The sequence below is a fragment of the Cnephaeus nilssonii genome (assembly GCF_951640355.1).
Source record: "Cnephaeus nilssonii genome assembly, chromosome: 15".
Taxonomy (NCBI): Eukaryota; Metazoa; Chordata; class Mammalia; order Chiroptera; family Vespertilionidae; genus Cnephaeus; species Cnephaeus nilssonii.
Window position 1 is genome coordinate 38,845,519 of NC_137086.1, and position 72,089 is coordinate 38,917,607.

A 72,089-nucleotide genomic window follows, 5' to 3' on the forward strand; every position below is an offset into this window, starting at 1 on the left:
GGAATCTCTGAGGTAGGAGGTAGGATAAAGAAACGGTGTGCTTAATTAAAGTGATTCTAATACAATATCTGTTTCTTTCTACTTAGACTCTCGAGTTTTAGAACTGAGAGGAACTTTAGAAATCCGTTCCCTGACTTCACATACTATAATCACCATGTGACAAACCCAGGGGTGCAATTGGCATGAACACTGATGCTGTGTGAAAACCAGGCCCCAGACCCTGTGTTGACACAGCGACATACCACTCCTCTCACAGGCGTCCTCTGTCCTGCCTGCCATTTCCTGAGAGCTTTACACAGAACTAATGCTGGGGTCTCATCCTCAGAGACCCTGATCTCATCTATCTGCAGTTTGGGCATTAGGAGTGTAGAAAGCTCCCAGGGAATTCTAAGGCCAGGCAGACGGACCTAACTTTGAGGTTCTTTCCCAAGTGCTTTCTATGGGGAATGCTATGGACTAAATGTTTGTGTGCTCCCATCCCAATTCCTGTGTTGAAACACTAACTCCCAACGTGATGGTATTAGAAGGTGGGGCCTTTGGCAGATGATTACGATTAAATGAGATCATAAGGGTGGAGATCTCTTCAGTGGGATTAGTGGCCTTATAAGAAGAGTCCAGAGTCAAGAGCCTGTGTCCTCTCTCTCATTCTGCCAAGTGGGATGCAATGGGAAGTGAGCAGTCTCCAGCCTGGAATAGCATCCACACCCATGCTGACACCTTGATCTTGAACCTCCAGCCTCCAGAACTGTGAGAAATGAACGTATTTCATTCAAGCCAACCAGTCTAGGGTTTTCTGTTATAGCAGCCCAAATGGGCTAAGACAGAGAATAACTGGGAAGCATTGTCCCTTTGAGCACTCATGGGCTTGAAGGCATTGACAGGAGAGGCAAATGGGTCGGGGGGGGGGGGGGGGGGTACAGCAAAGGGACTCTAAGTGAAATGCCAGGAGACCTGTGCTGTGTGACCCCGAGAAGTGACAAGCCCCCTGGCCATAAGTGCTTCCTCTGTAAAATGAGGTGGTTGAAACAGAAGACACTATTATCCCTTCCACCTGCACATTCTATAACACTAAGTAACCCTCCTGTACTCCAGGCTCCAGTTTCTTAAAACTTGAGATTTTCATGGCTTTATTGTTTTTTCCCTTTAATCAATTTCTCCTCTTTTCTCCCTTTCTGCTCCATGTTCTTCACATCATTGAATGAGGCACTGCATATATGAAAGCCACACACACACACACCCATCCCAGGTTGGCCAGGCTGTGGACACAGTAAAGTCATACGAGCAGTTGAACCTACCTCTCACAACCAAATGCTCACAGTGATGCTCAAACAGGAAGTCAGTCCCTGCAGCCACCCTAACACATTTTATTTCTGGGGTCCCCATCTCGCCAGAGGCATCTCACAAGCTGAGCACCCAACCTGCAAGGAGCATCACTGTGGGCACCTGCTCTGTACATTTCTTACTGTGCAGGCTCCGTTCTTCTTGGGAACTCTACTCGCAAAGCCACCTGAGGGAGCTTTGCAGTTTTCACAGTCATGTATTGCCGCAACCTTCGAGGTAGGGTTCAGGATCTGAAGGAAGGGCCAACGTACAAATGAAAATGCTATACAAGAAATATGAATTTAGAAGGCATGGGGGGCCAGGTAGAGACCTCTTTCTTGAAGAAGCACCCTGACTTCTGGCCTGGTCCGTTATTTATTTACTTGAATACACATTTTCCCTTTAGCAATGCATACAGGCATATCAAAGGTAAAGTTTGGTGAGCAGTAAACGGATTATCAGGTTAGGCAATTGCCTTGAGCCATTGAGCCCACAGCAGGGCAATATTCTGCTGATTTTCCACCCTGCTGAATATCAAAGTCCATTGGCATTCCAATGTTTTCTTTTTGCATTAATATGCTAACTGCTGTTGGCTTGAGCCTCCGGCAATATATAGGTAGGAGTGCTGCCTGCCAAAGCTGCCTAAGCCGGCAGTCCTCAAGGGGCAAGTGCAGTGCCAGGTTCCATGCAGGAGTGGTAAGAATGGCTCTTGCCTCTGCTCTGCTGCTCCAGTCTCACAGACAGTCTTCCTATGCCCAGAGTCACTAAGTTGGCCCTAAAGGCAGCTTCTTCATCTTCTAGCCTCACTTCCTCCCTGCTGCAGATCAAAACCAGTCCAGGGTAAGTGGGGTGGAGGGGTGAGAAGCAGAGTTTTCCTCCCTCTCTCCTTATTCAATATATACATGTATGCCCTGGCCAGTGTGGCTCAATTGGTTGTGCTTTGTCACATGCACTGAGAAGTTGCTGGTTTGATTTCCAGTAGGGGTACATGCCCATATTGCAAGCTCAATCCCCAGTGGGGGTGGGGGGTGCAAAGGGCAGCTGATCGATTTTTCTCTCTCATCAATGCTTCTCTCTCTCCCCCTTTCCCTTCCTCTCTCTCTCTTTCAAATCAATTTAAAAACATTTAAAAATATATACACTGAGTGGCCAGATTATTATGATCTCTGTACGCATAATAATCTGGCCACTCAGTATGTGTGTGTGTGTGTGTGTGTGTGTGTGTGTGTGTGTGTGTGTGTATACTAGAGGCCCGGTGCACGAAATTCATGCATGGAGGGGGGATTCCCTCAACTCAGCCTGCACCCTCTCTAATTGGGGATCCCTTGCGGGATGTCTGACTGCCATTTTAGGCCTGATCCCAGGGATCGGGCCTAAACTGGCAGTCAGACATCCCTCTCACAATCTGGGACCACTGGCTCCTAACTGCTCACCTGCCTGCCTGCCTGATTGCCCCTAACTGCTTCTGCCTGCCAGCCTGATCACCCCTAACTGCCCTCTCCTGCAGGCCTGATGTCGTCCCCAACTGCCCTCCTCTGCTGGCCAATTTGGTTCTGATTGGTCTGTTCCTATGCCAGCGTCAAAAGCTTCACCTCCTAGGCAGCCATTGGCTCCCCATAGCACCCAGATTTGGTACTCAGTGTTCGGTTCCTATGCCAGTCAGCATCAAAAGCTCTGCCTCCTAGACAGCCATTGGCTCCCCACAGCACCCAGATTTGGTTCTTATTGGTTGGTTTCAATGCCAGACACTGTCAAAAGCTCCACCTCCTACGCAGCCATTGGCTCCCCACAGCACCCAGATTTGGTTCTCATTGGTCGGTTCCTATGCCAGTCAGCATCAGAAACTCCGCCTCCTAGACAGCCATTGGCTCCCCATAGCACCCACCTTTGGTTCTGGTTGGTCGGTTCCTATGCCAGTCAGCATCAAAAGCTCCGCCTCCTAGACAGCCATTGGCTCCCCACAGAACCCACCTTTGTTTCTCATTGGTTAGTTCCTATGCCAGTCAGCATCTCCAGGCCTATCTCTGGGCCTGATCAAAGAAGTGGGGCTTAACAGCTGCCCCTGCAGAGTTCGGTAGAGAAAGAAAAGCCTGGCTGCTGGCGAAGATCAGAAAGAAAGAGGGAGAGAAAGAGAGAGGTAAGCACACTGATCAACAGCTTCCACTGAGGCTGCAGATCAGACCCTGACTCACTTTCTGGGTCTCAGCCACCTGAGCAGTCAGTGTTGGGTCGCCAGGCTGCAGCTGGGCAACCCAGCGCTGACTTCCGGATGGTCTGTGTTTGGTCGCAGGCTCAGCCCCTTCCCAAGCCCCAGGCTTTAGGCTTGGGAAGCACCCCCCCACCCCCCTCCCCACCCCACCCCTCCAGTCGTAGGCTCGGCCCCTCCGATGGCAGGCTGGGAGTGACCTGAGTGCCAAGGAGGTTCCCGTGACCCAGGTATGTATGCAAATTAACCTCCATCTTGGTTGGGTTAATTTGCATACTCATTCTGATTGGCTGTGGGCATAGCAGAGGTACAGTCAATTTACATGTTTATTATTAGGTAAGATATATATATATATATATTTTAGAGGCCCAGTGCATGAATTCGTGCATGGGTGGGGTCCGGCCAGGGGGAGGGGACATGGGCGGTTGGCCGGCCTGCCTGCTGGTCGAACTCCTGGTCGAGGGGACAATTTGCATATTAGCCTTTTATTATATAGGATATACACTGAGTGGCCAGATTATTATGTGCTCAGAGATAATAATCTGGCCACTCAGTGTATATACATCATATGCATACACACACACATATACACATACTATATATATACATACACATATATACATATTGTATATATCTACACAGTTATATATATATACATACATGCTTATAGATAATAGTATTTAGACTCATATAGTACATGTTTGTATGTGTGTGTTTTTTTTAATCTATTTAGTTATAGAGGAGCCAGGGGCTATAGCCTACAGTTTTGGAAGAAGCCACTTCTTGCTCATAGCAGCCACCATTTGTTGATCAGTGTGACCCCAAAGGGTTACATTCTCCTACTTATTCTTCTCCACATGACTTTCAGGTAAGTACCAATAGACTGACTCCTCAGCAGATGGAGAACGTCAGAGCCAGAAGTCCATATCCCCACTGCAGGGTACACTGGGCTGTGGTTCACCTCAGTGCTCCCCGCAAGAGAGAAGAGTTTGCAATTCAAATCAAGAGGTGCCTCCAAGGGAAAACCAATTCGCAAAGAGAGAGAGAAGAGTGACCAGAACAAGCCCATCTCACAGGAAAAAAGGAAAGGGCCATTTCCTCTCTGCTTGCTCCTGTGTCCCTGAAGCAGGTGTCCCCAAGGTCCCTGGCCTGAGGTGTTGACCATTTGCTGACCTTCACGGGATGCTCTGCCTCCTGCTCCCACTACTCAAATAAGAAACTAAGGAATTTGGACCCTTGCCTCCATCCCAGTAAGTGATAAGAACTAAAACTGGAAGTTCCTCTCCTCGATTCCTAAACTCAAAACCAAGACCCAAATCCCCCAATGCAGAGTAAGGACAAAGGAAACCCCATTGCCCCTGCCAGCTGGATGGGGCCCTGCAGGCCGAGGAGCCCATGTCTCCAGCACATTCCCCTCCAATCACAATGACCCAGGGTCCTGCAGCTCCAACCGACAGAAGCACAGGGCTCTTCTTTCCAGACGTCTTGGGTTAATGTCTTTATTTTTTCTGGCCCATATTTTGAAGTTTTTCCAGACTGATGGGCTAAAGTGGAAATTACACTCCTCTTGGCTCTGTCCAAAACAGATGCCACATAATCACAATCATATTAATAAAGCTGGCAAGAATGAGGATGAAGAATCTGAGAAGGAGAAAGTAGGGGAGAAAAAAAAAATAGCAACTTGAAGAATGTGTCTCCACTGATTGAATGCTCCTGCCTAGAAAGAGGTTTCCCTGAGAAATCTGAAGCCAGCCTTTCCCTATCTAAACTCCGAGTAATTCCTTTTCTTTTACTTACTATTTTCTATGGTTTGGGTACTGGGAGAGAAAAGGGAGACTACTTGCCCAAATGGTTTTGGACTTCACAACAGGTCTTATTTACGCGTGGGTTTCCAGCTCTGCGTGACATAAGTCCCTGCAAACGGGCACGTCTGTCCATCAGCAAGCACAGCGCAACCACAAGTTTGGCAGGCAGCTCCTGTTGCCAGATGCCTTCACTGTTTCTTAAACTATGTATTCAAGGCACTCCACTTTTTTTCTTGCTGGAAATACTTTCAAAGAAGAACACAATGTTTTGGGTTGCCTGGCCAAAGTTTAGCTGTACTTTTGCGTCTTTGCCAAACTTCCTGTTTTTAGCAAAACAATTTATTATCATGCTGGTTCTTTAGACCCAAAAGGATTTGCAGGCACACAAAAACGACTTGGTTTCCATGTCTTTTCAGAGGAGAAACTCATTCACTTTCCCATAATTGTCCTGGAGATGCAAGAACAGAAAGGTATTTCACCTTTGGGAATGTTACTGAGGTGTAGAAAAGGTTTTAATTATTCAAAACCTTTACAGTCTGAACTTTAAAGAACTGACAATTATTTTTGTGTGTGCGTGTGCGTGTGCGTGCGTGCGTGCGTGCGTGCGTGTGTGTGTGCATGAAAATAATTCCTTTCAGGTGGTTTGGCAAGATCACAGATCTGCCGCACGTGGTATAATGGAAGCAAGTTCGAAGTAAGTCTGGGTTTGGAGGCCAAGGTTAGACTACAGAGATTTGATTAATCAGCAGCAATCAACAAAAGCATTGGAACCAGACACTTTTATGACTAGTTCACCTCTCATTACTAAGCCAAATAGTCACCCTTTTGACTTCATCAGAAAACAAAACAAAAACTACATAGTAAGAGCATTCCCCATCCCCGCCTAGCAGTCACCTAGCCTGACTATCAGCCAATAAGTAGATTGAGAAGAAACAAAGTCTCAATTTGATTAGATTGGGGTGCCCACATATAGTCTCAGTTTTCTTCTACAAAAATGTTTGAACTATAAACAGAACATATGTTATCTCTAGCAACACACACCACACATAGTCACTTAGATGGGGTTTGATAGTAATGCCCTGTGCTGCAACAGAGCATTACTGTCTCTTCAGTAGAGACTGGGCCGGTGGGGTTGGTTCTCCAGAGCACTTCATTTCTAAAGTAGAAAATAATTCCACTTTGATAGATGGGTCTGACCACAGTTTTTCCAGGTCTTTCAAAAACCACTTCACACTACCTCCAAAGAACAAGGTAAGCCCATTTCCTACAGATTCCTGCTTCAGAGATCTTCGAATTATTTGATGGAGACCTAGCAACCACTATAAAAATAAACACTCCTTAAAACAGAGAGAGTCAAAGAGTAAGACACTTTAGAGGAAATGATTAATATTAATGAGAGAGTGCAGAGTAGTCTGACAATAGGCCAGCATCAGCACTTCAGGAGGAATGCTTCTCACTTAAGCAAGAGAGGGCTAACTTCTGTCTTTCCATGTGTCCTATTTCTCTACTGATTAGAGAAAAAGACAGTATCTGCTAGAAAGATGGACGGATAGATAGGACATGTGTGTGTGTGTGTCTGTTTAGTGTGTGTGTGTGTGTGTGTGTGTGTGTGTGTGTGTGTGTGTATCTCTGAACACATAATAATCTGGCCACTAAGTGTACTTCTCTTGAGTATCTCATTTATTTGATATCAAAGATTCTATAAATCGTGCACCTGATCAGTTTTCCCCTTTGCACTGGCTGATAGAAAGCTCAGGACAAATAAGTGGTTGATCTCCAGCAAAAGTCTAGAATACTTTTGGTACCCATTTGAAATACAAATACACTGAGTGGCCAGATTATTATACGTTCAGAGATCATAATAATCTGGCCACTCAGTGTATATGGCTATGACTGGTATCATGTATACATGATTGATGCTTTGATTCTCTTTAGTAGAGACTGGGCCAAGAAAAAGAAAGTCCAAGTAGCAACTGAACAAGTTAAGAGCACCTACGTTGAGGAGAGGGTTAAATGGGAAGGCTTTCATAATGAATTATCACTCATTTTGAGCCCTCTCAGACACTGTTGCGAAGTATATGGCACAGAAGGGGCCCAAGATTTCCTGTATACTCTTCTAAAAGGTGAGAATGTGCCTTTATTATTAACCTTAGGGCATGTGGCTTTAAAGAGTTATTCTTGAACATTTAAACATAAACAATATCAGTATTAAGTATCAGATCAAAGAAACGCTGTTCCATATGGGGTTGCCAAAGCACAGAAACGTGGCTGCGAAGCATGAGCTCCCTTTGAAGGGGATGTTGCTATCAATATTGCTTCCTCAGCAGCCTAGTGCCATCAAAATAAGGTGCACCTCTAGACATATATCCATTATGTCCTGCCTGGTGTGAAAAAGGTTTCACTCCTCCAGCCTTTAAGAACAAAACCTGGCATGCCAAACCAAAGCCTGAGGGCCCCTTCACTCGCTTTCTGTCCCAACATGAACACATTTAAAGTAATGTTTGAAGCCTGTGGTATCAGAATTTATTTCTACAAAGTTAACTCTATTTAATATCCTTGGCTCTAAGCTTAATTTGCTAAATCGTGCTGTTTTCTAAATTTATTGCAAAATTATTGTTCTCTGGGGAAATAATTACCATTTCTCTTACTTCTATGGTATTGCTTTCTTCTGCCTGTGAATTTAAGTAAAGAGATTTAAAAAGCAACTCTGTGTTTTGAGTAAGTATCAGTCAAGACAGGGTGGCTCTAGTACTATAATTGAATTTAAGAGAGCATATTCTATTCACTTGGCTATCCAATTTTTCTGAATGAGAACAATAGGATATTAAAATTAGAAAAGAATCCTAAGAAATGATTGCATGCATCTATTTATTTATATACTCCCTAGTTGCAAAAAAGATTCTAGGCAGCTTAGGAACATATAAGATTTATAGCTACATAACATAAATTAGAAGTAGGCATAAAGCAAAAACAGCAACAACAAAAACACAAATGGAACCAGAAATGGACCTAAAATAAGCTCATAGGCTTCTATCAATACAAATATGAGTCTTGGACTTTTTCGTTTCAAGATAAAAATAAACACCTGCTCAAGATTATGGCTCAGGAATGACAAAGATTTTCAGAACTTCATCACAGAAGTTCACACCATTTTATAAATTATTCACTTGTGAACTAGATGGTGGTGTCTAGTCTTCTCCATTGAATGTTTCAGTGATCATTGGAGAGGTAACGGTTGACCACACTGCATCTATCTTGCAATATTTTAGCAACGCATCCTGATTCCCTTTGGGGAAATTGTCTTTGCGTGGAGGTGTCCTGTCCCTCCCAGATTCTCAGCAACTGTGCAGAGTGTGCGGCAACAGGAGGGACAATGGCTGTGGCTGGTTGGCTATGTAGGTGGCGTGCGCTACCGAGAGCACTTGTTTGCATAATGCCCTGTTTCCACTTCTTCTCAGAGTCGGGTTCTCCCACCTTCCCATCAGTTTTCTGAGTCATCCGAAATTCACCAAGTAATTTCTTTTCTGCCTAAATTAGATTATGTTGCCTGCAACTGCAGAACACTGAATGAAATATGAGTATGCCAGCAACTCATGCAGATGGGTTAAGTGAGTGTATCTGGACCCTGTAGGGAATTTTAGGTATGTTAAGGGTGGAACCCTGAGAATATAATGCCTACTTTATAGATTCTCTGATCCTACTCGGTGCAAACTGGATCCCAAGTGGAAATAGCCATTGGTGAAGAGCATTTCTGTCTATAGCAATAATCTCTGCCAAAGATTATGTATCTTCTCTCTTCATTAATGTTCTTAGTATCTTGTCTTTCCTGTGTAGGGTATGGGTGTACTAAGGAAAAGGGTTTAGAGCAGTCTACTACCATATGCTCACTTTCAGTGTTAGATGGAAATAATTGCTATTAATATTACAACGCCTTCTGTTTGCCCTAATAATAATGCCTGACTTCAACATTGCTAAAACCCAACATCTGAATATGCTTCATATGTTTCAAAGGGTTTTGAGTGAAAAGCTAATGGAAAAAGAACTACCAAGTATCTGAAACAGTCTTGAAGGCCCACGAAGCCATGCGGTGTGCCCAGTGGTATCCTGATAAATGTTTCACGACTGACTCTCCAAAAAAGAAAAAAGCCTGACTTTTAGTCTTTACAAAGTTCTGTGATAGGACTCCGACCATGGCCACCTTCAAGCTACCAACCTGTCACTGCACTTGGAATTGGGAAGAGATGCGCACAAAGGGCTCTCAAAGCGGGTTCAAATAGGCCTCAGCGTGTCATGGGGCGGGCTCCCTGCTAGACCCCTGCTAGAGCTCCTCTAACTGAGCCCAAGGAAGGACCTCAAAGGACCCAGAAATCCATCATTCTTGTGACGTATGTTCTTCTAGAAGGAGCTTTGGAAGCTTCTAAAGTGAAGTTGATCTTTATAAATCAGTCAACAAACAAATGGGTAATAGGAGTCTCTCTCTCCCCTCCTATCTCAAGGTCTTCCTCTGGAACATCAGGGGAAACAGAAATGATTCGTCATGAATAGACTTCCTATGTGAAGAACATCCTTATTAGTGTCCTTTCAAAAGAAAGTTTCCATTGAAAAGCAGAATGATCTGCTTTGTCTGTGTAAAAAAAAATATGGGCTGAAGAAAACCTATGCCATTTTGCAGGGAAAGAAAAATCACAGCTCGGGGGGCGAAATGTACTAATGTGCAGTATAAGAGAGTGGTGTGATGGTGAAGAACGTGGGTCCTAAATCGAGCTCTCTGGATTTGAACACTGGTTCTGTGTTTTTTACTAGCAGCATCTGCCCTTGGGCGAGTAACGAGCTTCAAAACCTCAGGTTGCTCCTCTGCAAAATGAAAATCGGAGGGTTCCCAAGAGAACTTAGACAGATGATGCAAGTAAAGGGGTTAGCATGGAGGCTGACTCGTGGTAAGTTGTGCCTTGTTCCTACTCTTTAACTGTCTCATTTGCCTTTGTCACAGGGCGCCCGGTGTTTGGGCGTCTTTTCTATGCTATGGACTCCAATGGAGTCCGTTCAGCCCCAGAAAGGACATGGTAACGGGACTATTAGGAGAAAGCCAGTCCTAGCAGGGTGCTTGCGATGGGCAGGAGGACACGATGACAGGCGCCAACGAGGCGTTCCTCCCTACCTCGTGGGAAAGAGCACAAGCCTGGAACAGGTGCAGTCACAGGGGCCCCGGGAGGGGGTGGCCAAGAGGATGAAACTTCCATTATCAGGGTTTGGCTGAAAACCTTCGGAGCCAAATTTCCAGTGGAACTTGTAACTGCTTACTCATCTCAAATAACTTAAAGCATGTCATCGCCGTTCCCAGCCACAGGAATGAATCCTGCCACAGAGTGGAGATCTGTTTTCTTCCTTAAAGCCCTCAGAGTGTTCTGCTTCAATTCCCTGTATGGGATGTAGATATATTAAATACAAAAAAATGACCATAAAGTGAACATTAAGGTTGAGAAATGAGGTCCAAGGATGCCAAGAAATTCAAAAGTAAGTGTTCCCCCAGCAGCTCTAATTCAGCCATCTTTGCGGTAATGCATCCTTTCCGATTTCTGAATCCCCAGAGGAAGGCCCTCGCATATGGATTCTGGATCCTTCCACTACGCCGGGGAAGGAGGGATGACTGGGGTCCCTCCCACTCCTTCTCACTTGCCCAGGTCGTGAGAAAATCCTGTCTAGGATCCTTCCACCAAGCCCTTGAATGAGGCCCAGGTTGGGCATGGCAAAGCAGGATCAAGAGCCCAGGGTGCAGGGGGTGGAGCGGGGGAGGGGCAGGTCAGCCCGGGAGCTCCTTGCTCCAGCCCCTCCCTGACAGCCAGGAGGCTACTCCTGGCTCCACAGGGCCAATGTACCCATGCAGATATCCAGGATGCATTAATGGTTCGACACAACTCATGTGCTCAGGCACCTCTGGGGTGCATTAGTTGAAGTGGCTAGAGCAGCTGGTGGCTCCTCTTCAGGCATAATTTATCTATTGCACTTTACTTAATGTGCAAAATTAAATTTATGCTGAATCCATGTGTATTACCCACTGTGCATGAGCAGCATGAAATATACCATAAAGCAAATCAGCATGGAACCATGCTCTTAATTGCTAATGGCTTTCAACGCACTTCATTGTGGTCTAACCAGACATGGAGTCCATTCTGCACTGAGAATCCTGCTCATGTCAAGGTTGAAAGTGCTTCTCCCCGGACCTTGTAGAGAACTGAAGGACAAAACGAGCAGCGCCTTTAAGTCCATCTTTCTAGAGCCCAGGTTCCTTAGATCTCAGATTCGGCACTTTTTACTAATGTTGTGATCGATAGGTTTTCTTCAAAGGGCATGATTTTGCTGGAAAGTAAGCAAATCAATCTGAAATATATTTTTAAGGGGAGTATAGAAAATATACCCAAGTTTCAGTCTAAGTTCTGTTCCTGTCAGGCTTTGGGAGCCACTACAGGTTTCTGATTCCACACATTGAAACATCAGAATTGGAATGGTTGATTTCGGACCCCACAAGAAAAAAAAAGGCTATGCTGTCAAGTATAGTGAATTTTAGAAAACAAATCTCTCAAATGAAAATTCAAAAAATGTGGTATAAAATACACTTGCACGTACCCTCACACATCTAACATGACAAAGAGCAGATATTAATTCAAGTTTGAAACCTGATTTTAAAAAAAAGTGGAAAAATCAGAAAGAGAATAAATACAAAGGTAACACAGAAACTTAACTATATCTACTTCAACTATAAGTATGCAAAGTGTTTTTCATGGTTCTTATCCTCTGACAGTATGCTTTGTATAACTACGGAGACCATTTCCCATGGAAAAATAAAAAGTTATTTGCTCTGCAATTTACATTTGTACCAGGAAGTACCCATCTGTGGAAATGTCATGTTCCTCCCTTGAAAATAATTTGTAGCTTTCCCAATGTAAAGGACAGAGGAAAAATAAAACGAGTGATTATATTACTTTTTAATGTCATCTTTACATCTCTTTGCCATCTTTACATCTTTTTTATATTAGAAGTATAAAAATTTAGAAAATATATCAGCCTTTCAAAGCACAGTATTTTTAGGAAGATACAGAGTGATCATTTTACTTGTTTTTCTACTCTTTCTCATTTTGTTTTCCATATGAAAATTAGGATATTATTCACCAAGGATTTTAATATGACATTCTAAATGTTTTGTTTAATTCTAGTGGTTCTTGATTTTATGTGGTTTGTGACTAAAAAACTAAAATGTAGATATGAATTGCCTGCATCTGTACATAAGTATATACATACATGTGCACACATATGCATGCATTTTTTTTCAGACACTGTCCTATTGGATAAATATGCATGTAGAAATGGATTTTCCCATTAGCTCTGTTTTTTAATGTGTAAGATATGTTCTTTTACTGAATTGTCTACTAAATGTACTTACATAAGTGAAATGCACTAGTAGCATCTGACTCTTGTTCCTTATCTGGAAAAGAGATATTAAATCAAATTAGACTCAGTAGTAAACATTAATTGAGCAACTACTAGGCATAAGGCTTAGAGCTGAAAAAAATAACTTGCCCCTGCCCTATGGGAGCACACAATTAAATGACAAGCTTGGGCGTACACACAGGTAACTCTAGTGCAAAGTAAATAGCAGTAAGTCTTCGGATAAGGTTATGTGGGGTGTAGGTGGCACCCTGGGACTCTGGGTAGGTATCAAGGCCACAGAGGAATGAGAGCTGAGTCTTGGAGAATGAGTAAAGCTGGCTGGACCACATTGGGGGAAAGCAGAGCGAACAGCACAGGGGCTTGAAAAAAATTTTTGGATAAATGAAGGAAGGTCAAAGTGCCAAACTGTGAAGTTCCTTAATGCAGCATACCCTTAGCCTCTAGATGATTTTTAAAAAACACACAAAAGTAAGCAAAGCAGCAACATTTCTTTTCCAGCTGTAAAGTCTTATTCAGATCTTCACAGTCACAAGAGCCCAAGGAGAAAATATTTCCTTCTTAATCCACAAAGGGAATAAGCTTTTACCCAGCAGTTTGTCCTTACCTCCTTATTTTAGCTGCCTGCCAATGGTGGTTAGGAAAAAAATGAGACATTATCAAGCTCATTGTAAAGTTACATCTGCGATATTTTATTTGGTATCTTCTGGACTAGTACTTTTACTAGGTTAATTCTAAGCTTTCTAAAAATAGGAATTTATTTCCTTCCTTCCTCTCCCTCTTTCCTCTTTCCTTTCCTCCCTCCCTCCTTCTCCCCCCTCTTTGCCTCTCTACCATTTTTCTCTCTCTCTTTCCCTCCCCCCTCTCTCCCTCATCCTCTCTCCTTCGTATCAAGGAGCTTGAATTTGAGACACAAAATAAGGTTAGAAGGTACCTTCTTTTAATTGAGTATTTGCATGATATAAGTCTTAAAAATCAAAGAGGCTTTTTCTCGCATAGCTTCCATGAAATTCACCCACTTTCCTCTTCTCTGGGACAGAGTGCATATTTACCGTGTTGCCCCAGGCCTGCTCTCCCCATCTCATTCAACACCAAGGCTTTGTCAAAAGAGAGGTCAGTAGCTTCTTAGAATCTTTTGGAGATAGATAGAGCCTGGTAATCATTTCCCACAATGGCTTATCTGCTATCTGCCAGGGCTGTTTTCCTGAATGATATCTGATCAAACTACCCTGCCATCTCGTCTCTTAAAAGAACCCAAAGGGGTATTCCCAGCCCTGTCATCTTTCTCTGCTTTCTGTCAATCAGCCCAAGCCAAGATAATGCCTGATCCAAATATTTAAGTGTCAACATAGACCATGATGATTGAGTCCACATTTAGATAAAAATCTCATTTATATTCTCTAATCCAGCTCATTATCCCAGATGGTTCTACAGATTTCCACTGTGTTGTCCCTAAAGTCAGGATCCAACAGGAACCCCAGAAAATTTGCATTCTTTTTTCTCCTCTTGTTTGGGCCCAGGCACATTGTTCATGGAAATTCAAGCGATAAGCAAAAGAAACAAACTACCTTGGAATTTAGCTGAATCTTGGGATCTCTGACTTCGCACAGGGAAACTTCAAACTCTTTTCTCTAAAATGCAAAGTCTTTGAAAACTAGAAGCAATGAAATTCTACTATGTCTACAAGAAAATAGAGAGCACCCATACACCATAAAATTGAAAGAGTGTCTACATGAAGAGCATCATTCTCTTTCTTTTTATTTGGACTTTCTGATAACTGTCCTTTTATGAAATTAATGGTTGCACTTTTGTCTCCCTTTAGAATCATGAGTATCCCATGCACAAATACCTACATCTAATATTTGAAATCTTCCAGGTCCCACATGAGCTGATTAAAATCAACCTACTAAATTTCTTTCCTCGCTGCTCCTAGACAATGAGAAAGGTTCCGCAGGGAGCTAGGGCCCAATCTCTCTAAATCTGACCTGAAATGGACTTCTCGGGCATCCATCATTTCACTGGATGATAGGGGATCGCCACCAGCCATGAAGCAAACCTTTGGCTCTCCCACACAAGACCTATCCCAAGATCAGCAAGCACATTCCTGTCTAAACCCTTCTCTGCAAATCGCCACAGTGCCTTTCATCAAGTTAATTATAGAACCAGGGGCTGGAAGGGTAGCCCAAGACATCATCTGTTCCATCCCCTCGGCTTTCTGGCATGGCCACATTTAAATCATCCCAGACAGATGGAAATCTATCCGGTTGCTAAAGACCTCCAGCACAGGAGATTCCACAAGCCCGCCAGTCACCCACTCTGCTGTTTAACAACCCCTGTCAGAACATCGCTCTTTATCTCTAGTTTCAATCTCATACATGGCACTTCAAGCCAATTTCTTCTTGTCTCATGCATCAACCCTTCACATACCTGGAGATCATTTTTAAGGCTTCTCCCCAGCTTCTCTTCTCTGGGCTGATCAATCCCAATTCCTTCCACCTCTTCTTATAAACCTAACTTTCTAACTTGTAATCACCTCTGTGACTTCCCACTGAACTTTGGCATACCCAACGATTAACTGGAGATGCGGGGAGACATTCATTTTACCCTAGGGCCCCTTTTACACTTTTAAAATAGGACACCACAGTGCTTTTGTTTATATCGGTTATATCTATCGGCATTTGCCATATTAGCAATTAAGACTGAGAAATCATTAAGACCCCAGTACACACAGGTATATAGTCCATTATCTGTCAGAGCCATGATGCCATCACATATCATGTGGCCTCTGGAAAACTCCACTGGATGCTCATGAGAGTATGGATGCTACAGACATCGTGAGACTCTCGGGGCTCCCAAGGCCTTGGACCACCCACTGAGAGCCTCTGCTTTCTGGAAAGGGTGGCCCTATTCTTAGAAGAAACCTGGATGTACAGGCATGGAGTCTAGTCTAGTCCAAGGATGGCCACATTAAACCATGCTTGAGTATAACGTGAATTAAAGCCTTTAACTCTCCAAGTGCCCATGCTGTCAACCTCGGGAAACCAGAGACACTGATTTTGAGGAGAATGAGCTGACTTTTGTTGATATTTTTATGGGAAACATGGTAGTATCAGAACAGAAAGAGAGAAAGTTACTGTTGACTGTGCTTTCATAACAAAAGCAGGTTCTCTAATCCTAATCACACACAAACCATTCTGTTTATTTACTATTGATCTGGGCACAAATAAGTTGTTTGCTGTGAAACAGCAAAGCTCTTCAAATCCCTTACTTACCACTATTTTTACAACTGAAAACAGTCATATCTACTACATGCCACAAGGTCTGCCTGTCAATTTTAAAGGCTCTGAGGCGATGGTGGGACATGGGGAAGTAAAAGGGTCTATGAAAGCCCCTTTTGCAGGTTCAATTCCTGAGCTAAGCCAGATGCTGAAATGCCTTTCTTTGCCTTTACTCTCTTTCTCCCAATTTTATATTGTTTTCTTTAGCACTTGAGAAACTGCCCTCCCCTTCAATAACCTCAAGTGTAAAACTGTCAGCCTGTCTTATTTAACATATTCATAAGGCATTATAGGTTTATCAATCAAGCAACAACTATTTATTATTTACTCTGTACTCAAAATTCTGCTAGACATAGTAGGTACATACCACCGAGTCATAAGTCTTATTATTATTTTTTTTTATCTCTTGGGACTTATAGTCTAGTTGAAACAAAATTAAAATAAAACTCACATGAAACAACAGCCCATGGTGTCAGAATAGAATCAAGTTCTGAACTGCACAGTACAGACTAAGTAATATAGGAGTTGTCAGAAAGAGTATCTCTGTTACGATATAAAACATACCACATGAATTAAAAAATTGAAATATTTCAGTTGTGGCATAGGGGAATTTTGAGTTAGAGCTTGAAATATATATATTTTTCTGAAAACTTGCAGGATGATTCTTACAACAGGCCTGGTCCTGGTGTTTGTGGAGCCTGGGGCTAGAGCACAAATGTTCCCACCTCCCACCCCTCACCCCAGCCTGATGCCTGTCCCCGTCTCTTTCCACCCTTGGCTCCATTGTGGACAGGTTACGCCTCACATGCATGAATGGGGAACCCTAGCATGCAATCCAAACTCAGTCCACAACCACACCCCACAAAACAGCCAGCCCTGGCACCTCTGAGTGACCAATGAGCACACCAGAAGTCTGGTTAGCCCTGGGAAAGGAGATGAAATTGGAGCTAAGGAAGAGGCCTGGTGTTTGCAGGTCCTGGAAGCAGGCTTAGGGAACGCCAGGTCCCTGGGACCTGAGATGTACCTGAAGGGGGAGGGTATAGTGCAAGCCCACATGGGTGTTGCACTGACTACTCAGAACCCTCTCCTTGAAGGGAGGGAAGCACTTGGACGGGGCCAAAGCTCAGTCTCTCATGCCTAGGACCCAAGGCCATGGCCCAGATGCCCAAGTCTGAGAAGGTAGCTTCAAGTAGCAGGATTTCAATATAAAAGTATTCCAAAATAGCCTGTTCATATTACGAGTCTTTCTATATTCCACAACTACTTAAGTTACACATTTCCGTCTCTATTAAAGAAAATTTGTGTTTTGATTAGATTTTCAAATTAAGACTATCGTAAATTTTATTTTACTTAGAGTACTTTAATTTACTTTTTAGTATTTACCCATGTAAATTTTTTAATGAACTTTGGTGGGAATTTTCAGATATATCATAATTTAAGAAAAAGAGTCAGATCTGGACAAGTAAAGTTTTCAAGTCAATATTTTGAATGTACAGTAAAGTTGAAGGAAAGATTTCTTTTATAAAGTGACTTATTAATTCTCATTGTATTTTTAATGAAGTTAATCACCCCCTACATCCATTATTATGTTGCATTTAATATTTATGCATCAGGCTTTCTTGATTTCTCAACAGGAGTCAGACTTCTAATCTAGCTACATTTCTTTAAAAGAGTCTTCTCACCTGTAATTTCCCTTGAGGCATCCTGGCTCTACTCTCCCTCTTGCTTCATCATTCTGAATTAGTGAGATTTTCCAATCTCTGGTGAAAAACCAAAAAGGTTTCTAGCATACAGACATGGACTATACAACCAAGCAAAGTTACATTAGAAGCAAATTGCAGCTTTTTTTTTCCTTGAGGGCTGCCTTGTGGCCCATCACAGCATGACCAGCATTCACAATAGTTGGAAAGCAATTTAATTTATTACTTCAACCTCTCATGAAGGTACCATAGGGAGAGTACAGTCACAACATAGAGCAAATGTCTTCAAAATCTCATTTTCTACTGGAAAATGGGAAAAATGACTTGAACAGATACTCCAGCAAAGAGGACATATGGATAGTAAATAATATATAAAGTTGTTCAATGCCATTAGCTGATAGAGAAATACAGATTAGAGTTACAAGAACATATACTTCTATACACCTATTGAAATGGCTAAAGTAAAAATACTGATAATAACAAATGCTGGTGTGGATACAGAACTAGATCCTTCATACATTGCTGGTAGGAATGTAAGATGACAAAGTCACTGGAAAATAGTTTGACAGTTTTTTATACAAGTAAAACATACACTTACCACATGACCGGCAATCGTACTTCTGCATATTTCTCTTAAAGAAATGAAAACTTGTGTTTATACAAAAACCTGTCCATGAATGTTCAAAGCAATCCTATATAATAAAAGCCTAATATGCTACGTGTCCAGTCATCCAGGTGTCCATTCAACCAATCAAAGCATAAGATGCTAATGATATGCTAAGGCACCTCAACTGCTCACTATGATGTGCACTGACCACCAGTGGGCTGATGCTCCAATCAGTAGGTTAGCTTGCTGCTGGGGTCCGGCCAATAGTGACTGAGAGAGAGAGGCCGGACACACCCTGGAGCCCTCCCGCGGTCCCTCCCCAGCTGGCCAACCTCCTGCGTCCCTCACCGGCCCTTATCTGCACCAGTGGAGTCCCTCAGCCTGGACTGTGCCCTCTCGAAATCTGGGACCCCTGAGGGGATGTCAGAGAACTGGTTTCGGCCAGATCCTGCCAGGCCAAGGGACCCCACTGATGCATGAATTTCGTGCACCAGGTTTCTAGTTTTATTTATAACTAGAGGCCCGATGCATGAAATTCATGCAAGAGTAAGCCTTCCTTTCCCCGGCTGCTGGCACCAGCTTCCCTCTGGCACTGGGACCTGGGCTTCCCTCGCAGCCTTGGCTTCGTTCAGAATGTCGTCTGGAAGGACGTCTAGAAGGATGTCTGGTCTAATTAGCATATTATGCTTTTATTACTATAGATAGACAAAAATGATAAACAACCCAGTTGTCCTTCCATGAGTGAGTGACTGGATAAAGAAACATCACTACATCCATACAATGGAAAGCTACCCAACAATCCAATGGAAAGCTACTCAACAATATAAAGGACTATTGAAACTTGCAACAGCTCAGATAAATCTCAAGGAAATTGGGCTGAGAGGAAAACCAGTCTGTGTGATTACATACTGTATGATTCCATCTATATAACATCTCAAAATGACAAAATTATAATGATGAAGAGTAGATCAGGTTGGGGTTGGAGGTAGAGTAGGATGATTAAGAAGTAACTGGATGAAGTTTCTTTGTGGTGCTAGAACAGTTCTATATCTCCATGGCTGATGAAGCTGTAAAATATATTGCCAAAAAGAACAAGCATCCAACAGTGACCTGTGCAGAACCTTTCCCAAAGGCAGTCATTACTTGATTACTTGCATTTTTATCTTGCATCTGCTTTTCACAGTGTATTTATTGAACTTTGATCCTCAGTGCCGCCCTCTGGGCTTGGAAGGGTTACGGCAGTACTCCTTATTTACTCAGAGAGGGAACAGCACATGGGTGGTGATTCTAATGGACAGATGGAGAATCCCCTGGCTCCTAGAATTTTCAGCTGATGCTTTTCTTACTATACCACCACTCAACAAGACCCAGCCGTGGCAGTCGAGGAGAACGTGAGCCCTGATCAGAAGAGCATCTTTGGGTAGTGAAGATGTTGGTCCTGAGACCCCTGGAATTAGCTCTTCCAACAGAATCCTCATATTGTGACCAGAGGTTGTCAAACATTTAGAGGGAACTCTTGGGTTGAATTTTTCATCTTCTCAACCTGAACTCTATTCTTACTGCTTCTGCATTTGCAAAACATATGACTCTTTCCTCAAGGGGAAGGACGTGAACTCTTACCAGACTGTAAGTCACATTATATTTTACCTCTATAGCTCCAATTCGTGTGGTATTATCCCTCCATTTCTGCTGCACCTATCGGAAATTCCAAACGAAAAGCTATCAGATCTGGGTGGCCTCCAATAAAGGGTGCTTTCTCTTTGTCTATTTAAAGTGCCCTTGTTATTTAAAAAAAATTACATTCTATTAATAACAGATGCCTGGAAGCTCACTTCTGTAATATACTGTAATTAACAATGCAAATGTGAAATAAAAATCTCATTTATCAGATAGACATGAGCAGGTGATTATGTACTTAGAGGTATAAAATGCATAATGGAAATGCACAGTGATAATTGTTCCAAAAGGTCTCCCACTTCTGGGCCACAGGTAGAATTTCAAAAGGTAAATACAAAGACTCTCTGCACCTCTTCTTTTCTCTGTCTAGTGCAGGGCATAGCATCATTTTCCTCAATCCATCCAAGCTCAGTTTGAATAAGTTACATTTTATAGCATCTTGTTGAAACTCAAGGCCAACTGAGAAAAATGTGTTAGAAAGCCTATGCAAATGATACATTTCTGTTTTTCCAAAAGACTCATATAACTCAGGAAAATTAGACAGACCAATTTTATTAACCATTTTTTAAAATTCTATTTGAAAGGAAAGCCCTCCTGGATGGAAAGCTTGTATATCAAATTTCAAACCTAAGTAAACTTTTATAGCTGAGCTGTAAAAATAGTCATTTATAATGCAAACACTGCCAAATCTTTAACTGTAATCCTGCTAGTGGGCAACTGTAATGATCCAACAATAATCATCGTCATTATAACAAATCACCCGAAAGAGAGGCTCTGCCTTCTCCAAGTGGGCAAATGTTTTCCTCCAACAGATACACGTTTCCACAGAGAACCTAATGACATGCAGACAGGTACCCTGCCTTCCCAGCACTGGCTAATCTGGGGAATAAATTAGTCAGGCAGACCACCCTGCCCCCATCCAGTATCCTTTTTGCATCCAAGATGACCTAAAAATGCAATTTTTCAAAGGCCATTGTGAATTGTCTTCCTAACTGAATTATCTTCCTCTTTGTCCCATAACACTATAAAGCTTTAACCCTGAAATAAGAAGCCCAGTTCACTTTTTCATGTTTGCAAATGTCCTGTGTAACGGAAGAGACTCTCTGAGATCCAGCTTAACTCAAAGCAGAACTGAATCCTCTCCTGGCACTGCTGGGATTCGCGTCAGCCCGAATGGGCTCCTGTGTGAGTCTGTCTTAAAGGACCAGCATCTCAGGATGGCCCTGACAGGCTCACTGCCTCTCACATCTTAGTACCTCAGGCAAATTAGTAGTTTTATTAAGGAAAGGATGGGATGGAAATAGACATCTCTGGGAGACAGGCAGCCCAATGACAAAAGCCATTAAAGGTCATTGAGTGGCCACATTCCTCTCCCTGTGCCACCAGCCTGGAATTGCTAACACGGTAAAGCATCCCTAATTCACACAAATGGGGAAGCTTTGGGACATCCTTGTTGAATTCATTGCCATTATAAATATGAATTAGAGACTGTTTTAAAGAAATACCTGTCTCTACTGCCAAGAACGTGTAGATACTAGAACAAGTCTACCATAGTATAACCATGTAGACATTCTAATGGACATTTTTATAAATAAGAAGTAATGATTAACCTAGCCATTGTTTTATATGTATTAAAGTAAGCTTAAAAGTTGTTGAAAATAAGCTTGTTCCCTCCTTAAATGACTGATAAAAATTTTAAGCTAGTAAATATTCTTTCTGGGATTTATTTTTTCACATTAATTTTTTTCTCAATTATTGGAATGTGAATTCATAGCATTTCACTTTTGATATCATCATAGGTTAAATTCAAAAGAAATAATTATTTTCTTATATTTCTTGTTGGGGAACACAATCCTTATTCCTCATGTTTTCAGATGAAGAATTTTCCACAATTAGAGTTTCTTTCTTAGCTTCTCTCTCATTCTCAGATTGTGGAGTTGGAGAAAAGGAACGAAGCTGGAATGGCCAGCACTTGGCGATTCTCTCTTGAGGAGTTACCCGCTTTGCCGAGTATGCCTACTCTGGGCTCCTCAGGCCCTGGGAGACACCCCCAGCCTGGGCTCCCTTCGTCCGTGACCCAGAGACTATGGCTCTAGTACAGAGGTAAGATGTACCCCATGGACCTAAGCTTCATTCTCAGAGCTGCTACTTTCATTTCCATCTGTCTGACTTCTGTATTTCTCTTTCAATTGATGCTAAACTGGAGCAGAAACAAACAAACAAACAAAAAAAAAAGCAAAAAAAAAAAAAGCAGGGGGATCATTTTTTTGCCTCTTCCAACCATTATATCGATCAAGTGCTATACGTGTTGTAGGTGAAGGGAAAGCCCACTGTGTGTCCATTCCCCAGGGCGGAAACCTTTAAAGAAAGGTGTTATGATATGTGAGGTGCTGCTTCCTACACAACAAGAAATAAATCAAAACCCTATGGCAAGCTACAAATCCAGGCATTTTGTAGTTTGGGGAAATATTGAGGAGAGCTATCAGGTTCAAGGGCTAAATCGATGTGATAACATCCTTGTAGACTTTGTATAAATGTGGATTCCATAGAAGACCTGGGTTCTGGTCCTGCCTCATCCACCACTCACACCTCCTCTTGTCTCCCTAGAGTGTTAATCCAGACCCTGGGCTCCGCAGCAGCTGTTTTCCTGAGGGTGTAATATCTTTTCCTCAGAATACTAAGATGCAAATCTTCTGTTTAAACATTTCTTATAGATATGCACTATTCCATCCTTGGCCATTTGCAGAAGTAAATAAACACACAGGGATTCTTGAACCTCCATGTAATCCAAAATGTTTCATTGCCAATCCACAGCCTATAAGCTCTGAGCAGGCAAGCACAAAGAGACAAACCATGCTGGTCATTTGAAAATCAAGTGAGTTGAGACCCACATTTTAGAAGAAACCACAAAATAAGAAAAATTTGCTGTCGTTGAGAGCAAGGTGTGTTCAAACTTTAACCAACAAAACATAACCGATGTTGTAGAATGGAGTGTTTCCAAAGACTCTAAAAATTGTTTAACTTGAATAATGCTTTGCACAGAGAAACTATGCAACAGAAGACAACCAAGCCCTGGAAATGTCAGTGTGGTACTAAGATGTGACAATCTATAGGAGATCTGCTTTAGTTTTTCCAGGGTAGATATTTCTTAAAGAGCTTTGCCAAGATCCTCTTGACCTCAGGTTTTTCTCTCAGAGTATTTTAGCTTTCCCGCTGTGCAATTTGGGACTCAGAAGTCTTCTAAGAACCACCACTCACTTCATTTCTCCAGTCTGTAAGGCGAGTCCCAGACTTGAAGGAGGTGGTGACAGTGCAGGAACTCTCTTAGGGAGATGGCCATGCCATCCCATGAATAGTGGCTTGTCTCAGAAGAGCCTCTGGCCAGGACTGACTACAGGGTGTGTGGGGCCCAGTGCGAAATGAATATGCGAGGCCCCTTGTTAAAAAATTAAGAATTTCAAGTTGGTCCCGGGTCCGGGTGAGGCCGTGGGCCCCTGGATCCGGGTGAGCCTGGCCCCGGGTCCGGGTGAGGCCGTGGGCCCCTGGATCCGGGTGAGCCTGGCCCCGGGTCCGGGTGAGGCCGTGGGCCCCTGGATCCGGGTGAGCCTGGCCCCGGGTCCGGGTGACGCCGTGGGCCCCTGGATCCGGGTGAGCCTGGCCCCGGGTCCGGGTGAGGCCGTGGGCCCCTGGATCCGGGTGAGCCTGGCCCCGGGTCCGGGTGAGGCCGTGGGCCCCTGGATCCGGGTGAGCCTGGGTCCCGGGTCCGGGTGAGGCCGTGGGCCCCTGGATCCGGGTGAGCCTGGGTCCCGGGTCCGGGTGAGGCCGTGGGCCCCTGGATCCGGGTGAGCCTGGGTCCCGGGTCCGGGTGAGGCCGCGGGCCCCTGGATCCGGGTGAGCCTGGCCCCGGATCCGGGTGAGGCCGCGGGCCCCTGGATCCGGGTGAGCCTGGCCCCGGGTCCGGGTGAGGCCGCGGGCCCCTGGATCCGGGTGAGCCTGGCCCCGGGTCCGGTTGAGGCCGCGGGCCCCTGGATCCGGGTGAGCCTGGGTCCCGGGTCCGGGTGAGGCCGCGGGCCCCTGGATCCGGGTGAGCCTGGGTCCCGGGTCCGGGTGAGGCCGCGGGCCCCTGGATCCGGGTGAGCCTGGGTCCCGGGTCCGGGTGAGGCCGCGGGCCCCTGGATCCGGGTGAGCCTGGGTCCCGGGTCCGGGTGAGGCCGCGGGCCCCTGGATCCGGGTGAGCCTGGCCCCGGGTCCGGGTGAGGCCGTGGGCCCCTGGATCCGGGTGAGCCTGGCCCTGGGTCCGGGTGAGGCCGTGGGCCCCTGGATCCGGGTGAAGCCGTGCCCCTGGGTCCGGTCGAGACCAAACCAGAGGGAGTCGGACCTGCATTACCACCATTTGTCCACCATCCAGAGCTGAGGGGTCAGTGCCGACATATACTCATAGGGAACTGGTGGACATTGATATTGGGTCTCAAAAGAACTGTTGGTCCAGAAAGAAACTCACTACAGACTGATTCATTTGCCTGTCAGCATAACTATTATTGCTCGTCGCACATTCAATTCTTATAAGCATATCTCTAGTGACACATGATTTCGCTCATCTAGGGGAAATGATGAACAACATAGACTGATGAACAAGAACAGAACCAGAAACAAGGAGGCATCGATCGGACTATCGGGCCTCAGAGGGAGGATAGGGGAGGGTGGGAGGAGGGGGGAGAGATCAACCAAAGGTCTTGTGTGCATGCATATGAGCCTAACCAATGCTTAAGTTCAACAGAGGGTTGGGGCATCCATGGGGAGGGGTGTGGGATGGGAATGGGGGGATGAGGACAAATATGTGACACCTTAATCAATAAAGAAATTTAAAAAAAAAAAAAAAGAATTTCAAGTTGGTGACAACAGTGCCTTAAACAAGTGTGGGGCCTTTTGACTGCTCAGACTCTATACCCTTGAAGCCAGCCCAGCCTTTAGAGCCTTGGATGGGATAGGCCACCATATGGACTGGGGAGGATCTCTCTCTTTTTATTTTGCAAAGATTCCAACATTCACAACCACCCACCAGCAGTTCCTTTGGACACTCTTGCACCCACCCATCTGGAAGGCAAGCACTTTCTTTAGATCTCACAGGCCGGTAAACTGAAACACACAGAGTAAGTAATTTCCCAATGCTCGCTCCTTCAGCTGCAGGTGGGGAAGCCCGGAAGTGATTGTCACAATTCTCAGCTGCCACCATGGCTGCCTGCAACCATGTCCTTCTGTTTAGTAAACCCTCACACTAACTAACAGCACAAAGATCCATGCCCTCAGTGCCAATTCAGTTCTGCTTCATCTTTGGCACCATTTCTTAACTGGAAGCCATATCATCACATGCTGATACCCTCAAAGGAAAACCTGGCTACGGAGCCATGTGACTTCCCTTTACACAATGGGCTACATCAGCGGCCCCGTTCAGTGTTTTTTGATACTTACATCGCTGATAGTAAGAAGAGCATCCTTTCCAGAAGCCAGGTGTGTTCGGCAAGAGCCTGGTCTAGGGATTCTGTGGCTATCATTTCTCTTTTCTTGAAGTATTTCTATTTCTCCGACTTGGTTTTTCTTCGCATTCACACACACACATACACACACACACACACATACACACTCTGGCTCCACTCAAAGCAAACAGAAAACATGACTTGGTGTTTGGCCAGTGGTTTTCCCTCTTTGTCCATCACTGTTAATAAACATGTTTGAACTACCTGCCGGCCTTAAATTAACAATGAGGAAGGCATCAGTTCAGGAATAAGTCATTCTAACCTTGTTCGCTTTGACTCCTCCTTTCCATGACAATGGTACAGTTTCCCTGATCCAAAAGCAATCCGAAGCCTCTGTGCCACAGGGGTGTGAGGGTTAGCTGCCCGAGTGCACAGGTGTAACCAAAGGCTGCGGTGAGCTGCACCGCCCTCCTCCTCCTGCTGCCCCCTCCGCAGATGAGCATTTTTAAGTGCATCACTGGTCACCATAGAAGAGTGGTGATGGGGGCATCTCTTTATTTTTTTATGTGATTGAAATTTTACACAATACAAATTAAATTTAAAAAAGAGAAGTAAGCTGACAAAATAAAATTCATCCATGTTGCTTTGATTTCCAGATAGAAATATCTCATCAAGACACCAGAGGACAGGAGGGCAGATACAGCCTTAGTTCCCCTGGCAGCTCACAAGTGCTGCATCGCTTTTTCATTCTGTGTGTGAGTAAGCGACTCACCATCACGGGTGCAGGTGACCCACCTTTCCTCGCCAGACCACAGCTTCCCTTCACACAGACCAGCGTTTTCAAGGTAAGAACAATTTAGCTTAAGTTTATTCATCATAGAAAATAGTGCCCAGCCCTAATTCAGTGGATAGAGCGTTAGCCTGCGGACCAAAGGGTCCTGGGTTCAATTCTGGTCAAGGGCATATATTTAGTTGCAGGCTCCTCCCCGGCCCAGGTCCTAGTCAGGGCTCGTGCAGGAGCCAACCAATTAATGTGTTTTTCTCACATCAGTGTTTCTCTCTGTCTTTCCCTCTCTCTTCTACTCTCCCTAAAAATCAATGGAAAAAATATCCTTGGGTGAGGATTGACAGAAAATAGTGCCCAAAGATCATCTTCAAGGTTCATGTCTAAGTAAAAATTTAAAGTGTCAGAAGGGAGGAGGAGAAACCTAATTCGAGTTTGAGCTCCACTGCTGCCAGGCCCTAAGTGAGGCACGTGGCCGATACCTACATATGTCGGTAACATGGTCAGGGGCAGGCGCATGTCCCGTTTGGAGCTGGGAGGCTGGGAGTGAGCCATTTGTCCCACAGCTCATGAAAGCCTCACATTTTGACTTTTGATCTTATCTTCAAATGAACTTAAACATATGGTCATTTTATTTCTGTGTGTTTCACAATGATTACGTTGTTAAATGTAAATATTTGAAGTATACCACAGTTGTTAATCCATGTTTTGGCCATGCTTGCTTTTATTTTAATCATTTTATTTTATTTTACTTTTCCATCACCATTTACTGCCCCATACCCTCTTCCCTCTCTACCCACTCCTCCCCCCCACACACACACATACTTGCTTTTTACTATACCAATGGTCCCCAAAGAGAAACAAACAAACAAACAAATAAACAAAATACAACAAAAAGGGAAGTGGCCTGGGCCCCTCTCAGCCTGGGAGAGGCCCTCATGGAAAATGGGGCTGATTTTCTCTGTAAATAGAGGTCACTAATGTTTTCTTCTTTTTGTTTCTACTGCCTCCTCCTGTGATTTCTCATGTTTTCCTAGAGCCACCAAGATTCTTCAGAATAAGTAACAGGAAAATATATGAAGTAACCAGTGAGGGCCATGTTATGGCTTTTTAAAAAAAGAAAAAAAGAAACCTATTTTGGGAAAACTGACTGAGTAATGCCAGGAAAAATAATTTTCAAATTCCGGAGAAGAGCAAATGAGACCTTAATAGCTTTAATATTTCCCAAATGTGACAAAACAGAAAGCCTGGGGAGGACGATGCCTCCCTAACTGTGCCTACCCATGCCCATGACCTGGTGGTTTGTCAGCTGCCCCCCAGCCCTGTCCTCCAGGTGCTGCTCGTGTGGTGACACCTGTCATGTTTAATGGGCCTGCCTCCACCTCCTTCCTTTCCCATAGAATGATCCCACCGCTCCCAGAGCCTCTTGTAGTCTTCCTAGTAGCATCAGAGAGTAAGATTAATCATTAGCAATCCAATTTCCAATTACCACAGGGCTGAGAAAGAATTTAGAAGCTCACATGGTATAAAATAAGTCCTGTTTAATTTGGGGTTTTGGGTTTTGTTTAATTGTTTATTTTTTCCTGCCATTTCAACAGCTGTTTCATCAATGGCCAGTCTTGCTGGGAGAAATGTTCGGGAATCCAAGGGCACCCCATTACTTCCAAAACTCTAGTTGCACTGCTTTGCAAATCCCTGCAAAGGGATTCAAATGGTTTCTTACCAAGCCCAGGAGCCCCATGTCTGGGACTGCATCCTCTAATGTTCTGTTCATCCTCACATGGAGGAATCAGTGAGCTGGGAAGTGGCTAAGAATGAGAAGGCAGCGAGAGGAGTCAACCAAGATGGCACACCTTCTCCTTTATCTACAGTGAGCCGTGAAGTCAGTGGTCACAGGAGAGGCATCCATGCCAAGCCCCCAGCTTTTCAATTCAATCCTGGACTCCCTAGCATAGGCCCTGAGAATCAGACCAAAATGTTGAAATCCAAAAGGACTCCAAGCACCTGATTTGGGCTTCTTTGGTCTTACATATAATGATACAATGGTAAACTTCTGTAAAATAAACTCCAAGACCTAGAACATGTTCCTATATTATTTTAGTTGATGTGAAAAATTAAAACTGAAACTCTATTTAGAATAAGGTGGGATATACACGGTGGGCAAAAGTATATTTACAGCTGTGAGTCCGAGAAACACAGTTTATTCTTGTATTATTGTTTATTTATTAATTATTGTATTATCGTATTATGTAAATGTACTTCTGCCCACCCCTGTATACATAAAGTGGCCTCAAACACCCTGAAATCTTGACCAAAACTAAAGTCAAGGAAGAATTTGAATAATTGACCCTGAATTAAAAAATAATAATAATGAAAAGTCACCCTCCTCCATGGCTGAATTTGGTCCTCATTATAGATTAGTAGTTTAGTGAGTTGATGTGGAAATGTTCCTTATTATCACAGTTTTATTGCCTACCTCAGTACATCTGTTCCAAAATTCATATAGAAATAGCCAGACATTTCAATAAACCAGTGTGTCTTGGAATTTTCATATAGTTCCCAATGCACTAAAATCTGGATGGAAAGCTGGGACTTTGAAATTTACAGTCGCACAGACTGAGCAACATCTGGATAGCTCTGCTCTGTTGCTTTCACTCTTCTTTTAGATTTAGACGCAAGTTATGATTTGCACAAAAGGCCTGAAACCTTGTGTGTGGCAGGTGTGAGTTCAGGCTGACAAAAACTTAATACTATGTTCAATTCACTTTGATACAGCTTTTTACAAAACACATGGGACACCGCTTCCACCCTTTCCCAAGTAGTTTAACCATCCAGGAGGGAGGACGGAGCAAGGGAGAGGAATTCTCTCTTTGGCTGGAGAGAAAGACTGGGAAAAACACATATTTGTTATTCAAACGAGGGTCCTTGAATTAATTATTTCTCATCACATCCCTTGATAGTTGGATACAGACTATGTGTGAGTGTGTGTGTGTGTGTGCGCGCATGCACAGACATAGGACCCATTTCTAACACAAGGAAAAAAACATCTAGAATTTCCAACTGAAGGACCCCCTTAACAATTTGATCTGCCTCCTTACTGAATCTGTAGAATTTCCTTCTCAGCTGTCCCTATTAATGAGAGACAAAGGGAGAAGGGAAGAGAGGAGGACACAGCAGAGAAGGAAAAAGGTGTGCTGGAAAGGATGTGTATGGGCAGATGTAATTGTAACTCAGTACTGGTGACAACTTCGCGGTCCCTCTGATTCTGTGAAGGTGCAGGCGCCTCCTCCCTTGCGAAGCGCCACTGGGTCATCCTGCAGGAGCTCAGCACTCGCGCTCCGCTTTAGGTTGGAGGCAGGTAAAGTGCTGTTTTGCGAGAATAGGTTAGATCAATCTGAGTTTTCGACCTGACCTTCCCCTCACCCCTAATAACTTCCTGGTTCCTTGGTCACAGAGTGATTTATGAGCAAGGACAAAGAATGATGTGTCTATCCCAGCAGCCAGGGAAACTAGAAAACTTATTAAGGGGGGGAAGCGGGGAGAGAAAGGGGAAGGAGCCAAAGAGAAAATACCAGGTTCAGAATGAAATACCTCAGTTTCCAGGCCGCTGTAATTACCTAGTCACTGAAGACATAAAACGTGGAAATCCATTTGATAAAAAATCAATGTTTTAAATAATGTGAAGAGCTCTCATAATTTTAAATCTCGCTACAATGGCCGTGTTCAGAACTCTGATCACCTTTAAAGAGGAGGGCTCCCGTCATTCTAAATTGCGCTTCACTGAGAACGCTCCCACCCTTCGTTCTTTTCCAAATGGAAGCAATCTTGAAACAATTTTACATAGCTCTCCCCCACCCCTGTCACTTCACGTCCCCTCGTTGTCTTTTCTCAACTTTTTAGACAATGATGTTCCCAACTTTAAACTGAAAAATTTCTTAAACTTACAATTGAAAATTAACCTGCAAGAACAACTGATGCTCTTGTTCCTTTTTCTGAACTAAGTACACCTAACTTTTCCTCAGATGAATGGGGACCAAAGTGTAGGGCTTTATTTAGAAAACCCTCCCAAGAATGTTTTTATTTAACGCTTGTGAAAAAAAAAAATAATGTAAAATTAATGAATAAGGATTTTATTATTTCTAATCTACAGTTCCATAAAGAATACAATTTTATATTGAATTCCAGTCTCATTTACAAAGACCTTCTATAATTAAAATGCCTCAATCTTTTTCAAATTAGAAAAGCAAATTGTTACATATCCTAAGTAGGTGCTTTTCTGTTTAATGGCGGTCGCTCACATGATTTATGACACACATTATTTTATATCAAAGTACAATGAAATAGGCATTACCAAAGGTAATCTCCGTAATGTCTGGGAAGGGATCCGAAACCTCAGTGCAACAATGAACACAGTATTTAAAATGCAAAACCCAAAGACATTATTATGGTTTTGATTTCTTATGGCACAGCTTCGCCTGATCAGTTATATTGCCAGCACAGCACAAAGGGTGTTTGCGTCTGAATGCCGCTAAGATAACAGACGGGGAAAATGAAATATAAAGTCAATTTTCATGCAGAAATTGTTATCAAAGGGATGATAAAGTAAAACTGTATAATCACAAGAAAAAACAATTGATGATGAACAATCTAAACTAGACAGAGCTGACGGCGTCTGCTTCCGGCCTTTAAACTCTTGTCCTATTAAAATACGGAATCAAGTGTTAAGATAGCATGTAAGCAAACGCAAGTGGAACACTGTGTTGATTATGACTTAGACACTGCCTTCTGAGATCTCTCTCTGCAAATGGAAAAAGGCAGCCACGTAAGTGGGCATGTCGTGAATTGAGATGAGTTTTCATCAAGCTCAGACTTCTAACTTTAATGAAAAAGAAATAACTGTGAGTTTTAAAACTCATAGTTGCTTCAGTGTTGAATGAAATCATCAGGCACCAAGGGAAGAGGAAAAACACACACACACACACACACACACACACACTTCTTGAACGTGCACAAGTGAAAAGTCATAATGCTGTCGAGAATGTGACCCCCAAACTTTAACTTTCTGTAGTAAGATGTAAATAACGCCCAGGCATGCACTGCACTGAAGGATTACCCATTCAAATAAAGGCCTCTCTCCCCATTAAAATGCTGTTTTATCTTGCAGTTTGCAAGCAGAAAGGTGCCTCTTTTCTAATTCTTTTTAAGACGTTTTGCTTGGGGCCTCCAAAATTAATCGGCGAACAGCAGGGAAGGGGTTTACTATTTAATGCTCTTGGTTGTAATTTTTTAATTAGCCATTAGGAAGATGAAGGCAGGTTCAGACAGGGAGGAAAGGAGAGACTGGGAAGAAATATGGCTTTCTGCAGAAAGCTCACGGAGATTACAGGAAAGAGCCGGGTCTCCAGAGAGGTTCCCATCACAGAAGGAGCTCACAGGCCACTTCCTCGCGTCCCTTGGGCAAATCTAAACCTAGTTGTTTGAAAGCTTAGGGTTTAACTGGATTTCCTAAAAGATGTCATGTCTCAGGCTCAGGTTCTTCCAGCTGGAGAAAAAAAAAAAAAAAGGAAATGACTGGGGGGGGAAAAAAAGACAAAAATGCCGGGAGCACAGATGCGACTGATCTCCGGGGCTTAGAGCCTCGGGGTGTTTTCCACACACCTCCCGCTTTTGGGAGGATTAGAGGGAAGAGAGGACACTGTGCTCTGGGTACCAAGAGGCCTTGGCTTGTTTCTTATTTCCTAAAGACAAGATGGTAGGATAGTGGAGAAAGGCAAAGAGGTAAAACACCCAAGACTCGGGAAAGTTGAGAGTATGTGCCTCTGTAAATAGTGACTCAGGTCAAACGAATTCAAAGGCAGCCCTGGCTGGATACGCTGATTAAAGACCTACTCCTCGAAGACAGAGCAGAGACACTGAATGTTTTGCACAGAATTCAAGTCTTGAGGTGACTTTAATAAATAAGAAATATGGCCAAAATATTGAAATGAGGATAGCAGAGGAGACTCAAATATTGTTAGTACTTGGAATAACCAAAACTGTGAATCCTCTAGTTTTCATTATTCACCTCTGCTCTGTCCGTATTTCCCACGTCTGTTATGGCACCATTCATTTACTCATTCATTCAGTCTCTCAAAAGTTGCCTTCACCTTCTCAGTCTAATCAGACACTAAGTCTTGTCCAGCAGGTTCCAACAGCCATCTCACGCCCTCCTCTTCTCCCCACCTCCACTGCTGAGATTCAACTCTTCATTGTCTCTCTCCTGGACAATTGCTTTTGCTTTCCAATTGGTTCCCTTGCCTCCACCCACTTCCCACCATCCCTCAACCCAACATCTTCATCAGATCCTGTTACCCAGTAGATCTGTGGTGAGACCCAAGGAATATGCATTTTATCTTTTTAACTTCTTATTGCGATATCTAAACATAATCAAAGGTGGGAAATACAAGAAATCAATTCATTCTTGCCTATCCCTGTTCCCTAACTTCAACAACCATCAACATTTCCCTATAGCCACCCCCATTTTTTATTCAGAATTTCTACTCTCCTTCCCCCTTTTGTTGTTGATGGAGTATTTTATTAATCTGTGACATTGTTTTTAATTACCTTGATCCCTATGGTGACATAACTTTTAATTTTGTGTTGATGATCTATTCTCTACTTTAATCCTAGTCAGCTGGCAAAAACACCATTACCAATCACACACACATATAGTAAATGAATAGCTGTTCAAGACAATCCTGAATTATAACTTAGTCTGACTTAAGGATTCAGTTTGCTACTATATCTTGTCACACTGAATTATAAAAGCACCTGAACTTAAAGATCATCTATAAAATGTAGAAGTGTTAAATACTCTTTATTTGATATTATACATAAACCACACTAAAATGCCCTTCATTCAGGAAAAGGCAACAGTTTAGATAAGGGACTTTTATTAAATTGGCATAGTTGGGACCAAAAGGATAAAATAGTCACTGCCAGCTTAACTGCAACCCTTACCTTTTAATAAGCTAATGAACACAACTTGAAACACAAGCAAGTCTTGCAGGTCTAAGAGACAGGGAAGGGATTTCCTCAGAATTTAAACATATTAATACAACCAGTCATAAATATCTAAATATAAGCCAATCTCCTACAGGTTTTGAGATGGCACTCACCTCCTCATGAAAAGCTGAACACTAGGAATCAAGTCCAACCGTATTTTTAGAAGGGAGGACAGTGATAGTGCTTGCTTAACCAAAATTACCATCAAAGCTCAAAAAGCTGACCATATTCATTCAACCACAAGCCAGTCTTATTTAAATCAGGACTGCCCGAAAGAAATGCTCTATTAGCCATTCATGATCTGAATTCTGGTTATGAGATCAATTTAAAAATGGTACACATAAAAAAAAGTCATGAGACATTTGTAATAAGGCAGTGGCCAACTATTACTCATTGGTAGCTTTTTTGAGATAAGCTATCAAGTCTGCCCTTTCTGCACTCTCCTTAATGCCAGTGAAGATCATTTTTGTTCCAGGGATATACTTCTTGGGATTCTCCAAATACTCCATCAGTGTAGCCTCTCCCCAGGTGATACCTTTGTTCTTGTTGTATCCGTATAAGAAAATCCAGGGGCATGATCTGTCTTTTGCCCAAAGAGACCATGGAGATTTGGCCCAATCTTGTGCTTGCCTCCCTTCTCCACAGTATGGCACTGGGCACACTTCTGAACAAAAAAAAATCTTCTTGCCCTTCTCAACATCACCCATTTTTAAATCGCTTGTTAGTCGTGCACAACACAGAGGTTCCCACTAGCAAGCCGGATGTCCTGCTCTCTAAGTCCAAGGACACACAGGGCCACACCTCCTGATGGAGTATTTTAAAGCAAATTTCAGACATTATATCATTTGATCCCTACATACTTAAGTATACATCTCAAAAAAGAAAGTTATGGACTTTTAAAATATTTTTTTTTTTTTGCAGAACTACAAATGTAACAATAGTTTCTTAACATAATACTCAGTCAACATTTACATTTCCTTAATTATATAAAATAATTTTGTGTTTGGCTTGGGGGAAAATGTACATTTAAAACTTTTACCAGTTTTTCAGACGACCAGCCAGGTATGAATTCTAATGACCAACAACTAAAGTTGAAACTCACCAACAAGGTACCAAGGACTCCATGTGATCCAGAACCCACCCCCCTCCCTCCAGTCGCTTTTCTTAAGACTTCTCCACCCAGCTTGTTCCCTGCACTTCAGCCATTCTCATCTCCTCTCAATTCTCTAAAGGTGTCAATGCTATTTCTCACTTCTGAGCCTTTGCTTCACTGTCCACTCTGCCTGCAACATCCTTCCCCCTTTATTCAAAAGATTTCCTTTTGGAAGACTTTTCTGTTCCCCCCAACAGAGTAGAATATACCTTTCCTTATCTGTACTTAGTGTTGATCTTAGATAGTATGGCCCTCCTCACATTGGCCAATTGCCCAAAACAAATGTCACTTTTGAATAGACTGTCCCCTAAACTAATTGAAGATTAGCTCTCAATATAAAGTGGGCAGTTTATAAGTGAATGTGATTTGATTATGACACAGAAAGTTAGACTTGGAATGCAGTAACTTTACTTAGGGTGATCATATAATGTATGATGTAATCTTATAGTTATAAGGAATGGACACTTAATAATTAGAATAGAAATGCCTGGGATTGAGCCAGGCAAACAGGGTCCTATGGTCAGCCTATTCTTTAAAATACATGTTTTCAAAGGATGAGTAGATTCTTGGTAACTGGGGAACCGCCCTCTCAATGCTTAGCTACCCTACTGTACCATACCCTACTGGCTCCATAGAGAATGGCCCTAGTGCCCATCTCTCTAGGACAGCCTGGGGCAACAAGATATGGTGCCTGCCAAAATCATATTGTACCTACTAAAATCCACTACCAGAAATAGAGTCTTCCCCCAGAATGGAAAAAAAGGATTCAGTGTCCCGGACCCTGTAGGATATTAGTAGTATTCCATCCACCCTCCTCTGAACAATCAGATACTGTCAACTTTAACTTCCCTCATTTAGTAAGGCTCTTACTCTTTCTCTCTGCTGAGGGATGTGAAATGGCAATAAATCCTTGTGCCTCGGTTAAGACCTAAGTGGAAAAGGAACATGATTCTAGCTGCACCTCTGGAACCAGAGCATCAGTCTATAATCACATAGCACCTGTGATGAGCTCCCCCACTGCCTTAGCCCCCATCCCACAATGGTACCTCTTTGCCTCCTCAGACTCTTCACAGGAAGAGAACTGGACCAGGAATGTGCTTGACTGGAGTTAGCAATACAAAGACAAGGAGATGTAGGGGTGATGAGGTAAACCCCATGGTTTTTCCTCCTGAGCCTCGCCCCTTCATCTCCCTCTGCATGTTCCTCACCCTTCACCATCATGGTCCCAGTCTTCTCCTCTTCTCCATCGATGAGATGTTCCAGGTAGTCAAAGTCCAGGTTTTCCTTCTGAAATGTGCCCAGGGCTTACCTAGATCTTCTCTGTCATTCAAAAATCTGCCAGGATGATCTCTGTCCTTCTCTATTGGCTCAAAGTCAAAAAACAAAAAGGTAAGGGGAGTAGTTTAGTTGCCCCATACACTTTACAACATTACTTCAAAATGGATTCAAATAATTTTCAATCTAATTTGAAGCCTGCTACCTGACATGATATCTAAGTAAAAGTAAATAAAATTTAAATAATATATATTATAAAAATACATGCTATATATAATATAAAATATATACTTAAATGTTACATATATTAGATAAAAATAATGCCTCGCATTTACTAGCATAACGTTGGCCTTCTGCTTGGGAAATATTTTGCTACTAAATAGAAAGGGAGGGCATCCGAAGGCTTTGTCTATAGTAAATAATTTGGTCCTTTTTACTTTGACAAACAAGGTCATGGCATGCTCTGGCCAGGCATTCAGAGCACACACCACTGAGTGAATCCATTAAAGGCAGCTCTCTGGGGGTGGGAGGAGAGGAAGTGGAAAATAGGGAAAGGAAAAAATATGCCTACTCCCCCACAAAGTCAGTTTGGGAATGTACATATTAGCATTCATAAGTTCTGTAAGAGAGCTTGAATCTGTTCATGCTTACTAGGGATTCCTGGGTTGGGGCCCCTATAAATTCATAATCTTCTACCACAGGGCAACAAACTATGGCCTGAGGGCCCCAAAGCTATGATTTGTTTTTGCATTTTTAAATGGTTGAAAAGAATATCAAAAGGTTACTTCATGACATGTGAAAAGTACATGAAACTTAAACTTCAGTGTCTATAAATAAAGTTTTATCAGAATACAGCACACTCATTTATTTCCATATTGCCTGCGGTTGCTTTTGCATTACCATGGCAGACTTGAGTAGTTGCCACCAAATGGTCCACAAAGACAAAAATGCTTACTAACTGATCCTTAGAGAAAAAGTTTGCTGACTCTTATTCTAATGCAGCTGGGCCAGGGCACTGCCCTGGTCACCAGGGAAGGCAAGATTTGGGTTGTCATGAGTGGGAACCACCCTCAGATTGCTTTCTGCAGAGCTCACCACTGTCAAGTCCCTTGGGTCCTCCTCGTCCACTGCATGGTTCTGGAAATGTAATGATCTGCTTTCTTATTCTAACATAACATTCAAATGTCTTTGTTTTAGGAAATGAATAGTATTAGTGCCATATACACACTAGATTTCAATATCTATAATAATAAAAGGGTAATATGCTAATTAGACCGGACATCTTCTGGACGTCATTCTGGACGTCCTTCCTGACGAAGCCAAGGCCTGAGGGAAGCCATCTCAGGTCCTGGGTGCCTGCCGGCAGCCAGAGGTGGGAAGCCCAGGTCCTGGGTGCCAGAGGGAAGCCGGTGCCAGCAGCTGGGGGAAGGAAGGCCTACTCTTGCACGAATTTTCATGCATCAGGCCTCTAGTAACAACATAAAGAGTGTGCATGTAATTTTACTTTTGTATAACATTAATACCAAGCTACATGATGTAATTTTACTTTTATATCACATTAATACCAAGCTATGCAATATTAAACTTATGTGACAAAGTGATGCCAGTGTAAGATGTAAAGCTGCTAATATCACAGCAAGTTATTAATGCGTTGCAATGGATTCCAAAGAACAGTGTGATTACAGTTTCTCAGTCTTTCTGAGCCTCAGTGACAGAAGAGGATAGATCACCCTGGCAAACGTTTGTGCCAGGCTCTACAAGTTTGGCCTTCTGGTTGTCACTCTAGGACTTTTAGGAGAAGCCAGAAGCATTCCAAGAAAGGACAATTATAACTAAAGAAGGCAACCTGCCTTTGAGCTTGGCTTGGGCAACAAATAACTGCTTTATTTCTGAAATTTTAAACTCCAGTATTCCACACACTAATAATAAATTCCTGTTGTATTTGTCACCACTCTTTTCTTCTCATAATTCCCATTTTTTGATCACCTACCCCTAAATTTCCAATCCAAACCCCTCTTTCTTCCCTCCCAAACATCTCTCTCTTAAGTCATTTTTATCTCTTAGAAACCTAAATTAGTCCATCTTTCTTTTACCGTCACTCTGGACTTTCTTTTCTTCTTGCGTCTCCAGTACAGCAACCCTGCATCCTCCAGTCTTTTGGTTTCTCTCCTCCTACATCCGGGTTGGGGACCAGTGCTGATGAAATCAAATCACCACATGGATTAGTGCTACCACACACCAATGTTCTTCAAACCTAACTGGGCTTTTAATTGGCCTGTAATTCTATGAGATCCTGTTCAACCCCTCTCCTGGTCCTTGCCGTGTTTGTTCTAACATTCTCTTTTCTCTTCAAATTCCTTGCACCGTAGCTTTTTCCCTTGTTCTTATCAAATGTTCTTGCTTTCTACTTCCCTGAGAAAAACAACTCCCTTAAACACAAAGCTCCCTCAACTTGCTGAATCTTCAACTACAAATTTATCTTCACTGGCCTCCATCCTTTCCTCTTTTCCTCCTATCTCCATGGAGGCATTGTCCTGCATCCTGTCCAAGGCTTCATCCTTCCACCTTTGCCCTGGATTGTGTGTTCTCCTACCTCCTCAGTAGGAACCCAGCTCCTTCAGGTCTTCCTTTTCCGCTATCACTACTTTTGCTTTTCAGTTCATCTGCATGTCAAGTCTATTTTGTCCTAAACAAACAAATAATCCTTATTTGATTCCACATTCTCTTTACCTTTCTTTCTTTTACAGCTGGAGTATACTTGCTTTCTTTCCTTGTTTCCCATCCTATTTCTACCTCAATCCATTGTCATCTTTATTTTGTTCTCACTCCTTTAGCTTAAGTCTCAAATAACTTCTAGTCTGCAACATTCAATGGATGGTTTTTGTGCCCTTAGCTTATATGAACTTTAGTCTGCACTTGACATTGCTGATCAATCTCTTCACCTTGAAATTTTCCCCCCTCTTGGTTCCTAAGCTTCACTCTCCCACTTTCTCCTGATGAGAAAAGATTACTAAAGAGCAAGTGGGAGAGTGCAATCTTTTGATTGCAAGGACCTGAGATTCACTCCAGTTACCTCTACGAACAGAGGATTTAATGAGAGTCTTTACCCACAGACATAGCCTAGAAATACAAAGTTTTCAGGAACGGCGGTTGCTTGTGTTTTTTTGTATGTGTGTAGTGTGTGCACATGCATGTGTGCAGGCACACACCCCATTCTTCTTTCCAACCAGTTGGCTTCCTCAAAACTTCATAACATTTTTCACTTGGGACTATAATGCCTGCCCTACCCTGAGTCTTCTCAGCCATATTTCCTCTCAGCCTCTTGTTAACTAGCCCATATTTTTGGTTTTCCATTTTGTAATTTTTAATGGCCCTACTGTGATGGCCCAATTTATCTCTTTAAACACAGGCCACACAAGTTATAGGACATTGGCTACTTGACAGATGCACACAGTCAACTGCCTACCACTCCTTACCTGTGGCCAGGAACCCTAATTCATATAGAAGGGCTTATGTTCTATTAATAATAATAACTAATATTTATATAACTCTTAAATGTTAGACATGTCTGTAAATACTTTATATGCATTAATATCTATTCAAAACAACCCTAAGAAGTAGATTCTGTTATTACCACCATCATTTTACTGTTAGAGGAACTACATCAGAGTGACTGCCTAAATTTTATAGCTATTCCAAAGCATACTCAGGGTTCAATCTCAGGCCATCAGCTCCAGAGTCTCTGTGCCCTTACCTGTCTGTTTAACCTGCCCTGGTGCAGATTCCCTTAGAATTGGGGGCTGGGGGAGAGGTAAACAGGCAATAATTGGTACCTCTCATTCCCCCAAGGCACCATGCTGGTTCCCACCTTTTTACCTTCACATACTGCAGGTCTCTCTACTTGGAATTCCTTTCTCTGTCTCTCAATGTATAAATATTTGGAATGAATAAACAAACACATTACTGCATAGCCTTGAGCTTATCACTTCCCCTGTCTGTGTCTCAGGTTCCTCATCTGTAAAAACGAAGGGGCTGAACTGGATTCTTCAAATTCTACAATTATGTAACTTTAAGAAAAGAATAAAGGCATCCCAGAAATCAAAGGTGACTACAGTACCAGTTTGGTATTCCTGCCATCTTACTGCAGTCAGTTTCTCTGTTGTTACACTTAAAGGGCATGTGAACATTTTAGTGAATCTGTAAATGTTTGATGATATGGGTTGCTCCTGAAGTACAATATCCTAGCAAGTGGCAACTACTTGCTCAAATGATGGTATACTGAGTGGGTGCCGATCCCCTTCCCACAGTCAATTTCGAGTTTATCTCTAAGCCTGAAGCATCTCTTTTTAACTCCATAACTTCAGAATTCTAATGAGGCCAAATAGCAACTCTATTCAATTAAGACGTGCACTTTCCCGGTGGAATCAGATCAGTCAAGGCTGCCAACCATCATGCATTGTTGTATGTCGTACACCAACTTTTACATGAGATTAAGTGAAAGTTTACAGGGGCTAAGGCCTTAACTGGAGGTTCTCTTTTGTGGCTTTTCTTTTAGTGTATTATTTGTCAGATTTTTATAAGAACATTATTGCTTTAAGAAAAAAAAATTAAACCCTGAGAAATTACTCTCAGTCTAACGAGTTCTTTTCACTGACTTCAGACATCATTAGGGGAGGCTGTAGCCTAGGGCTGTGCATGAACTTTTTCTTCTAACTGTACACTTTATGTATAATTTAGCTTTCTTGCCTAAATTATTCAAGCAAATAGTGAGTGAAAATAATGGAGTTCACTGAAACCTTCCAGTGTATTAAAATAAAACAGTTTTTTACGTTGGCTTGAATTTTTAAGCTTTTTAATCATGGGTTTCAAATGGAATACACATGTCTGGCTTTTCTTCACTTGTCTCCTGCATCTTTTTCAGAAGGAGAGAAGAAAGGAAACTAAGTTTAGTAAATAATCCATTGATTAATGGTGTTGATAACCGCTCAAAGTTGAAGTAACAGTATTTGGAAACAAACAGCATATTGAGTAGCCAAATATATGATTGGCACATATTTTAAAAGATAGACACATCTCTTCCCCATTTTTTATGACCAGGGCAGGGCTGAAATTGAGTGACATGTTTGGAAAGGCGAGCTAATCTGCTTAATTTAAATAGGAAATTACAGTAGCAGTATTTATACCCAAATCACCCCAATTTATTTCTTTTAAAGAACCAAACACATGTCCTAAGTAATAATTTTACATCTTTGATGTGCAGGGTCTGAAAACCTTATCTTTATCCTAGATAACCCTGGAGTAAATTTGGAAATCCTTGAAAGAATATGATTTTGCTGGCATATTTATTACAGTTCCCCAAACTGGGAATGTGGCCCAGGATTAGGAATCCAATTAGGATATTTTGGTATTCCCAGATATCATCTTTTGTCGATCAGAGATCAGAAGCAGCATCTCTCTCCGTGGAATAAAAGGAAATAGTTCTCATGGCACATGGACTTTGGCAACAACAAAGGCAATAATAGCAACCAGGGTTGTGGAAGGGAAGTTGTCAGTGAGCAGCAAAGAGCTGCAGATGTTGGATTCTGAATAGGCAAATGAAAGCTTGAGAATAATAGATGGGAAGGGGCAATAGCTTAAGCTCTTTGGAGGGGAAAAGAATGACCTAGAATAACAGACATATATGTTTAATTTATTGACCTGATTGAACACAGGAAATAATCATCAAAAACTCAATTTTTTTTTACCATATTAAGTAGTAAGTACTATGATATTAAAATCTCCTATTATGATGATATAAAATATAGTAAATGGGGTAAATTAAGCAATGTGATCTATATTGGTCTTCATAATATGTTTGATTCTCTCCAACATGGCACTTTAAACAAATATCTGGAAAATACAATTAATATCTGCCTGCCTGTTTGCCCACTGCTCACCTGCCTGCCTGATTGCCCCTAACCACTTTGCCTGCCTGCCTGATTGCCCCTAACCACTTTGCCTGCCTGCCTGATCACCCCTAACCACTCTGCCTGCCTGCCTGATTGCTCCTAACCACTCTGCCTGCCTCATTGCCCCTAACTGCTTACCTACCTGCCTGATCGCCCCTAACCACCTTCTGCCTCAGCCCCCACCATCACAGTTTCATCCAGAAGGATGTCCAGAATAACATCCAGAAAGTTGTTCTGCTGTTTGGTCTAATTAGCATATTATACTTTTATTATTATAGATTTTTAAAGTAACAGCTCTGTGAGATAAAATGTATATGCCAAAAATTTCACCCTTTAAACTACAATTAAGTAGTCTTTTGTATATTTTACAGCGTTTTGCAACCATCCTCACAAATATCAGAACATTTTCATAACCTCCCTCCAAAATAAATCCTATACCCATGAAGAGTCACTCCCCATACCTTTTTTCTCTATACTCCCTGCAACTACTAAAATACTTTCTATCTCTATGAATTTCCCTATTTGGCACATTTCCTATAAATGGAATCATGCAATATTTGTTCTTTTGTATCTGGCATCTTTCACTTAATACAATGTTTTCAAGGCTCATATATGCTGTTACATGCATTAGTACTTCATTTCTTTTTCTGGCTGTATAATATTTCATTGTATGGATATACTATAATTTGTTTATTGATTCATCATTACATGGACATTTGGGTTGTTTGCATTTTTGGTTATTATGAATATGCTACTATGAATATTTTTGTACAAGATTTTATATGAGCTTATGTTTTTAATTCTCTTGCATATAGTATATTATTTAGGTCTAGAGTTGCTGGGTCATATGGTAACTCTATGTTTAACTTTTTGAGTAACTATCAAACCATTTTCCAAATTGACTACACCATTTTACATTCTTACCAGCAGTGTTCTAATTTATCCATCCTTACAAACACTTGTTATTGTTTATCAGTAAACAATATTATATTTTTATTGTATATCAATACAAGTGGGTATGAAGTGGTATCTTATTGTAGTTTTATTTGCATTTCCCTAACGACTAATTACGTTTGAGTATCTTTTATATGCTTATTGGCCAGGGGTATACATTTTTTCAAGAAAGATCTATTCACATCCTTTGTCCATTTTCAATTGGATTATTTGTTTTTACTGTTGAGTTGAATAAATCCTTTATATATTCTTGATATAAATCTGATCAGATATATGATTTGCAAATATTTTCTTTCATTCTGAGGATGTCTTCTCACCTTATAATTCCTTTAAACATAAAATTTTAAGTTTTGGTGCAGTCCAATTTATTTGTTTTTCTCTTATTGTCTATGTTTTTGGTGTCATATCTAAAAAATTATTACCTAATCCAAAGTCATGAAGATGACTTTCTTAGAGTCTTATAGTTTTATTTCTTACATTGATGTTTGTGAATTATTTTTTAGGAAAAAAATTTAATGTCTTTGTTAAAATATAATACCTATACAGAAAATACAAACAAGTATTAAGTTGATACATTTTTGCAAACTGAACATTCTCATGTAACTAACACTCAAATCAAAGAGCATAACATCACAAGCACCTCAGAATTCTTTTTTCTCAGTTATAGTCAAACCTTTCCCCCACATATACACACACTTTTCAAAGATATTTTGACTTTTAAAAGCATAACTTAGTTTTCCATATTTTTCACTATACAAATGTAATCAGGCTGTGTATTCTCATTACTGTCAATTTTCTTTGGCTTGATCTTATGTTTAAGGGATTTATCCACATTGTTGTATATAGTCATAAATTATTCATTTTCATTGCAATAAAGTATACAATTTTGTGATTACACTATAAATTAATTTATCTCTTCTACTGCATATGGACATTTGGATAGTGTCCAGTTTGGGACTATTGTGAACAATGACATTCTAGTTCACGTCTTTGGGTGAATGTATTTCTGCTGTGTGTATATATATATATAGGCCTAGAACTGCTGGGTCATAGGGAATTATATATTCAGCTTTAGTAGATGCTGCTAAATAGAAGAATTTAGTGGAAGCTGTACCAGTTGATATTTTATAGCGGTCAAGCTAAGAAATGGCTAAGTGAGAGTTGTAGCAGAGCAGATGGAGAGATGAGGATCAAAGTGGAGGCAGAGTCCATAGGATTTACTGATGTCGGTGTGAGAAAGGAAAGAAAGAAAGGATTACTCTTAGATCTTTAATTGGAGAAACAGGGTGACCAGTGGTGCCATTTACTGAAATGGATAAGGGCCTCAGGAGCAGTAGATTTGGTGGGATAGGAATTAATAATTGTTATATAGATATATTAATGATGAAATATTTATTAGATAGCAAGTGTGAATATTTAAGAGGCAATTGGGGGAGGACCTAGCTGGACATATTCATTTGAGTGTCTTCAAGATATAGACTCGTATTCAAAACAATGAAGTTGAAGGAGGTTACTAAAAAAGGTAGTGTAAATAAGAAAAAATAACAGCATTTAGTGATCAGGAAAAGAAAGAAAAGCTGACAAAGAAAAGTGAAAAATACTGCTCAGTTTAGTATGGTGAAAAGAAAGCCAGATGAGTGGGGATATCATAAAGATAAAGTAAATAATTGAGAAGAGCCGAGTGTACACTATAGAATGAACTAGATAAATCTTACTGACAAATCATTAGCTAATATGCTGCAACTGCAAATATACAATTATAACTACAGTTTACACCATGTTAGTTCTGCTATTAACTCCCCTTCTCTCTAAATCAGGCTGTTAATGACGCATAGAGAGCAGAGGGCCTAGGCCAGTGGTCCATAAACTGCGGCTCGCGAGCCACATGCGGCTCTTTGGCCCCTTGAGTGTGGCTCTTCCACAAAATACCACGTGTGGGCGCGCATGTACAGTGCAATTGAAACTTCGTGGCCCACGCGCAGAAGCCGGTTTTCGACTCTCAAAAGAAATTTCAATCGTTGTACTGTTGATATTTGGCTCTGTTGACTAATGAGTTTGCCAACCACTGTCCTAGGCTATCCCAATTCTTTTCAATCCAAGTGTGTACATAGGAAAAGAGAGGCTTCTAAGTACTGATCTCATACTGATGCTGAGCTCTTCATCCAAGAGCAACTGCTCATTATTTGGTCTCTTATGTAAGAAGACATTCTCTTCATCATTTCAAATGTTACAACCATCTCCTTTTACATGTGTTTCTGCACCAAAATGGAATATAAACCTTTTAGGGATAACTTGCCACTTGGATTATGATACCTCCGTATATATACATTAATCAGGAGCTGGCTTAAGGTTTCTCTGTATACAGATACTCCTCGATTTACTAATACAATGGAGTTACATCCTGATAAGCCCATTGCACATTTTAAATACTGTAAATCAAAACTGCATTTAATACACCTAACCTGCTAAACAGCATAGCTTAGCTGAGCTTACCTTAAATATGCTCAGAACACTTACATTAGCCTACAGTTGGACAAAATTAGACAACATAAGAAAAACACAGTAGACTCTAAGTTGTTTACTGTCATGCTCATGGGGCTAACTTGGAGCTGCAGGTCATAGCCCCTGCCCAGCATCACAAGAGAATATCGTACCCCATACACTAGCCCATGAAAGATCAAAATTCTAAGGACAGTCTCTAATTTCATTCTGGGCCCATTGTAAAGTCAAAAAAATGTTAAGTGAAACCATTCTAAGTGGGTAACCATCTATATTGTATTAACTACTGGAAAATTTTTTTGAATATTTTTATATTATGTTTTAGATAATAAAAATGAAGAAACATTAAAAAGACAAACTGAGCAGGTGATTAGGTAAAATGGGAGATACAACTATAGGGATACAATGTTTATTGCACTTCACTTTATTGCACTTCTCAGATGTTGCATGTTTTACAAATTAAAGGCAAGACCATCCACCAGAAAACAGATTACAACTTGCTCTATTGCAGTACTAGCTTTACTGCAGTGGTCTGGAACTGAACTCACAATTTCTCCAAAATATGCCTGTATAATGAAATAAAATTTATTCCAACAATTTTTCCTAAAATATTTTAATTCAGTAGTTTTTAATATAATCACATGTTGTACATTCATCATTACCATTTCATTTCAGAACAATTTATCAACCCCAAAGGAAATTTTGTACAAATTAGTAATCATTCTTCATTTTGTGGAATGTCTTTACACTTTCTTTTTTTTAAGGGGGATTTTATTTTGGCAAATGTTTGTTTTATTTTTTAATCCTCACCTGAGGACATGCTTAGAGAGAGAACAAGAGAAAGGGAGAGAGAGAGAGAGAGAGAACGGGGTGGGGGGGGGAGGGATGGGAGGGAGGGAGGGAGAGAGACAGAGAGACATTGTTCAGTTGCCTTCTATACATGTACCAACCAGGAATCAAACCCTCAATCCAGATGTGCCCTGACTGGAAATCAAGCTTGCAACCTTTTGATGCACAGGACAGTGCTCAACAAACTGAGGTGTCCTTTAAGCTCAAAACTTTTTAATTTTGATGAAGCCCAAATTATCTATGTTTTACTCTTATTGTTTGTGGTTTTGGTGTCATATTTAAGAAATCATTGCTTGTAATCTCTGACTGTAACTTGTAAACATCTGTCTAGAATTGATGAAATGTCTCCCATTTGGGTCCCAATCAGCTCAGCAGCAAAGACTATCATGTTTAGGAGCTGAGTATCACAGCAGGAAGGTAAAAATGAACAAACGAAAAGTGTTTTAGAGGGAGAAGCTCACAGGCTAATCCCTCTAAAGATTCACTTTACACAAGGCTGAGACTTTAGGAAGTGTTAAAGGAAAATGGTTACTAGAATAACATACATGTGATTAAAACACTCGATGTACTGAAAGTAGGAATTTTCCTTAGAAGATTAGTTTGAAATAGAATATGCCAGAGGCTCCCCCAAAGTGTCCTCAAGGCTGCCTGCTCCCTCTCTGCCTCCATAAAGGGTGGAATTTGCCCCAACATATTACCACACCCTTTGTACCTCTGTAGACATTCTTTCATCCAGAGAAGTCTTTTGTGTAATCTGGAAATGGATATTCAACATGTAAACATACCTTGCAGCCTTACTGCAGGTCCAAATTTATTTCGTCCTTAGCAAGTGCCGGTGGAAGGACGAATCATCTTCTTGAATCTTTACAGCGAGGCTCCTGCCAGCTGGCTTTTCCTCAGTCTCACTGAGCAACCACAGACCTGGAAACCCAGACTTTAGCACTCCTTGGTCCTGTCTTATCTGCCCCAAAAGCTGAGTGAGGACAGAACATGACTGTTTTTTAGAATCACTTTGATTAATACTTGGTCATATTTTGTTACCACAAACTCTTCTGTTAATCCAGTGAACAAACATTTATTAAACACTTATTTTGTTGCCACTCACTGTGCTAGACTCCGGGAACACTATAGTCCTGCCCCTTCCTTCATGGGAAAGACAGACAGTAAACAAGAATCAGCCCCACTGTGGTCGGTGCTATGAAGATGACAAACGTGATGGCCTGAGTGAGGTAGGTAGGGATGGATGGATCAGGGATATCTGATCTTAGAACTAAGCAGATGATATTTGAACTGAGAACTGGAGCATGAGAATAAGTCTGACTTTTCTGTGTGTGTGTGCACGCATGCACACGCACATCTTATAGATTTTTATTTCTAATAAAATAAATATCAATATAATATCCCAAATAAACAAGTGTGTGTCTTTTTGTGTTTTCCAGAGTATAAGGGTCATGAGACCAAAAAGTGAGAAAACCACTATGGTTTATCCCCAGCTAGGATTGGTCCATTTCTTGCTCTGACCTCATAAGGTGCCATTGTGATGGAATCACAAACCACTCCCCAGCCGGGATTGGTCCATTTCTTGCTCTGACCTCATAAGGTGCCATTGTGAAGGAATTGCAAACCACTCCTATAAAAAGGCCCTGACTGGGCCGAGGATTTTGTCCGTTATAGCCCAGGAAGCTGATTGTGGTGACCTGTGGACTTGGACTCCTTAGATAGGTTTTGCCATTTTTTTCATTTTTGTTTGTTTTCTTTTTTTTTTTTTTCATTTAATTTTTCTTTTTTTTTCATTTTTATTTTATTTTATTTTGTTTTTTTTTATTTTGTTATTTTCTTTTATTTAATTTAATTTTTATTTTGTTTTATTTTTTGTTTTATTTTTCTTTTTGTTTTTCTTTTTTATTTTAGTTATTTATTTTTGTTTGTTATTTTGGAGTAGCGATGTCTAATGACTTTTCAGCCCCCTCCGACACCCAGGAGCACTGTATTGGAGACTATGTTCTCCAGTACAGGATTGGCCACGGAGCCTGTGCCAAGGTGTATTTGGCCTGGCACGTGCCCACGGGGACGGAGGTGGTTGTAAAGGCCATTAGTCCGAAGGGCTTCTCTCGATATTCTCGGGAAGTCTACTGTCTTAAAAGCCTCCAGCACCCAAATATCACAGAGCTCTTTGAGGTGATCGCCACCCCAGACGTGCTCTACCTGGTCATGGAGCACGTGCGGGAAGGGGACCTGCGTGAGCACCTGGAGAGCCACGGCCCGCTGAGCGAGCGGCAGGCCCGCGCCGCGTTCCGGCAGGTGGTGTCGGCGCTCCAGTACTGCCACCGGCGGGGCATCGCCCACAGGTCTGATTAGTCCACACCGTGTGCATGTTGTCAAACTGTCACTGCTGTAGATGGCCATAAGGCGGGGAGCGGGAAGCTGGGTGATTCCTTCCCTAGAAGCAGCCACTGTGGACAGCTGGTGCCCACGTGTTCACACATGTCCTTCCACGCCCACAGGGACCTGAAGCCGGACAACATCCTGCTGGACGAGGACGGCACCGTCAAGCTGGCCGACTTCGGCTTCGGGCGGAGGGTGAGCGACGACTCCAAACTGAGCACCTTCTGCGGCACCTTCTACTACATGGCCCCGGAGGTCCTGCGGCAGGAACCGTACGATGGCCGGAAAGCGGACGTCTGGAGCCTGGGCGTGACCCTGTACAGGACCGTGACGGGGACGGTGCCGTTCCAGGGGCAGAGCTTAGCGAAAATTAAGAGGCAGGTCCTGGCCGGGCAGTTCGAGGCCCCACCCCGCATGTCCAGGCAAGGAAAGCAGCTCCTCAGGTGGCTGCTGACTGTCGACCCCAGCCAGAGGCCGACCCTGGACGAGGTCATACAGCACCCCTGGCTCAACAGGGGCCAGGAGGAGCTGAGGCCCTACAGCGAGCCGCCCGGGGGGGACCTGGACCCCCAGGTCCTGGAAATGATGCAGATGCTGGGCTTCGAGCCAGACCAGGTAGAGCAGTCTGTAGGGGAGAGGAAATATGACAGGGAGATGGGCACTTACCTGATCCTAAGGATGATGGAGACCAAGATGCCAGGCCGAAAGGTGAAGGTAAGGCCCTACCGCTCCCCGGACAGCAGTGACATTTCCTCAAGCTACGAGGCGGCTCAGCCCTCTGATGGGGGGACTGAAGAGGGGTCTCAGCCATCTGATGGGGGGACTGAAGAGGGGTCTCAGCCATCTGATGGGGGGGCTGAAGAGGGGTCTCAGCCATCTGATGGGGGGACTGAAGAGGGGTCTCAGCCATCTGATGGGGAGACTGAAGAGGGGTCTCAGCCATCTGATGGGGAGACTGAAGAGGGGTCTCAGCCATCTGATGGGGGGACTGAAGAGGGGTCTCAGCCATCTGATGGGGGGACTGAAGAGGGGTCTCAGCCATCTGATGGGGGGGCTGAAGAGGGGTCTCAGCCATCTGATGGGGGGGCTGAAGAGGGGTCTCAGCCATCTGATGGGGGGGCTGAACAGTCTTCCATCCTCCCACACTACCTGTGCTTCAACGTGACCGGGCCCCCACCCAGCCTGGAATCCATGACCACCCCTCCCCCATTAGAGTCCATCGAGTTCAGGACAGCTCCCCCCAGCCCAGACCTGCAGCTTGGCCCTGGGGGCTCCCCCGCGACCCACAGCCGCTGCCTCCACAGCAGCAGCAGCAGCAGCATCAGGGGTGGAGCGCCAGAGGGAGCCGCCCCTGAAAGCTGCCGCCAAGCTGGGCAGCCTGAGGGCAGCACCCCCGCCTCTTCCTCTGCCCACAGCCAGGGCCGGCCGGGGTTGGCTAGAAGGGCCTTCCGAGCCTTCCTGAAATTCACGTGCTGTGGGTTACCCACCAGAAAGAGGCGTTCTAAAAGGAACAAAGTCCATCCAATGTAATTTGTAAAATTGAGAACCGTCAAGGCAAGGGCCACAGTCAACGCGAAGGTGCGGAGCTCCAGGAAGGCCGGGCGCGTGGTGCTGGAGACGAGCCAGAGGTTGGATGCCACGAGCCGCGGGGAGAGCGGTGCCAGAACACCCGCTGCGTGTGCAGGTGAGAGGACTGGGTCCAGCCGACGAGGGAGGGTGCACACCGCGGAGGCGGCCTCTGCTGGGGACTCACATCAGGAGGGTTTGTGTTTTTTAAAAATTTTATGTCAAGTTTTATTAGTTACCAAAACAACGTGTACTGTTATAAAACTGTAAATGCTGTAGATATCTATAAAGCGGGAAGTGAAGAGCTGGGGTAATTCCATTCTCTAGAAGCAACCACTGTTAACAGTTTGGTGCCCACATATTCAAACATTTCTTTCAATGCTCTGCAAACATCATTTTAAAAATTATTTTTATTATAACAGATTTATGTTATTCATATTATCTTGCTAGTCGCTTTGTTGTTTGTTTTTAATTTAATAAATATTTATTGTATCCAGCAGCACCGTGGTCTTCGGAAGCACCTTGCCCAAAATGCCTGCTAAACTGGGAAGACTGCGTGGCGCCCCCTGGAGGTCAAGAGGAGGGGCTGCCCTCGCTGTGGGCCCACCCCCCAGCGCCCACCTGACTGAAACGTCATAGACCGGACTTTTTCCTGGGTCACTTTCCTCCCCTGCTCCTTGGCTCCCATGTTTGTGGGGCTTCTTATTAAAGCATTTGGTTCTCCCCCCCACAAAAAAAAAATAAAATAAATCATTGCATAATCCTACATTTGAGCCTATATTTTTTAACAATAGTTTTAGCTCTTACATTTAGCTCTCATAAATTTTTGTGGAAACTGAACATTTTAAATAATAAGATATGGCAACTTTGAAAACCAGATTTCATCACTCACAGTGTATTGTCACTGCTAGTTTTTTTTTTGTTGTTGTTGCTATTTGTTTAGTGAATTTTATGAACAAATTCTGTAAAGCCTGTATTCCTTGTTGTGTGTGGTCACTGAATCCTCAGCTTGGTTAGCTAAGTGGTCAACTAGTGACTGGATAAAGATTGCTCAAATGCCTGGAAGTAGTAAGTCCACCAGCTATTGTGGAGAGGCTTTGTGTGCCTGTTGAGGCACATCTTCAACCCTCAGGCACTTAACAACTCTTGTTAGCCTTTACTTACTAGTACTGCTTCTGCAGAGCTACAAGGTCAGCCAGAGGTGAAAGATTAGGACCATCTCTGGTCTTTCCTGAGTAGCACACATTCATATGGCCATCTAGATTCCCAGGAAGATGCTGGAGCTTCTCATTCTCCAGTTTTTACTTTTAAGTTATTTAGCTTTTTAAAAAATATTATTTTATTTATTTTAGAGAGAGGGATAGAAAGATAGAAGCTTCAATGAGAAAGAAACATTGATTGGGTGCCTCCTACACACCCCCTGTCCACAGCCTTGGCATGTGCCCTGACTGGAATCAAACCAGTCATTCAACCACTGAGCCACCCAGCCAGGCTGTTTTTCAGCTTTAATTTTTTAAATTATCTTTTCCAATTGTTATTGCTGTCCCAGGAAGTTGCAGTTTTAAACAAGTGCTGCTGATAACTTTCTACAAATCTCCGAGGACAAGGGCTATACACACTAATCTAGTTTTGTCAGGTTTGTAAGGCTAATACGGACCTGCATGGAGTTTTGAAAAAAGTAATTTTGACCATCCTTTTACATACCCAAGCTATTAAATTTTTAGAGTCAATACCATCAATCTTTTCCAATATAATAGACAAAAATTATTTTCTATCTCAAATTCATATATTTACCTTTTTCTAGCTGTCTTGTAATGTCATATTTATGAAATATGAATTTTGGGGGTAAAATAGGACAGGTTTAGGAAACATTAGAAGGAAATTAAGGGGTCCATGGAGGAAAGCACGGCTGCAGAGCAGCAGAAGGTATATTTCCATAGAATAGGGGAGCTGGAAAGCTGCAACAAGTATATTTCCACAGACTGAGGAAACTGGGAACAGCAAAAGGTCTATATTCACAAAATAAAGAGAAGGAAGCCCTTCATTCAGAAGGAGAGGGAGAAAGCCCAAAGGGAATAGGAAAACAACAGGGAAGGAGGGGTGGGGGGAGACAACCTCACAAGTGAGGTTGACCTTTGAGCCCAGGAGTTACTATAGTAACCACTGTAAGGGAATAGTGACCAATCAGAGGGGATGTCAAGGCACCAGGATCTGCAGCCTTTATAAGCCATAGGGAAAAGGAACTCAGTGGGACCCTTTCCCCCTCCCCAAGTGGGAGTCCATTCTGTGGGACTCTTTCTCTCTCCCCATGTGGGAGTCTGTACTTGTTCTTCAGTAAATCTCCACCTTTGCTATACCACTTTCTGTCTGTGGATTCATTCTTCAATTCCGGCGGACAAAGAATCTGTGTTCCAGTCCAAAAATTCCATATCATTTACATTCATTATTTTGTATTTTTTTTCAAATTGTTAATCAACTCTCTGAGAACCCTTTTATAAAAAAAAAAAAAAAAAAAAAGTATTTCCTTTCCCTACTGATTGGAATTTCCACCTTTTTAAAATACACTTTTTGGGCTCTTTATATCCTTACAGAGACCTATTTGTCAATCTGTACATAGGTATAAAGCCATTTATTATTGTAATATTAAAATATTATAATATTGCACAACACAAATGCTCCCCTCCTTTACTTTCTGTTTTTCAAAATTTCTTGTGGTTTTTACCCATTTGCTATTACAGATAAATTTTAGATTCATTTTTGTTAAAACTTGCCTCCAAAATAAAATATGAGAATTATAATCTGTACTCTTTTGTAATTACATTAAACTTAAAAGTTAATTTAAAGAAATTGAAATTTTGTAATATTATATCAGCAAATACCATTCCATTTATCCTCATTTATTTTATGGCACTCAATGAAATTTTATGTTTTTTTCCTTCAAATAGATTGAAATTACTTTGCATATTTACCTTTAGGTAATTTATATTTTATTATTATTGTGAATATCTTCTTTTTTGCTGTATAGATTCTAAGTATATTTCTATTGTAAGTACAATTTTGTTTAATGTACATTTTGATCTTGATTATTTATTCTTGATGGACATTTCTGTAATGTGCATATAATGATACCGCTTATGTTCCTTTCCATAAGTGCACTCATTCTTTATAGCAATTTCATTTGTCAGAATTTCCAGAACTATATTAAATATCAGTGGTGTTAGTAAATCTTCTCCCTTATTCCTTATTCCTGACTTTAATAAGAATGTCCTTCTTATTTTACCTTCATAAATAGCATTATCTCTTGGTTTGAGTTAGATTTTTCCATATCAAATTAAGGAAAATTCCTTCTTTTGGAATCTATGATTTCAAGAATTATTAATGAATATTCACTTTTAGCTTTTGAAAATCTGTAGAAATTCTCATATTTTTTCTTTTTTACATATTAGATTTCCTGGGGTAAAGCATTTTTAATTGGTTTAATAAACTATTTGTTCATGGTGCATCACTCTTTAATACACCACTAGATATAATAACTTACTAGATTTTACTTAGAATTATTACTTCTCACTATGAGTGAGATTGATTTGTAGGATTTTTTTTCAGTATCATTTTTGTTACATTTTGGTATCAGGAATAGGCTGGCCTTGAAAAACAATTGCAATGGTTTTCTTCCTTTGTTTTACAACAGTTTATATACAATGGGAATTTTTATTAAAACTTGGGAAAAGTCACTTGGAATAAAACCCTGGACTTAAAGTCTCTTTCAAAAACAATTCTTTGACAGCATTTTGAATTTATTCCTTATGTATTACTCCATTGGGTTTAGTCAATTTCAATTATTTGTATTTTTCAAGAATTTTAATTGTTCCTTTTTAGTCAATTTTAAGTATTTATATTTTCCAAGAATCAGAGGAATCATAGGATGACCTCACTCCAGGATAATAACAACTATTTACCAAAAACTCCCATTTCTGACGGACTCCAAACATAAATAATTATATAATATAGATTTAACTAGCTTGAATTTTGTGTTGATTGGACTGACAAATTGCTGTGTGACAATGCAGTTTCCACTGTCTCTGAGTCTGTGCTTCACATTTTCTCCATGGTGGTTCAATAAAGAATATCTACCAAAAATGATCCTAGAGCACTTTGTAAATGCACTGAACTAAACAGCTACCTCATACTAAATGCATGGGTGACAAAGTATACAGTACATTCTTTTATCCAGAAGAAATTACTCACCTGACAAACCAACAAATATAGGTGTGACATGTGAGGTAAAGAAACCAAAATACAAACAGTGAACACTTGCCTAGATTAGCTCACATTATCTTTATCACACCCTTGCTCAAGTCCCAACCTTCCTAGAGATTCACTCAAATGAAATATTAAAGGTTCTACTGAATTTCCAACCGGTGCAAATTCTCCATGCCCAAATATGGCTCTCGGCAATGGGAAACAACAACAATAATCCATGTTTCCCCACACAGCCTAGAATGTTCCTTAGAGAGGGGGTGGGAGGCATAACAACAACAAACCTCTCTGCTGCCTGGGCTGGCAGAAATTTACTTCAAGGTTCACTCACCTGAGCAGTTTGCTTTGCTCAACCCTTTGTCCTTTCTCCCTACTTTTTGACTTCAACTTTACAAGGTCCAGGCCCTTTATCCTGTCTCAGTTAGGACATCAAACTCTATTTTCTCTCTTTGCTCTTTTTCAGTAAATGAGGACAGATATGGAGTCAACAGACACTTGAGTGAGCCAGGAGTCGAGTCCCTGAGATTCCAGCGTTGGGTCCACAGTGAACACTGAGGACAGTTTGCAGGCGTGGTTAAAACTCGGGAGCCTCCGTTTCTACATCTGTAAAACGAAAGCAGTTGTGCTTCATAAGGTAAATTTTGAAGTCCTTCCCAGGTTCATAATCTTTGGTTCAAGAGAAAAAGTGATCTTTTAGAGTTTCAGTGATGGCCAAGAGTAGAATTTCCCATCTGGGGTGCTAGTCTAAGGACCTGATGGGAGCCAACTTCAACATGTGATTACTCACAGTCTTGACTTCCCCGACCCTTCCCATTGGGTTGAAACTACTATGAAAGTAATCCACCTGAGTTCCCCAACGAGCACAAACTTGTAATTTTGCATTTAGGTATTCACCTCAACTGCCTGGAAGTGTTTCCTCCTCTCGGAGATGCTTGTTTGCTCTGAAAAGCTCAAGGGTTAACAAAAGGTGAGTGAATGTTTTATACGGGCGGGCGGGCGGGCTGGCTCCTGAGGGGACAGGTGGAAGATGGGGAGGCTGGGAGAGAAAACAATGCCTGCTTCTCCCGCCCCTCCCCCAAGTGACCTGGAATGGAGTTCATTGTGGGGGAGGGGAACCCTTTCCAAATCTTTCTGTCTGCAATCAGGGAACAAAAAGGAAAGCAGGTGTGTTCCCTCCAGCCTCCAGGCAGCAAAGGGAGAAGGGCTCTCGGAAGCAGTCCTCTCCCCAACTCCCTACTACTAGGCTGTGCCAATAACCACGAGTTCCTATGGGGTTTTTCCCTACAGTTTCAATCCATTATCTCTTCTAGAAGGAGCTAATAAATAGAAGTTATCTTAGATCTTCCTCTATGGTACACTGGAAATAAAATCAGGTAATATGGTAGAGAGTAGAATGGGGTCAGAGAGGGAACTTTGAATGAAGTGATTATTCAGAGAAGGCCTCTTTTAATAACAGTGGCTACCATTTTTTGAACACTTTATATACCAGTCAGGTCATAGTTGTTATTTCATTTCATCTTTGCAACAGTCTCAAGAAGTAAAGGCTGCGGGTTTTCATTTACAAACTTAAAAGTTGAAGTCCAAGGTCCACAGCTGCTAGGCAGCAAAGCAAGGATGGGTATGGCTCAGATGTGTCAATTCCAAAGCTTGTGCTCTGTCCACCATGTTAACCTGCCCTCCTCGAGGAAGCTGTCTATTGCACTAGAGCACTGGTCCTCAGCCTATTGGCATGTGAGAATCATCTGGTGCAGGGTGGGGAATGGGGCAGGGTTAGAATATGTTGACACCTGGACCCAAACCCGAGAAATTCTTATTTAATTGGTCTGGAATGTAGCCTGGACCTTTCATAAAGGTTGCCCAGGGGAGCTAAACTCAGAACCTAGAGGAAGGTTCTGAAGATGCAGGATCATCCTATATGATCTTCCACCCTGGGGCTCCAGCCCGCCAATCATCTTACTCTAAGAAAGTACCCCATCTTCTATTTCTGCTCTTCCCTCAAGCCTGATAGGTTCTGAGGCTGCGGGGCTGGGTGGCTATACAACCCATCAATCAGGTGCTGAATAGTCCCTGTTAGATTTAGAGGACACAGTTTTCTTTAAACTTTTATCTCAAAAACTTATTTTTCCAAACCCACAGTTGCATATAAAAAAAATGATCACTTTGAACTTGTAATTCTCTGTGACCCTAATTCAGATGACAAATGAACATTCATTTCACTGAAGACAAAGCTCTAAGCTCCCATTGCACGTGATGTGGCATTTTAAGTTTATGAGGTGTTTTTTATCCATTGTTTCACTTGATGTCTCCAAAACACTGGGGATAAGCACAGCGGCTGTTGTCATCCACCTTTTACAGAGAAGGAAGCTAAGGTTCATAAAGGCCAAGTAATTGATGGATTCAAGGTTCTAACATGAGTTCTCTATTCTCAAGACCAGCTCCCTTTTCCCTGTGTAAATAGTGTAAGCCCTAGTTTGATTTTTAAGGGTTCACGTTCTGCTAATTAGAACAAAACCCAATAATTTGAGTTTAAGTGGCACTTCACAGTTTACAAAGTATGTCTGACATCATTATCCTACTCTATCCTCATGAAAATACTGGGAGCCAGGCTGAAGCATTGTCTTCATTTGATAATAGGTGAGATTTAGTCTTGTCTCCAACTCCTATGCTACTCTTATAAAGATTCAGAATACAAATTTCTTAAGGTAATAAATGATTCCTATGTGCATATACAATTTAACTAGAGCAATGTAAGTGGACAAGTTTGAATTATTTGCCCTACTCATAAAGGAAATAGATAACTTTGGTAACTTTTATTATTGCCCAATAAATAATCATTCCCTCCCACTTCCTCCATCCCCATTTCTTACTCTATGAGTTGCTTTGGCTTCTTGATGGGTTAAGTTATGTCCACTTAACTTCGGGCATGGCAATGATGATTCCTTGGCCAATGGGATGTTAATAGGTGTGACCCCAAACACAGACATGAAATATGTTTGCACAATTGCACTGCTCTTTGTGTGCCTTGGGCAATCACTGGACCAAGGTCGACCAGAAGCATGTAGCACACACCTAGACCCAGTCAGGCGCTTGACACCAAGCCCAGTGAAAGCCAATGTAAGTCAGGTCAATGTGAAGTCATCCACAGATGCATAGTGAGAATAAATGCTAATTGCTAGAGGTCTGTGACTGATACGTTTACTTTCACTGAATAGTTCTTTTTACTGGCGACTATTTAATTATAGTGCTAGAAACATCCTAAATATTGATTGAATTGAAATAGTCTTCATCTTGATAGAGCCCACAGACAATTCTCAGTATTTCTGGACCTTCCTCAGTCTGTGCAACTTCTGGAAGAGAGAAGCTTCTCTTCCCACAGGGAACAATGTTACACAATGGTGACCTTACCGGCCACACCATCAAGGCCTGATTATTCCTTCAGAGAAACAGGAACCGGAAAAAAATATGTCAACTTCAAATTCATCCCGGTCTAAGGAACAAACTTAAACCCTTGACTTTAGAAGAAGCCAGATGGGATTTGGGGGTGCAGGAGGTGGTTCTACATGTAATATGGTGTAATATATTTCTGTAAGTCTCGGCTCACTTTCTTCCACGTCATTCACGTTAAACAATTATTGAGTAGTTTTTTATTACTAGGCTGTCTTGAGTTGAAAAAAAATTTGTAGAATTCCAAATCCCACAGAGAAAGACCCAAGTGACCTGGCCTTTGCCCACGTGGGGAGGAGAAGCTTGCTGTGGCTTACATAGGAGATCACACTGAGTCCAGTCATTTACGCTTCACCTAGAAAGCCACTAGAACCCGGCCCAAGGTTTGTTATTTTTTTCATAGGTAGAAACACCCAAAAGGGAGCACGGTCAGAAATACAGGCCTCAAGTTTGAATTATCCAAGAAGTTCAGTTGACCCAGGAGGGCTCTTCTCTCCTGTTTTCCAAAACACTGAAGAGAGGAAGAAAGCCAGCTTCTGCCCTGGAAGCCCGAGGCAATGGCTTGGGTGAGGAGGCACACACTCTGTAATTGGGGGAGGAGGCACCCACTCTGAGACTGAGTTGGCTCATTAAATTAATTACATAAGTATAATTATATTAAATCCTATAATTAATTGCACTAAATTGGATGGCACAATGAAAATTTACCAAAAGGGTAGAGGTATTTAAGTCACTCTTCTGTCAGGTGGTGAAATGGAAACCTCAGTGTCTTGAGAGGCAACCTAAAAAGAAGAATCTATGAGAGAAGAACATCTTTTCTTTTCTTGGTTGTGCCCCCAAATAGTACCAGCTGGGTTGGGACTTTATATTATTCTTGCCTCCCTTTCCTAATAATAACTACTATATGCTGAGCCCTTCTGTATTAGGCACTGTGCTAAATGTTCTATGTGTATCATATCATTAATTCCTCAGGACACAGCTGTGAAAAAGGTAGTATAGTTATCATCCCATTCCTATAAATAGAAAACTGAGGTCTACAGAGATTAAATAATTTGTCTGGGGTCAGACAGTAACTAAAACAGGCAGAGTTAGATCGTGACTTCTTTTCATGGCCTTATCAACACACACAGGACTCTCTGCAGGCAGGAGGGAGGGGGAGGGGGCTGAACAAATCCCAGAGAAAGTACACAGCTTGGCGCTCAGAGTTGAGGATTGCTCTTTGGCATGGGGCCAATGGGCTACAGCCTCTGCCTTGAGGAACACCTCAAGGACCTGTGTGTGGTGAGGCCAGGAGTAGCAGGCACACGTGCAATAAACCCAGGTATCTCCAGGCCTGGGCGGGGGTGGTTCACAGTGCTGTAGGGACACAGAGAAGGGTGTGTCTCTGGCCAAGAAGGGATTCCCCCAGCGGGTGAGAGAGCTGGCATTGGAGCTGCACTTGGGAAAATGACTCCAGTGTTAGGGTATGTGCTGCGAGAATGATCCACAGGGCGCAGAACGGTATCAGGAAGGTGCCCAGGCAGGGGGGAAAAGTAAATGACAAATAATGACATGGCTGGATGAGGGTCTAGAAAGCTCCTCTGGCTGTAGTAGGGGGTCTAATTGGAAGAAGGAAGCCACTGAGGCAGGGGCAAGCCCAGGTGGAGGGTGACAAGGGGCCTGCCTGACCAGGGCCGGTGCTGTAGAAGTGGAAAGAAGAGCCAGTGTCTCCAGCGGGCTTCTCCACCTGGCTGCCCGCCCAAATCCCTCAGAGCTTCAGCAAAATACAGATGCTCAGCCCTACCCTCGACACACTGAACCACAGTCCGCAGGGTGGAGCCCAGCAAGTTTATGTTTTAGAAACACCAAGGTGATTCTGACAATTTCTCCTGAAGGTAAAGACATAGCGAAGGAGAAGACCCATGAGCAAGAAGGACTGGAGGCAAAGGAGGAGGAGATGACAAAAATGATGCTACGATTCCTAACTGGGCCTCCTGAGCGAAGGGCTGGGATGTTTGGTGAGCTAGAACTCACTGCAGGAGTAAAGGGACAAGTCCAGCAGCAGGTGGGAAATTCACCCCTTTCCCAGACATCCAGAGACAGGCATGCTCAGTAGTTAGAGAGAAGTGAGGGTCAGAGCTGCAACCAAAAATGTGATTGAAACCATGGACTGTAGGATGTTGGAAAAGATTGCCCAGGAGAGTGTTCAGACCCCGAGCCAGAGGCAACCCAAGACTTAACAGGTAACAACAGAGGAGAGAGAGTGTTGAGAAAAGTTGGAGAGGACCCAGAGAAGGAAGTGTGGCAGAAATCAACAGAAGAAAGCTCCTAGAAGGGTGTGCTCTACAGAGCCTGGAATTTCAAAGAGGTCAAGGGTCAGGACCAAGAAGATGCTCCAGAGTTATCTGTTAGGAAGCATCGATGTTATTGTGTGTCAAAAGCCAACCTGGACTACGGAGAGCACAAGAGGTGAAGGAGAGAAGGAAGGCTTTTACCCTCTTGTCTCAAGTAGTCCCAGAGCTGATGTCACCTGTTTCAGAGCTGGTGAGAAAACAGGATAGATGTGTGCGAATTTAGAAATATTTACTCTTGCATGGGATGAAAGGCACCTTTTGAGCCCAGGGGATACCTTTATGTAAGGTAATACCTCCCAGGCTGATTCAGCCTAAGAAACAGAGATAAAATGCATCGGGATTGCAGGAGAAGAAAAGAGAAGAAAAAGACAAGGCAAGATTGTCAGAACAAGAGTCTCAACTGTTTTTATTTTTTGTAATATCTGGAATGCTAATTGAGGAATCAATGAGGGGTATTATCTCAAACCTACAACTATCAGGAAATACTAAGATTTATGAGATTGACTTAACAGTTCTCATAGGAATCATGCTACTAGTAGATGTCAACCTAGTGTGTGCACCATTGTCTTTAAATGCTTTCCAGCATTTTCTGATCAATGTTAAAAGCAGCTTGTGATTCTCGGGAAGACCAACTGCTCCTGCTGGGACTAACTGCAGAATCCTTGTGTGTGACAAAGAGGGTGCTACTAAGGAGTAAGGAGAGGGGCTTAATGAATCACAAAGGTACATCATTTATCAAATAAAAAGACTATAATATTTCCGAGTAAATTCCAGAGAAAATGAATGCACTGTGTTTCAACGAATCAGGCACTGAGTATTCTCAGGCACTGAGACTATTTCCTTAGAAACTAAGTTCATATTTTCATTAAAAAAAGAAAGAGGGAGAGTACGAGCACACATGAGTGAGAGAGAGAAAGGCTCCGGGATTCAAGTGCACCAGTGAATTAACATCTTGTGGTAAAAATGCTGCCTGAGAAATTAAAATGATATTTGAAACATAAATCCCACGTGCTAACAACTCTCGTTATAAGCACCCGCCAGAGTCAACAGACAGAGTTTGTTTGCTAGGAGGTTGTTTCTGGAGGCCAATTCTTGAGTTCTCAAAAAACATCTGTGCAAACGCAGGGGGAAAAGCCACGGCAATAGAAGCCATCAGCGGTTAGGTGTGTTATAAATACATTATTACTTCATTGTAATGGCACACGGGCCTTGGCTAGACTGTGGAATGACCTCACCAGCTGTCAGCCCTTGAGTTACTCTCCTTGAATGAGCATTCAAGATACAGCAGTGACTCCGAAGCAGCACAGTGTAAACACAGAGGTAATCGTAAGAGAGGAACCAGGCACAAATTCATCAACATCCCACGAAGAAGTGGGGAGCCTTGGCCAAAAGCAGAAAGACTGAGGGATTCTTCTGTCACACAAAACCACCGTTCAAGCCAACCCTGAGGAACCTTTTTCATGGAACCTCCAAACCAGATGTCCCCTGGGCTTTCTCACTCTGTCTCCTCTCTCAGCAAAGAGGCTTCATGGCCGCAAAGAAGCAAGTCTCCTTCCAAGGACTCTGTTCCTGTAGTGGAAACTCAAATGCAGGCTGAAACTGGGTGGCAAAGCAGCTGGGCTCCTGGCAAACGTTCTCTGCACCCGCAGAAAACCAAGAACTTCATTTAGGGGTAGGCTTTCCTCTGCAAGGTGAAGGAACACACTTTGAAGATAAGAAGAGTGCCCACAACTAAATGGAAAAGGACGGGTGACCAAGCAGTGTCAGGAGCTTTGGAAAAAAATGTGAAGAGAAGGAGTGCCTGGGGGTGGGCTGTCCTCACTTAGGTCAAGTTTCCTATTGAGCCCTGGGCATCCTGAGTGGTGGCAAAAGCAGTTCAGGTTTGGGCCAGAGACAACACATCACATGTGCACAGGCCTGACAGCCAGGACGTCTGATGTGCGTTTAGAGTCCTATCACAACAGTTTAAGGGTGAAACTCGCCCTCACTGTCCTTGGCTGTTTCTTGCTGGGAAAGGCAGGGGAGAGGAGACAGACAGAAACCCAGAAATTTGATCACATCTTGTGCCCAAGATTCTGAAGGAAACAACTAGATAGTAATCTCAGTGGGGAGAGAGAATATGTTGGGGGTTTTGGTAATCATTCTCTACCCTGTGCCTAAAGTCCTCTCACAGGCAGCATACTCAAGTAGTATTTGTTGAATGACTGAATGAATGACTGACCACAGCAGTCATCATGCCCCATGTTTTAGGCTACATACCACACCTAGCTTAAGATGTTACCCTCTCCCAGCAGAACTTCCATCAGCAATAACTGTTGGTCAACCTTTAGGTATAAAGCCTTGTTGCAAACTAAGGCATGATTTCTCAGTGATGAGTGTTTTTAATTGTAATAACTTGAAGGAAAAAAGCACACTATTCAATTAAAACTTTGTACTAATGATTTAGGATAATATATGTTAAAATTTTTCAGTTCAATAAGTAGTTCATTTATTCATCTATTCACTCATTCAAGAAATACTGAACAAACAGAAAACAATTAGCAAAATGGCAATAATAAATCCATAGCTATCAATATTTATCTTAAACATAAATGAACTAAATTTTCTAATCAAAAGACATACAGTGGCTGAATGGGTTAAGAACAAAACAACCACACACACACAAAAAAAGACCCAGATATATGCTGCCTATAGGAGACTCACTTTTACTTTAAAGATATACATTGACTGAAAGTGAAGGGATGGAAAAAGATATTCCTTGCAAACGGAAGCCAGAAGAAAGTAGAGGTAGCTATAATTATATTAGACAAAATAGACTTTAATCCAAGGATTGTAACAAGAAACAGAGAAGATAGTATATAATGATAAAAGGGTCAATTCCTCAAGAAGATATAACATTAATAAAAGTTATTCTTATATACCCAGCATAGGAGTGCACAAATATGTAAAAGAGAAATATGTGACAGGGAAAATAGACAGCAATACAATAATATTAGTTGACTTCAATACCTTAGTTTCAACAAAGGATAGATCATTTAGACAGAGAATCAATAAGGACACATGGGCTAGAATGGCATATTAGACTAGATGGACTTAACAGACATTTATAGAACATTTCATCTAACAACAATAGAATGAACATTTTTCTCAAACACACATGTAATATTCTCCAGGATAAATCATATATTAGGCCACAAAATATGTCTTAATAAATTTTAAAAGGTTGAAATCATATCAAGCATCTTTTATGATCACAATAGTATGAAACTAGAAATCAATCACAAGAATAAAATGAAAAAAAAATCACAAATATGTGAAAATTATACAAATGCTCCTGAACAACCATGAAGCCATTTGGTCTTAGGAGAATTAATACCAATTCTTCTCAAACTCTTCCAAAAAATAGAAAAGAAGAAAACACTTCCAAACTCATTTTATGAGGCCAGCATTATCCTGATACCAAAGTCAAACAAGGACACTACAAGAAAATAGAATCACAGGCCAATATCCCTGGTGAACACAGATGCAAAAATTCTCAACAAAATATTAGCAAACCAAATTCAACAATACATTAAAAGATTCATGCACCATGTTTAAGTGGGATTTTTTCCAGGGATGCAAGGATGGTTTAACATCCACAAATCAATCAATTTGATACACCACAATAACAAAGTGAAGGATAAAAATCAAATAATCATCTCAATAGATATAGAAAAATTGAATAAAATTCAAGATACTTTCATCATAAAACTCAACAAAGTGGGAATAGAAGGAACATACCTCAAAATAAGAAAGGCCATTTACTACAAGCCCACAGCTAATATCATACTTAACATAAGAAGTTGAAAATTTTCCTTTTAGATTATGAACAATATAAGGATGTCCACTCTTGCCACTTCTATTCAACATCGTACTGGATGTTCTAGCCAGAACAATTAGCCAAGAAAAAGAAATAAAAAGTGTCCAAATTGGAAAGGAAGAAGTAAAACTGTCTCTATTTTCAGATGTCATGATACTATATATAGAACATCTAAAAACTCCCCCGCCCCTCAAAGCTGTTAAAACTAATAAATGAATGTAGTAATGTTTCAGGATGTAAAATTAATATGCAAAAATGAGTTGTGTTTCTATACACTAAGAAAGAGAAATTAAAGATGCAATCCCATATACAATAGCACAAAAAAAAAAAAAACACTTAGGAGTAAATTTAACCAATCTGAAAATCCTTTCATAATTGAAAGCACTGTGTGAAAGCATTGCCATCATGATTATGATTTTGAATTTAAGCCTGGCCAGTGTGGCTCAGTGGTTGAGTGTTGGCCCGTGAACAGGGAGGTCAGGGGTTGATTCCAGGTCAGGGCTGAATTTAAATAAGAAATTAGTCCCTGTACATACAAAAAGACTTGTCATAGTTACCAACAGTCTTAGTCTTGGCAAATGTTTAATGCCAACTATTGTAATTATGGCAGATCTGGGTTGATGGGTTTTGATATGGTGCCTTAAGGGCTGGAGTTGCTGGTATTCCCATTGCCAAAATATTTATTTAACATGGACAATCCAAAGCCAAATAGTTCCCTTGTCCTCGCAACCAACACAGCAGGGGAGGTGCAATGGACATGGGCTCTGAGACAGCCATGGCTGAGGGAAATGGTGGCAGGACTCTAAGTTGTCTGGTACTTAGCATCACACCAGTGAAGCACAACCGTAAAGAGCCTAGCATCTCCTGGTCAGTGTGCTTGGGTTTCAGAGGAAAACTGGGATCCATGACTATGTGGTCTCAGGATTGATAGAAAGCTCCTTATAGAAAAGAATAGTGACCATACCTTGATGGCTTTAAAAACTTTGGATAGTTTAAAAATCTTTCACAGACTTTTCTAGGTAATGAGGGGGACTTTAGCCTTTAAAATCATATCTAATTTTAAAACCTTTCTTGTGAAAGGAATATCAGGGCACAGAGAATTAAGGCGGGGGGGCGCGCAGGAATGGTTTTCCTCAATTCTTAGAACTTCTGGTATGTCAGCAAGTTTTCAGGTGTTTATTTAAATCTAAAGTTTACAGAACACTGTTTAGTTCTCAAAATAGACATCTATTATTTAATTTGAACTCTTAGAGAAAACTTTATAGGGTGGTAAGGCAGATGTTATCTCCATTTTATGGATCAATTAACTAAGGAGAGGAAGGTTGACAGTAGAGCTAGAACCAGCAACAGAGTTGACTCTTCATTCAGTGTTTTCATCCTTCCTCCTGCACTGAACAAAGTGTGCTTGGGAATCCTCGAAATTCCCACTGTCAAAATAGTACCGTGCTGCCCAAAGTGGTAGACATGGCCACAGATGGCCACTAAGCACTTGAAATGTGACTAATCCAAACTGAAATGTATTTTAAGGGTAAAATACACACCAGATGTTGACACTTAGTACCAAAAAAACAATGTCAAGTCTCTCACTAATACTTTTATGTTGATCATATGCTGAAATCATAGCATCTTAGATATACTGGGTTAAATAAAATACATTAAAATTGCTTTCACTTATTTCTTTTTACTTTATTGAATTGGGCTACTAGAAAATGTAAGTCACAAATATGGCTCACATTCGGTTTCTAATGAACAGTGCTTGTCTAGACAGAATACCCTGTCTGTGCTTTATAGGGATTAAGAGATAACCATTCACTTTCTATTGCAGTGAAACTCCCCTAGCAACTGGATGCCTTTCTCTCCAGCCTTTCTACATGGCTGTAAGCAGGAACATGATGGCACACATTTTCACATATGCCTGGGACCTTGTCTATTAAAAGAAGTAATGGGCAAGGAGCTATGGCTACATTTTATTTCAAGAAAACAGATGAAAATTATGGAAACAACAGCTCTATATTATGTCTTCCTTTGGTGTTTATCTTTAAGCAATCCAGTTATTCTCACTTCAGTCCTTTATCAGACTCTTTTCCAGAATGTTCCCTCATTTAATATACCCCCTCCCCCTAAACAAGAGTCCAATTCCCTACTGTCTGCCTCTCAGTCATCCTTGACCCTCCCAAGGCATCATCTTGGAAGACATCCAGCACGCGGACACACAGAATTGAGGACCAGGGAATGTTCAGATGTATGTTCAGATGTTAGAGACTGACTCCAAGCTCTGGGCCGTAACGGGCAGTGGTCTAATGGGGTATTTACAGCGCAAGAAGGAAAAAAAGAAAGCAAGCAGATTGCTTCCAGAAGCCGTGCATCTGCTGCCCGGTAAGCCTGCTGGTTTGATGCACTCAGCAAAGTGCATGAAGAACTCTCAAACGTCACAGTGATTTGGTTAATTGGGTAAAGATAAGGGTTTCTGAATAGCAAAGTCGGTTTGCCATATTGGCCTGGCACCCAGGGACATGTGATGAAAAAACAGCTCGGCTGTCTGGATGCATCTGAACGCTCAGTTATTTCATAAAGCCTGCACTGTGTGTTTGGAATGCACATTTGCTCTTATGAATAACAGTAATTGTTTGGCTTGGCCTGCCTTTGTGTGACCGCCAGCTGGCAATGACTGGAACCGTGACACATGACACTCCAGCTGTGTCCACATGTTTCTGCCTCGCAGTATCCACTTATATAATTTGCTTTTTTGATCAACAGTTGAGCCATTTAAGGGAACTCATCATATTACACATGCCCGCTACTTCTCTGCAAATAGTTCAATTGCAATTTCAAAAGAAGATTTTCATTATTCCTTGCTTATTATGGTGATGTTGCGACTCCATTAAACATAGTGCAGTAAAGGATACATTCCTAATTGAACTTGAGTATTTTCCCTTGAATACACATAATTACCAGACAATAGCTTAGCATTTAATCAAATGAACCATTAAAATAGTAACTAATGATGGTCTTCCTATGACTGACAGACCTGACCCAGTATCTTTAACTTTCCCCCACTATTATTAGGCTTGCTATATTAGTCATTGTACGTAATTAGGTTTGTATCAGGGAACTGATAACTACCTGTGTTATGGTAAAAAAAAAAAAAAAATCTTATCAGCTTGGGTGTTAAAGCTACACTTGTGCTCCACTCTATTTTCTTCAGAGAGATCTGGAAGAACCAAGCAGAAATTGAACCTGACCCAAAATACACTTGTATTTTTATTACCTTTTCCTGTGACACTGAAAACATTCGCTTAATCCCTCCTTCCTGATACCGAAGAGTAGGGAACACACGCAGACCTTTTAGCTCTTGGGAAAATTCTAAATTATGCAACCTTGGTAGCGTAAGGCCCCTGCCAGTGAAACTGGACCGTTGTCGCCTGAAACTCCCCTTGGACTTCCTCTCTTACTGTAGCTTGGGCTTCATTAAAATGCTGAGTTGATTAAATGAGATGAAACCTCAGAATAGCTGACCAGAGAACCACATGTTGATAGTCTTTACAGCCCAGCAATGGGTACCTTGCAAAAAATGATCATGCTGGCTGCTGAGACCTTCTAGTTGGAGAAGGGAACATTTTTTAAATCCGTTATTTTAGTACACAGACTTTCCTGGCTCATGTAAGAGGCAGAACTTAGCATTATTGGAGGAATTAAATACAGGAGCTGTTAAAAAAGGTCAATGAGGAGGGGACATGGGCAGGGAAAAGTCAAAGATCTATTAAATTAGTTGTCAGGAAACCTGCATTCTAGTTCAAGATCTTCCACTAACTAGTTGTTCTGCCTTTGATAAATAAATGCCTTACTTGTCAATGCATCAGATACCTGATTCTTAAAGGGGGAAGAGAAAGAGAGATAACAAGAGAGAGACCAGAAAGGCTTGTTCTTCTAATAAAGAGGGTCATTATGAAGATCTAATAGGATGATCATAAAGATATTGGGAAGTATAAAAATATTCTATAAATTCAAGATATTATTTGTGTAGAAAGTAATGGACATGGAAGTCAAAATTGAGGGATGATAAGTCTTATTTAGGACTATACTTCATCCAAAGCTGGAAAAGAGTGAGAAATATTAGCTGAGTGGATGCTGTTTCTCTGATGGGCATTTGAGAAAGAAAAAACAAGTTGGAAATTGCTTGAAAAGGTTATTCTCGGTCAACTTAACATCAACAAATTTGGGAGCTGGAAGGAACCAGAAACCTTATAGCCAATATTTTCCATTTTACTGAGTAGGAAATTGAGTCACAACAAAAGGAACTGAATTGACAAAAGCCAAGCAGCCAGATGGTGGTCCAGCAAAGAAGCCCAGGTCTCCTCACACATACTGACTCCAGTCTTCACTGTCAGACTTTGGGAGAAGGCATTCTATCAAAGGACACAGAATGAGAATTAAGGGGGTTCCTTTGGGAAATATTCATGTTGCTGTGGGAAAATAAGAAGAGATAAATGGCTAACGGGCCAGACATTGGCCCATGAGATCACAAGACAATAAAAACCAGGATTTACAACCAGGGAAAAAAGCTTGTCACATGTCTGGAGGACTTTGATGAGAGGCATGCTGGGACTTAGCAGCTGGCTGTTGGGGACAGGGAAGAAGTGGTAAAAGACAAGACGGGTGTTGGAATCTTTACCCAATCTGAAGAGTTGGTCCCATGGGAGAGTAGCCACCAGCACAAAGAAGCATAGCAGTCTCCCACCAGTCACTTGCTAACATTTGGGGGGGATTTGGAGCTGGAAGGCATGGCACAGTGACAGCAGCATTCAGACAGCAGTGATGCCTGAAGTCAGGAAGCTGACAATGTCATGGTTCTGGGTGGTCCATCTGCTTTGGAATAAGACCCCAGCCAGCAGCTGGAGTTACCAGAAACAGGGTCCAGCTCCTAGAAAAAGAAGCTCACAAGAGCTAGAACTGTCTCTGGCATGTGTTGGGTACAATAATGAAGAACAAGGTAAGATATCCATCTCTCAGCTACATGAGCTGGGATTCAGGCAGACTCTGTTCAGAATGGCTGGAGTGCAGAACATGGGGACTGGGAAGCCTATCTCAGAGGGAGGAAGGCTGAGATTGCCCCTAAGCCTACTTAGGACTCCATGTTTAGGACTAGAGACTCATTCTACTCCTGTGGTTTGAGTCTTCTGAAGCACTAGTGTCTTTGTTCGGACTTGTTAACTGGAAGACTACAACTTGAAATCTATAGTGATTGCTACTGAAATATGAAGAACTCAGGGCCTAACATAACTGCAATCATTTTCCTCAATTATGCAGGAACCTAATCTTGAATTATTCTCTAGGCTCTCACTACTATGAGGGCAGAGACAATGTCTCTGTGTTTGCCAGTATGTGCCCATCACCCTGCATAAGGCCAGATACATAGTAGTCATTCAATACATATTTGTGGAAAAAATGAATAAATATACAGACTTCTCCCTTCCTCTATTGGCCATTCCAACCTTACTTCTCTGATATTAAGACCTAACCTAACACTGCTGATGGGCACTGTGTCTGTTTTATAGAGTTGTCCAGATCTGTAGCGACAGCACACTCAAAACTGTGGTTACAACAGAGAATCCTAACTGAAGTGCCCATGCAGTTGGGAGGAGAGGCAGTAGGTCTTTCTTTCACCATCTCTTTGCCCCTTTTCTTACTTAGAGTTCAAAGGGAATTCCAGGAGAAGGATATAAACTTATAAAAAGAACAGAGCACCAATTGCTTGAACAAGGGCATATTTTCTCTTCAGTGTTATCAAGAGGGAGGTATCAGAAAGGAAGGAATAGTTCAGCATCAATGAACATCCAGTATGTCAGTGCCTAATGTAATGTGGCTGGATTTTTTTAGCAAAACTCACTCGTTTATTTATATACTAGAGGCCCGGTGCACGAATTTGTGCACAGGTGGGGTCCCTTTGCCTGGCTGGCAATCGGGGTTGTTCAGCATGGTGGGAGGTTGACCAGGGGAAGGGGTCACAGGAGGTTAGCCGCAGGGGGGAGGGGCCATGGGAGGTTGGCTGTGGGAGTGCACTGACCACCAGGGGCAGCTCCTACATTGAGTGTTTGCTCTGTGGTGGTCAGTGCGCGTCATAGCGACTGGTTGACTGGTTGTTTGGTTGTTCAGTCATTCAGTCACTTAGGCTTTTATATAAATAGATTCATTGATTAATGCTCTATGCCTCAAATTCTTCATTGTAAAATCAGGATAAAAATAACTATATCATAGGGCCATTGTGATGATTAATAGAACCTATAGATACAAAAGTTTAAGAAAAGTTCCTGGCACACAATAAATTCAACAAAGGTTAGCTGGCATCATCATCATCTCCATCATCACCACCATCAACATCATAGACAAATCACTTGTTCAGAGAAGAACCAAACTGAAGATTGTGGGCTCCCTGAGGGCAAATGTGGCCCAGTTACCACTGTTTTTTTATCAATGAATATAGAACTTGGCACAAAGTGGGTGCTCAACGAATGTTTATTGATTAGCAAAGAACAAATGCATAAAGTCCAGGTGAGACTTGATTGATAAAAAAGGAGAAGAAAGTGATGATATGCAAAGGCATTCTGAAGAAATAGAAATTAGAGTTAGAAAAGACACGGGATGTGCATGTTTAAGGAGGGTATCATGTATATTCCTGACCATTCCTTCGGAGGACTGGGATGATACGGACTGCAGTGTGGTTAGTGCCTAGGTAAGGAGAGCTTTGAAAGCCAGGGTAAGATGGTTGGCCTTTGTCATGAGTCAGAATGTTCACAATTTCTTCCTGCAGCAGAGAAACAGCCAACACTTAACTAATGACAGCCCACCTATATCTAAGGAACTGTATAAGAGTTGCATTGTGGATTAAATTTAGTCACTGATTTAATTATGTGACAAGCCATTTACTTTTAAAATGGGTTTGGGTGGGTTTTTTTTGTTTTGGGTTTTTTTTTGTTTTTGTTTTTTTGTTTTGTTTTGGGTTTTTTTGCTTTAAAATCATGATAGTCACTCAAAGAATAGTATGCAAATATTCTAAAAGTTTATAAAATAGAGGCTTCCAGCTATTGCTTTGGATATAGAAAACTGGAAAGATTGTTGATCCTGCAACAATAACAGTGAAAAGATAGGTAATCTACAAAATTAACTTTTTTGGAATCTATGAGAGAACTGAGGTTGAAGGACAAACATCTAGGGAAAGACAGGTGTTTTCAAAGAGGAAGGACATGAGCACTGACTCACCTATACGGACCACAGGAGAAAGACATGTCAATCACACAAGTGAGTAGAAGATTTTAGCTAATAGTTTTTTTTATATAAATATATTTCTTTATTGATTCAGAGAGGAAGGGAAAAGGAGAGAGAGAGATAGAAACATCAATGATGAGAGAGAAACATTGATCGGCTGCCTCCTGCACGCCCCTCACTGGGGATGGAGCCCGCAACCCAGGCACGTGCCCCTGGCCGGAATCGAACCTGGGACCCTTCAGTCCACAGGCCGACACTCTATCCACTGAGCCAAGCCAGCAGGGCTTAGCTAATAGTTTTAATGAACTGAGGAAAGCTGAACGTGGGCTACTATGAGAATGTACACTAACTATGATACAGAAAATACAAAGATAATGCACACCTAGTTTTGCAGGATCCTTTCCATCAAAGTGGCCTGGGAACGTACCCAGGTGCTCATAAAAAAGAATGAGGACAAAGCAGGAGGCCAAAGAGAGCCTCCATTCAGGTGGAGGGATGGAGGAGGGGAGCAGAATTCACTGTGAGATAGGCACCAGGTTTGGACCTGTCTTTCCTATGGAAAAAAACCTTTCAACATAAGAAGGAAACTTTGATCTTTAAAAAGAATTATGGAGTGATGAAAATGGTTAAAATGAAAGTAATCACATAATTCATTTTTTCTATGTTTTAAAAATGCTCTACAATTAATTGACTGTCTAAAGCAAAAACAGGAGCAATGGAATCAAAACTGAGTTGTATTGGTGAAAGCATTAACACATAGATCAATGGAACAGAATAGAGAATCCAAAAATATATCCACACATATATGCTCAATTAATTTTTGAACAAGCTACAGAAGTAAAGTAATTCAATGGAAATGCAAGCCCGCCACAAATTCTCACCTAGGATTCTGTAATACCACCATACCTAGTAAACTGATGAAAACCAAAGTCAAAGAGAGAAACCTGGAAAGCAGCTGGAGGGGAA

The 72,089-nt window shown here is 41.9% G+C and overlaps 1 protein-coding gene and 1 pseudogene across 2 annotated transcripts; one reads left to right on the forward strand and one right to left on the reverse strand.

Moving 5' to 3' along the window:
* Window positions 1–33,724: 33,724 nt before the first annotated feature.
* LOC307112076 (cytochrome c-like) lies at window positions 33,725–34,045 on the reverse strand (annotated as a pseudogene). Its single transcript has one exon. The product of its transcript is annotated as a cytochrome c-like (transcript).
* A 13,915-nt stretch (window positions 34,046–47,960) lies between these two features.
* On the forward strand, window positions 47,961–54,779 carry LOC307111641 (serine/threonine-protein kinase MARK1-like; the record flags this gene model as incomplete). Its single annotated transcript, XM_079791633.1, has 4 exons — window positions 47,961–48,364; window positions 48,521–49,115; window positions 49,956–50,085; window positions 54,688–54,779. The coding sequence occupies 4 exons, from the start codon at window positions 47,961–47,963 to the stop codon at window positions 54,777–54,779; spliced, it is 1,221 nt and encodes a 406-aa protein (XP_079647759.1).
* Between the last annotated feature and the right edge of the window lie 17,310 nt (window positions 54,780–72,089).